General features: G+C 44.9%; 3 protein-coding genes across 6 annotated transcripts; 2 read left to right on the top strand and 1 right to left on the bottom strand.

Moving 5' to 3' along the window:
- The first annotated feature begins 45,451 nt into the window (after positions 1-45,451).
- Positions 45,452-49,456, top strand: LOC127308504 (wee1-like protein kinase). The gene is made up of 10 exons (XM_051339333.2): positions 45,452-45,906; positions 46,003-46,063; positions 46,145-46,208; positions 46,367-46,630; positions 46,819-46,883; positions 46,978-47,087; positions 47,168-47,208; positions 47,291-47,436; positions 47,674-48,021; positions 49,092-49,456. Exons 1-10 carry the CDS (start codon positions 45,599-45,601, stop codon positions 49,188-49,190), a joined length of 1,506 nt encoding a protein of 501 aa, XP_051195293.1. The 5' UTR covers positions 45,452-45,598; the 3' UTR covers positions 49,191-49,456.
- Positions 49,457-53,086: 3,630 nt separating this feature from the next.
- On the top strand, positions 53,087-60,979 carry LOC127308505 (mitogen-activated protein kinase 13). Of its 4 annotated transcripts, XM_051339338.2 has the most exons (12): positions 53,087-53,442; positions 57,177-57,585; positions 57,706-57,833; positions 57,944-58,003; positions 58,757-58,906; positions 59,226-59,259; positions 59,335-59,381; positions 59,474-59,611; positions 59,700-59,773; positions 59,981-60,082; positions 60,191-60,431; positions 60,575-60,979. In XM_051339338.2, exons 2-12 carry the CDS (start codon positions 57,189-57,191, stop codon positions 60,650-60,652), a joined length of 1,449 nt encoding a protein of 482 aa, XP_051195298.1. In that variant the 5' UTR covers positions 53,087-53,442; positions 57,177-57,188; the 3' UTR covers positions 60,653-60,979. The 4 variants fall into 4 exon arrangements, with proteins under 4 accessions (XP_051195298.1, XP_051195296.1, XP_051195294.1 ...); XM_051339336.2 differs by having other exon boundaries at positions 53,088-53,442; positions 57,757-57,833; positions 59,226-59,381; XM_051339334.2 differs by having other exon boundaries at positions 53,088-53,442; positions 59,226-59,381.
- Positions 60,980-63,084: 2,105 nt separating this feature from the next.
- On the bottom strand, positions 63,085-64,716 carry LOC127308506 (protein trichome birefringence-like 19). Its single transcript, XM_051339339.2, has 2 exons — positions 64,120-64,716; positions 63,085-64,030 (listed from the first exon to the last, which is right to left on the bottom strand). Exons 1-2 carry the CDS (start codon positions 64,579-64,581, stop codon positions 63,266-63,268), a joined length of 1,227 nt encoding a protein of 408 aa, XP_051195299.1. The 5' UTR covers positions 64,582-64,716; the 3' UTR covers positions 63,085-63,265.
- Between the last annotated feature and the right edge of the window lie 7,059 nt (positions 64,717-71,775).

Here is a 71,775-nt window from a genome sequence, read left to right as displayed (position 1 = left end):
AGGTTTATCGAACTCAGGGAGGAAGAGGTCAAAGATATCCCTCTCAAGCAACCCTGCAATCACGATACAAGAAGTCTCTTGTGTCCCCAACACACCTAATACACTTGTAAGATGTATAGGTGCACTAGTTCGGCGAAGAGATAGTGAAATACAAGTAATATGGATGTATATGAGTGGTAATAGCAATCTGAATAAAATATGGCAGCGAGTAAACATGCAACATAACAGTAAATAAACGGAGATTCGATGTTTGGAAACAAGGCCTAGGGATCATACTTTCACTAGTGGACACTCTCGACATTGATCACATAATAAAACCACTCTACACTCTCTTGTTGGATGACAAACACCATTAATTGTGTAGGGCTACAAGAGCACCTCAATGCCGGAGTTAACAAGCTCCACAACATTCGATGTTCATATTTAAATAACCTTAGAGTGCATGATAGATCATTGCAATTATACCAAGTACTAACATAGCATGCACACTGTCACCATCACACTATGAAAGGAGGAATAGATCGCATCAATACTATCATAGTAATAGTTAACTCTATAATCTACAAGAGATTACAATCATAACCTACGCCAAGAACTACATGATGCACACACTGTCACCATTACATCATGAAGGAGGAATAGAGTACTTTAATAACATCACCAGAGTAACACATAGATGAATAGTGATACAAAACTCATATGAATCTCAATCATGTAAGGCAGCTCATGAGATCATTGTATTGAAGTACATAGGAGAGAGATTAACCACATAGCTACCGGTACAGCCCTTAGCCTCGAGGGAGAACTACTCCCTCCTCATGGGAGACAGCAGCGTTGATGAAGATGGCGGTGGTGTCGATGGAGATGCCTTCCGGGGGCACTTCCCCGTCCCGGCGGCGTGCCGGAACAGAGACTCCTGTCCCCCAGATCTTGGCTTCGCGATGGCGGCGGCTCTGGAAGGTTTCTCGTACCGTGGCTTTTCCGTGTCGAAGATTTAGGTCAGGGGGCTTCTTATAGGCGAAGAGTCGGAGTCGGAAGGGCTACGGAGCCGCCACACAATAGGGGGCGCCCCCCCCCTTGGGCCACGCCGCCACCCTGTGTGGGCCCCCTGTGGCTCTCCTCTGGTCCCTCTCGGGTGTTCTGGAAGCTTCGTGGAATTATAAGATGCTGGGCGTTGATTTCGTCAAATTCCGAGAATATTTCCTTACTAGGATTTCTGAAACCAAAAACAGCAGAAAACAGGAACTGGCACTTCGGCATCTCGTCAATAGGTTAGTTCCGTAAAACGCATCAAAATGATATAAAGTGTGAACAAAACATGTAGGTATTGTCATAAAACAAGCATGGAACATAAGAAATTATAGATACATTTGAGACGTATCAAGCATCCCCAAGCTTAGTTCCTACTCGCCCTCGAGTAGGTAAACGATAACAATGATAATTTCTTAAGTGACATGCTACCAACATAATCTTGATCAACATTATTGTAAAGCATATGAAGTGAATGAAGTGATAGTAAAGATAATGACTAAACAACTGAATCATATAGCAAAGACTTTTCATGAATAGTACTTTCAAGACAAGCATCAATAGGACTTGCATAAGAGTTAACTCATAAAGCAATAAATTCAAAGTAGAAGGCATTGAAGCAACACAAAGGATGATTAAGTTTCAGCAATTGCTTTCAACTTGTAACATGTATATCTCATGGATAGTTGTCAACATAAAGCAATATAACAAGTCCAATAGGTAAACATGTAAGAATCAATGCACACAGTTGACACAAGTGTTTGCTTCTAAGATAGAAAGAATAGGTAAATAGACTCAACAATAAAGTAAAAGAATGGCCCTTCGCAGAGGGAAGCAAGGATTAAATCATGTGCTAGAGCTTTTTAAGTTTTGAAATCATATAGAGAGCATAAAAGTAAAGTTTTGAGAGGTGTTTGTTGTTGTCAACGAATGGTAGCGGGTACTCCAACTAACTTATCAACCAGACTTTCAAGAGCGGCTCCCATGAAGGACGTTATCTCTACCAGCAAGGTAGATCATCCCTCTTCTCTTTTGTTTACACATGTATTTTAGTTTCATTATTGATGGATGACACTCCTCCCAACCTTTTGCTTACACAAGCCATGGCTAACCGAATCCTCGGGTGCCTTCCAACATTCACATACCATGGAGGAGTGTCTATTTGCAAAATTAAGTTGCTTACTGATAGATCAGGGCAAAACACGTGAAGAGAATTATTAATGCAAGTTAATTAATTGGGGCTAGGAACCCCATTGCCAGCTCTTTTTGCAAAATTAGTGTATAAGCGGATATGCCACTAGTCCATTGGTGAAAGTTTGTCAGAAGTAAATGACAAGGTTGAAAGATAAACACCACATACTTCCTCATGAGCTATAAAACATTGACACAAATAAGAGATAATAACTTTTGAATTGTTTAAAGGTAGCACATGAAGTATTTGCTTGGAATGGCAGAGAAATACCATGTAGTAGGTAGGTATGGTGGACACAAATGGCATAGTGTTTTGGCTCAAGGATTTGGATGCACGAGAAGAATTCCTCTCAATACAAGGCTAGGCTAGCAAGGTTGTTTGAAGCAAACTCAAGTATAAAACGGTGCAGCAAGACTCACATATGAACATATTGTAAGCATTATAAGACTTTACATCGTCTTCCTTGTTGTTCAAACACCTTAACCAGAAAATATCTAGACTCTAGAGACCAATCATGCAAACCAAATTTCAACAAGCTCTATGTAGTTCTTCATTAATAGGTGCAAAGTACATGATGCAAGAGCTTAAACATGATCTATATGAGCACAACAATTGCCAAGTATCAAATTATTCAAGACATTATACCAATTACCACATGCAGCATTTTCTGTTTCCAACCATATAACAATGAACGAAGCAGTTTCAACCTTCGCCATGAACATTAAGAGTAAAGCTAAGAACACATGTGTTCATACGCAACAGCGGAGCGTGTCTCTCTCCCACACAAGCATGAATTTATTCAAACAAAACAAAAACAAACAGACGCTCCAAGTAAAGTACATAAGATGTGACCGAATAAAAATATAGTTTCAAGAGAAGAAACCTGATAAATTGTTGATGAAGAAGGGGAAGCCTTGGGCATCCCCAAGCTTAGATGCTTGAGTCTTTATGAAATATGCAGGGATGAACCACGGGGGCATCCCCAAACTTAGACTTTTCACTCTTCTTGATCATAGTATATCATCCTCCTCTCTTGACCCTTGAAAACTTCCTCCACACCAAACTCGAAACAAACTCATTAGAGGGTTAGTGCATAATCAAAAATTCACATGTTCAGAGGTAACACAATCATTCTTAACACTTCTGGACATTGCACAAAGCTACTGGAAGTCAATGGAACAAAGAAATCCATCCAACACAACAAAAGAGGCAATGCGAAATAAAAGGCAGAATCTGTCAAAACAGAACAGTCCGTAAAGGCGAATTTTTTAGAGGCACTGGACTTGCTTAGATGAAAATGCTCAAATTGAATGAAAATTGCGTACATATCTGAGGATCATGCACGTAAATTGGCAGATTTTTCTGAGTTACCTACAGAGAACCCTGCCCAAATTCGTGACAGATAGAAATCTGTTTCTGCGTAGTAATCCAAATCTAGTATCAACCCTACTATCAAAGACTTTACTTGGCACAACATTACAATAAAATAAAGATAAGGAGAGGTTGCTACAGTAGTAACAACTTCCAAGACTCAAATATAAAACAAAAGTACTGTAGTAAAATAAACACATGGGTTATCTCCCAAGAAGTTCTTTCTGTATAGCCATTAAGATGGGCTCAGCAATTTTAATGATGCACTCCCAAGAAATAAGAGTTGAAGCAAAAGAGAGCATCAAGAAGCAAATTAGAAACACTTTTAAGTCTAACCCACTTCCTATGAAAAGGAATCTTGTAAATAAACAAGTCATGTAAGCATAATGCAACAAGCATAGGAAGATAAAACCAGTGTAACTTCAAAAATTTCAGCATATAGAGAGGTGTTTTAGTAACATGAAAATTTCTACAACCATATTTTCCTCTCTCATAATAACTTTCAGTAGCATCATGAACAAACTCAACAATATAACTATCAAATGAAACATTCTTATCATGAGCTATATGCATAAAATTATTACTCTCCACATAAGCATAATCAATTTTATTAGTTGTAGTGGGAGCAAATTCAACAAAGTAGCTATCATTATTATTCTCATCAAGTGTAGGAGGCATAGTATAATCATAATAAAATTTACTCTCCATAGTAGGCGGCACCAAAAGACCACTATCATTATAATCATCATATATGGGAGGCATATCATAATCAACATAAACTTTCTCCTCAATACCCGGAGGGCTAAAGAGATCATTTTCATCAAAACCGACCTCCCCAAGCTTAGAATTTTCTATATCATTATCAACAATGGTGTTCAAAGCGTTCATACTAATATTACTACTAGCATTCAAATAAGGTTCCATAGGTTTTTTAATTTTCGCATTAAACCATTCATGTCTTGACTCAGGAAATAGTTTAAAAAGCTCACAGATGTTTTCCATTATGCCTTACTAGTGTTTAACAAGAAACAAAAAGATGCAATTGCAGGATCTAAAGGAAATAGCTTCGAGCACACACACAACGGCAACAGAAAAGTACTCAGTTACCTCGGACCAGAGTATGAGTGCTTTTTACCTTTCCTCCCCGGCAACGGCGCCTGAAAAGTGCTTGATGTCCACAACTGGTGCGTGGTTGACGTGGGAGGTTTGATGGCGGTTGACGGGCTTGATGGAGTGTCTTGATTCGTCCCCGGCAACGGCGCCAGAAAAGTGCTTGATGTCTACGGGTGCTTCTATTCTTGTAGACAGTGTTGGGCCTCCAAGAGCAGAGGTTTGTAGAACAACAGCAAGTTTCCCTTAAGTGGATCACCCAAGGTTTATCGAACTCAGGGAGGAAGAGGTCAAAGATATCCCTCTCAAGCAACCCTGCAATCACGATACAAGAAGTCTCTTGTGTCCCCAACACACCTAATACACTTGTCAGATGTATAGGTGCACTAGTTCGGCGAAGAGATAGTGAAATACAAGTAATATGGATGTATATGAGTGGTAATAGCAATCTGAATAAAATATGGCATCGAGTAAACATGCAACAGAACAGTAAATAAACGGAGATTCAGTGTTTGGAAACAAGGCCTAGGGATCATACTTTCACTAGTGGACACTCTCAACATTGATCACATAACAGAATAAATAAATAGATGCTAGACTCTACACCCTCTTGTTGGATGATGAACACCACTAACTGTGTAGGATTACACGAACCCTCAATGTCGGAGTTAAAAAGCTCCACAATATTCAATGTTCATATTTAAATAACCTTAGAGTGCATAACAGATCAACATAACCAAACCAAGTACTAACATAGCATGCACACTGTCACCTTCACACTACGAAAGGAGGAATAGATCACATCAATACTATCATAGCAATAGTTAACTTCATAATCTACAAGAGATCACAATCATAGGCTACGCCAAGTACTACACGATGCACACATTGTCACCATTACACCGTGCAGGAGGAATAAACTACTTTAATAACATCACTAGAGTAGCACAAAGATAAATTGTGATACAAAACACATTGCAATCATAAAGGGATATAAATAAGCACTTCACTATGCCATTCATAACAATGAATAAGTATTCTGTGAAATATAGCCTAAGAGACCCACACGGTGCACACACTGTCACCTTTACACACGTGGGACAAGGAGTCTCCGGAGATCACATAAGTAAAATCCACTTGACTAGCATAATGACATCTAGATTACAAGCATCATCATATGACTCTCAATCATGTAAGGCAGCTCATGAGATTATTGTATTGAAGTACATAGGAGAGAGATTAACCACATAGCTACCGGTACAGCCCCGAGCCTCGATGGAGAACTACTCCCTCCTCATGGGAGACAGCAGCGTTGATGAAGATGGCGGTGGTGTCGATGGAGAAGCCTTCCGGGGGCACTTCCCCGTCCTGGCGGCGTGCCGGAACAGAGACTCCTGTCCCCCAGATCTTGGCTTCGCGATGGCGGCGGCTCTGGAAGGTTTTCTCTGGTTTCGTCGAACGTGGTAGGGTTTTCGCGACGGAGGCTTTAAGTAGGCGGAAGGGCAAGGTCGGTGGAGTCACGAGGGACCCACACAACAGGGCGGCGCAGGCCCTAGCCTGGCCGCGCCGCCTTAGTGTGGCACCACCTCGTGGCCCCACTTCGTATCTCCTCCGGTCTTCTGGAAGCTTCGTGTGAAAATAGGACCCTGGGCGTTGATTTCGTCCAATTCCGAGAATATTTCCTTACTAGGATTTCTGAAACCAAAAACAGCAGAAAACAGGAACTGCCACTTCGGCATCTCGTCAATAGGTTAGTTCCAGAAAACGCATAAATATGACATAAAGTATGCATAAAACATGTAGATATCATCAATAATGTGGCATGGAACATAAGAAATTATCGATACGTCGGAGACGTATCAGTTACCGGAAAAGATAATCTACCGGAAAGAAAAAGGATACAGACATGCTACCGGAAAGAAAAAGCTTGTAAGCGAAAAAGGGACAAGACAAAGGCTTACTGAGAGCCAGCGCGTCGATCTGCATGACCAGCCGATCATATTCCCTATGATCAGTGGTCATAAGTTCAATCCGGTGCTCCGCCGCCTTCCGCGCCTTGCTCTCCTCCTCCAGCTCTGCCTGCAGCACCGCGGTGTTGTTGGTGTACTCCTCCAGCGACTCAGCAAGCTTAGCTTCAGCCGCTGCCTGGGCATCCTCGAGCTCGCGCGCGTGCCGGAGCCCAGCTTGCATGGCCTGCTCTTTCACTTCGCGATGCGCGGTGATGAGCTGCTCCTTTCAGCTATAGTCCGGAAAAAAGACATGTTAGCAAAAAGGTAACCGGTAGGATGCAGAAAAGCAAGTTAACCGGAAAAGAAAAATACTTTGGAGTGCAGCAAGCTGAGTCTTGAGGGCTTCGAGGGAGGCTTCCGGGATAGCTGTTATGCAAAAAAATTATAAGTAACGAAAAGGAAAACCAACCGGTAAAAAGAAGCCGGAGATAAAAGAGCTCACCTTGGCAGTGGTTGTGCGCCTCGGCAAGATCCCGGTGCTCCCATAGAAGCTCCTCAAAGAGGCGCTTCCGGGCGTCCGCCGTGCTCTGTTCAAATAAAAATGACTGTAAGAAGATGCCGGTTTTGGGAATTTTTAAGGAAGTTTCGCGCTCAGAGCTACGCTCTCAACCCGAAACTCGTGGACTGGGAAGATATACATAATCTGGAAAGAATGAAACCGGCATGAGATGAAAAATTGCAAAGAGTTTGGTTTAACTTACCACCACGTTGTTGGTGGCATCGTGCCACGCGTTGTCAAGCTCCTTGACCGCGCGCCGCAACCGCATGAAGTGCTGCTCGGTACATCGGGGGCCAGCGGGGTCAATCGCCGGAAGCCGGTCCTTCCCCAGGACGCGCGTAGCCGCGAACACATCCGCTCGATTCCACTTCTCAGCGTAGTCGAGCAGATGCCCCAGCTCGTTGCCTCCGCGCGTCAGCTCCGTGATCTGGCCCAGCTGACCGGAAGCCGCTTCTCCGGCCACGACAGCGGCGCGGCCAGCGTGCAGCACCAAGGACTGCGGGCCGGGGGTAGGAGTGCCGGAAGCCATGGCCTTCGCCTTGGAAGGTTCTGGCTTGAGGAGCTTGATGCCTTCTGGCGACGGCGTCGGCTTGGCCGCAGCGGGTCCTTGGCGTGGAGGCGGCATGAGCTCAGCCGCGTTGGGTCCTTTGCTTGGCGGCGGCGTTGGATTGGCCCCAGCTAGCTCGACGGTGGGAGCTTCTGGAGGAGGCGCGGGCGTAGTCTCGGGGGGCGAGCGGGCGTCGGGTGCATCCTGGCCCGAAGCTGAGCTTGCCGGCGCGGAAGAGTCCGGCGCAGACTTGGAGGGGGAAGAATCTGTAGTCTTCTTCTTCTTTCTTTTCGGGACGGGAGGAACCTGAGGTTCCGCCCTCCCGGCAGCTTCAGAATCGGTGCCGATGTTGCTGGCGCCGGTATCTTGTGTTTCTGGAGGGGAGACGTGCTTCTCCTCCGCGCGGTGATCTGGAGATGTAGGGGCCGCGCGCCCCGCACTTGAAGTGCCTCCCAGAGGGGAGGCAGAAGAGTTGTCGGTACCAGAAGGTACCGGGCTTGAGTGAGGAGGAGGTGAGATCCTTGCGGTTCCCTCGGAGCTCTTCGGCCTCATGCCGCTGGCGCTCTTGGAGAGCTTAAGCGCAGGACTGAACAAGAAAAAGAGAAAGGATCAGAAAAAGCAACCGGAAGGAAAAACTTTGCAAAACAAAGCAAACAGAGAAACAAAAACTTACCAGGAAGCGACCGGCATCTGCCGCTTTTTGTACTGCCTCTTGGAGACCACCTTCCCGCCGACAACTTCTTGCCGGGGGCGCTTGGCGGGAGGAGCCTCGCTGGGGCCGGCTTCAGATGCCGGCGCCTTCTTCTTCTTGCCCTGGGAGGTGAGTTTCTCCAGGAACTCATCGCCAACCTCGGCCTGAATCGGCACTGCGCGCTCCACAACCTGTGGGTTGGCACTGGCTGAGGGAGCGTCTACAGCAAGAAAACATATGAGGAGGTGAAAGAAATAAGATACCTCAAGAATAGTAACGTCGTCGTCGGAACCGGAAGCTTCGGATGAGAAGTTACCGGGGCGCGGGGTGTGGGTGCGGCCCATTGATGACCCACAAGTATAGGGGGTGTATCGTAGTATTTTCGATAAGTAAGAATGTCGATCCCAACGAGGAGCAGAAGGTGTTGACAAGCAGTTTCGATGAAGGATTCACTGTAAATGCTCACAGACAAGTATTCAGGGGGTTTTGATGTAACAGTTGAATAAAGTACGAGTAAGTAAAGTGCGAGAGTAACAATTGCAGCGAGTGGCCCAATCCTTTTTAGCACAAAGGACAAGCCGGTTTGTTTACTTATAATGACCAAACGTTCTCGAGGACACACGAGATTTTAGTCTAGTGCTTTCGCTACATACGGCTAAATAATCTTCATTGTTATGATAAGTGTTGTGTGGGTGAATCTATGCTAATGTACCGCCCTTCCTAGGACTAATACATACTTGTGATTATACCCCTTGTAAGCATCCGCAACTACAAGAAAGTAATTAAGAATAAATCTAACCACAGCCTTAAACTCTGAGATCCTGCTATCCCTCCTGCATCGATATACCAACGGGGGTTTAGGTTTCTGTCACTCCGGCAACCCCGCAATTGGCAAACGAGTACAAGATGCATTCCCCTAGGCCCATAAATGGTGAAGTGTCATGTAGTCGACGTTCACATGACACCACTAGAAGAATAACACCACAACTTAAATATCATACCATTGAATATTACTCAACCATAGTTCACTACTAACATTTAGACTTCACCCATGTCCTCAAGAACTAAACGAACTACTCACGAGACATCATATGGAACATGATCAGAGGTGATATGATGATGAATAACAATCTGAACATAAACTTGGTCCAATGGTTTCACTCAATAGCATCAACAACAAGTAGAGATCGATACCGGGAGAGTTTCCCCTATCAAACAATCAAGATCAAACCCAAATTGCTATGGCGGTGACGGTGTCCAGCGGTGGAGACGGCGGTGATGATGGTGGAGATGATGATGATGGTGATGGAGATGATGTCCAGCTCGATGACGGTGACGATGGCGTCGATTTCCCCCTCCCGGAGGGAATTTCCCCGGCGGATTCCTGCCCGCCGGAGAGCTCTTTTCTCTCTGGTGTTCTCCGCCCCGCAGAGGCGGCTGTAACTCTTCGCAAGGTACCCTCTGTGGCTTAGGTTTTCGGGACGAAGGATTTCGCGAAGAAAAGGAGGCGAAAGGGCTGTGGGGCCCCACACCACATGGTGGTGCGGCCAGCCATGGGCCGCGCCGCCTATGGTGTGGGCCCACCTGGGTCCAGCTGGCTCCTCCTTCTGGCTTCCTTCGTCATCTTGAAAAATAGGATTTTTGGTATAATTTCCTTCCACAGTTGATCTTCCGAAATATTGCGTTCTGACGGTGCTTTTTCCAGCAGAATCCTGGCTCCGGTGCTTGATCCTCCAATAATGATGAAACATGCAAAATAGATGAAATAACATAAGTATTGTGTCCCAATATGAAATATATCAATGAATAACAGCAAATTATGATATAAAATAGTGATGCAAATTGGACGTATCAACCCCCCCAAGCTTAGACTTTGCTTGTCCCCAAGCGAAACTGAGCTCGGTAAACAGGACCACATGTTTATGGAGTGAAGAGTCGATAAATAAAATACGGACAAGAAGCATCATATTCATTCGCACAAGACATTATAGTAGACAACTTCCTCATATAACTCAACTTGAAACAAGTATAAGGTAATCACAAATAAAGGTGCATAAGAAATCATAATTGGTGATGGCAAACTTCGTTCTTGGTCAGAGAACAATTAACAGATTATACTTATCTCATTGAGCAGCGCTCTCATGTTAAAGTTTATAAGGCACAACTTGCATACTCAATCATAATGGTCTCTTCATGATCATTGATAACTTGCAAAGCTATATTCATTCAGATAAAACTTGTACTAAACAAGGAAGAATAAAAGACATGATGAAGCAAATCACAATATAATGGTTTGATCACAACTACTCAAATGCTTGCTTGAGATGGAGGGAAATAGGTTTACTGACTCAACATAAAGTAAAAGATAGGCCCTTCGCAGAGGGAAGCAGGGATTAAATCATGTGCTAGAGCTTTTTCAGTTTTGAAATCATACAAAGAGAATAAAAGTAACATTTTTGAGAGGTGTTTGTTGTTGTCAACGACTGGTAGCGGGTACTCTAACCCCCTTGCCAGACAACCTTCAAAGAGCGGCTCCCATTTTATTTTTATTTTGTGTGGCACTCCTTCCAACCTTTCTTTCACAAACCATGGCTAACCGAATCCTCGGGTGCCTGCCAACAATCTCATACCATGAAGGAGTGCCTTTTTATTTTAGTTTTATTATGATGACACTCCCCCCAACCTTTGCTTACACAAACCATGGCTAACCGAATCCTTCGGGTGCCGTCCATCAATCACATACCATGGAGGAGTGTCTATTTAGTTTAATTAATTTGGGACTGGGAATCCCATTGCCAGCTCTTTTTTGCAAAATTATTGGATAAGCGGATGAAGCCACTAGTCCATTGGTGAAAGTTGCCCAACAAGATTGAAAGATAAAACACCACATACTTCCTCATGAGCTATAAAACATTGACACAAATAAGAGATACTAAGTTTTGAATTGTTTAAAGGTAGCACATGAAGTATTTACTTGGAATGGCAGAAAATACCATGTAGTAGGTAGGTATGGTGGACACAAATGACATAGGTTTGGGCTAAGGTTTGGATGCACGAGAAGTATTCCCTCTCAGTACAGGTCTTTGGCTAGCAAGGTTAATTAGCAAGCATAAGAGTTGAGGGAAACAAACAAATATACATGTGATAGAAACAATCATGCATCTTCCTTGTAAGCACAAACAATTTTAACTTCAGAATAATAAGCTATGAGCTAACAAGAAAGAAAGACAATGAAACAACTACATGTATTTCTCTTTTCTACTTAAACCTCAAAGTGGTGTTGCTATTGACCAATGCTAAGTTTGCCAAAACCAAATAGATTTATTCAATGCTCCCAAAGTGATACCAATACTAATGACAAGGTAAATCATATAATAGAGATTGCAAACTAAAATAAGATGTGCAATATGTAAATGATAAGACTTCTCATTAATATTCCATAACGATAACTCACACCAAGGGATACATAGACAACCAACTAAAGGAGAGATACTTCCAAACTGCAACCCATCTTATACGATAACTTCCCTACTCATGATATGACACTACTTGATAATAAAAAGTAAAAGGTAGTGATGATGTGATACCGCGGCACTCCCCCAAGCTTGGAACAAACCAAGGGGATGCCAATACCGATGATGAATTACTCCTTTGGCGATGGTGGTGATGATCTCCCGTCATCAAACTTCCAAGGAAGAGGCTCTCCATCAAGAAACGACATCTTGGTCTCGGGAATCCAAAAGCGGCAAAAGACTTATGTATTTAAACCTATTTTCATACTCACAGTTCTGATTCTGAACGTCATAGAGTTGTGCTTGGAGCTTGTTGGTGGTGTTGTGAAGTGAGAGGATGTCGCTCCAAAGCTTTGCAGTTTCCTTCTCATGTTCAGCAATGAGTTCAGACACAATCCTGTGGAAGATATCCACCTCACGCTCAGCCATCTTCTTGTATTTGAAAACCTCTTGTTCTAGCTTCTCCATCCTATCTTCCAAGCTTCCTTCTCCTGTAGGACCCTGGACATCCTTGACCTGCAGTTCTCCTTCAACAAGCAGCAACTCTTTGGGGTGCATCCTCAGCTCCTCCATGTACAAGTTGCCAACATCCTTGCAGGAGCTGTCCTTCGGAGTTTCCGACGAAGACATGATGGCTCTAGATCCAAAGCAAATCCTGGCAGAAACAGCTCGAAACAAAACACGTCGAGAAAACGATATACGGACCTCCAGGGGTCCGGGGGATTATATAGCAAAAATTTTCACGACAAAAGGAAAGTACCAGATCGAACCAGAGTCGGAAAGGGGCGACGAGGCGGCCAGACCATAGGTCGGCGCGGGCCCAAGCCAGGCCGCGCCGGCCTATGGTGGCACGCCCTCGTGCGTCCTTTCCACTCCGTTTCGAACTCGTAATTTTTCATATTTTCCAAAAACAGCAAAAATATTGTTCGGAAAGTAAATTGCGTACTTTTCATTACCAAGATCAAGTTACCTATTCAAAGTCGAGTTCTGGCGGACTGTCAATTTGCCCTTTGATGAAAGCCTCCGATGTTTCCACTTGAATAATATCAACATCAACATTATAGGAATCACCTGAGATATAATGCTTGAGTCTTTGTCCATTCACCACTTGCGTAGCATTGCCTTGGAGAGAGCTAATTTTGATTGCTCCTGAACGATACACCTCCTCGACAACATATGGTCCTTCCCATTTCGAGAGTAATTTCCGCAAAGAATCGAGACGAGACCGATACAATAGGACTTTATCCCTAATATTAAATTCTCTTTTGATAATCCTTCTATCATGCCATTTTTTAACTTTCTCTTTAAAGAGTTTAGCATTTTCATAAGCTTCACTTCTCCATTCATCTAGAGAACTTAATTGCAACAACCTCTTATCACCGGCAAGTTTAGGATCTTTATTTAATTCTCTAACAGCCCAATAAGCTTTGTGCTCTAGTTCTAAAGGTAAATGACAAGCTTTCCCATAAACCATTTTATAAGGTGACATTCCCATGGGATTTTTATAAGCAGTTCTATAAGCCCATAGTGCATCCTTCAATTTACTAGCCCAATTCTTTCTAGTTTTATTAACAGTCTTTCCCAAAATAGATTTAATCTCTCTATTTGATAATTCTACTTGACCACTAGTTTGAGGATGATAAGCGGAAGCAATTCTATGATTAATACCATACTTAGCAAGAGTTTTTCTAAAACCTCCATGAATAAAATGAGAACCTCCATCAGTCATAATATATCTAGGCACTCCAAATCTAGGAAAAATAATGTCTAAAAGCATTCTTAAAGAGGTCTCACCATCAGCACTTTTTGTAGGTATTGCTTCCACCCATTTAGTAACATAATCAACAACAACAAGTATGTGAGTGTTACCTTACGAAGACGGAAAAGGTCCCATGAAGTCAAATCCCCAACAATCAAATGGTTCAATAACAAGAGTATAATTCATAGGCATTTCATTACGTCTGGAGATATTACCAACCCTTTGGCATTCATCACAGGATAAAATAAACTTTCTCGCATCCTTGAAGAGAGTTGGCCAATAAAAACCTGATTGTAGAACCTTTTGCGCGGTTCTTTCTCCGGCGTGATGTCCTCCATACGCACTACCATGACATTTACTCAATATCTCTTGTTGTTCATATTCGGGAACACATCTTCGCATAATACCATCCACTCCTTCTTTGTATAAGTGTGGGTCATCCCAGAAATAATGCCTCAAGTCATAAAAGAATTTCCTCCTTTGCTAAGCTGAAAAGGTTGGAGGCAAGTACTTGGAAACAATAAAGTTAGCATAATCAGCATACCAAGGACTGTCTCGCGAGCTCACCTTTATTACAGCCAATTGTTCATTTGGAAAACTATCATTACTTGAGAGCAGGATCATAAGCAATATTTTCCAATCTAGACAAATTATCAGCAACAGGATTATCAGCACCTTTCCTATCTACAATATGTAAATCAAATTCTTGCAAAAGAAGTACCCATCTAATAAGCCTCGGCTTAGCATCTTTCTTTGTCATAAGGTATCTAATTGCAGCATGATCAGTATGAATAGTAACTTTTGAATCAACAATATAAGATCTAAATTTATCGCAAGCAAAGACTACAGCTAATAATTCTTTTTCAGTTGTAGCTTAATTTCTTTGAGCAGCATCAAGAGTTTTACTAGCATAATGAATAACATTCAGTTTTTTATCTACTCGATGTCCAAGAACAGCGCCTACAACAAAATCACTAGCATCACACATAATTTCAAATGGTAAGTTCCAATCAGGAGGTTCAACTATAGGAGCAGTTGTTAAGGCTTTCTTTAGAGTTTCAAAAGCTTCCTTACAATCATCATCAAAAACAAATGGTACATCTTTTTGAAGAAGATTAGTAAGAGGTTTTGAAATCTTGGAGAAATCTTTAATAAACCTCCTATAAAACCCAGCATGACCAAGAACACTACGAATACCTTTAACATCCCTAGGATAGGGCATCTTCTCAATTGCTTCAACTTTAGCTCTATCAACTTCAATACCTCTCTCAGAAATTTTATGTCCCAATACAATTCCTTCATTAACCATAAAGTGGCATTTCTCCCAATTAAGAACAAAGTTAGTTTCTTCACATCTCTGCAAAACTTTATCAAGGTTTCGCAAGCAACTATCAGAAGAATTCCCATATACGGAAAAATCATCCATGAATACCTCTACAATACTCTCACAAAAACCATGAAAAATAGCAGACATGCATCTTTGAAAAGTAGCAGGAGCATTACATAAACCAAAAGGCATATGTCTATAAGCATAAGTTCCATAGGGACAAGTGAAAGTGGTTTTCTCTTGATCTTTAGCTTTAACAGCAATTTGTGAAAACCCAGAATAACCATCAAGAAAACAAAAATGAGTATTTTTAGACAATCTTTCTAGCATTTGATCAATAAATGGTAAAGGGTAATGATCTTTCTTAGTAACTTTATTAACTTTTCAAAAATCAATGCACATTCTATACCCTACAACTACTCTTTGAGGGATGAGCTCATCATTATCATTAGGCACAACAGTCATTCCTCCTTTCTTGGGAACGCAATGCACAGGACTAACCCATCTACTATCAGCAATAGGATATATAATACCAGCTTCAAGAAGTCTTAATACCTCATTCCTTACCACTTCCTTCATCTTCGGAATTAGACAACGCTGATGTTCAACAACAGGCTTTGCATCATCTTCCATATTAATAGCATGTTGGCAAATAGAAGGAGAAATCCCTTTCAAATCGTCAAGAGTATAGCCAATAGCTCCTCGGTGTTTCTTCAATATTTCCAATAACCTTTCTTCCTCAATCTCTGAAAGCTTAGAACTAATAATAACAGGATATATTTTCTTATCATCAATATGAGCATATTTAAGATTGTCAGGCAAAGGCTTTAATTCAAAAACAGGATCTTCCTTTGGTGGCGGTGTTGTACCCAAATCTTCCACCGGTAAATCATGCTTGAGAATAGGTTGGCGGAGGAAAATTTCCTCAAGCTCATCTCTTTCTTTCCTAAAAACTTCACTCTCGCTATCCTCCAAATGTTGCTGCAAAGGATTATTAGGAACAAGAACAATAGATGCACATTGCTCCATTTTAAAATCATCACTAGGCAAATCAGCTTTATAAGGAGTTTTGGTAAATTTAGAGAAGTTAAATTCATAAGATTCACCAGCAAATTTAGTCAAAATTTTCTCTTTCTTGCAATCTATAATAGCTCCACAAGTATTTAGAAAAGGTCTACCAAAAATAATAGGACAATAATCACTAGCAGCAGAACCAAGTACCAAAAAGTCAGCAGGATATTTAATCTTACCGCATAAAACTTCCACATCTCGAACAATACCAATTGGAGAAATAGTTTCTCTATTAGCCAGCTGAATAACCACATCAATATCTTCAAGTTCACAAGAATCAATTTCGTGCATAATCTCCGTGTAAAGCTCATAAGGAATAGCACTAACGCTTGCACCAATATCACATAAACCATAATAGCAATGATCACCAATTCTAACAGATAGCATAGGAACACTAACTTGTTTGGGTTTATTAGGATGTGAAACAATATTAGAAGCATCTTCACAGAAAATAATATGACCATCCTCCACATTTTCAGTCACAAGATCTTTAACTATTGCAACAGCAGGTTCAACTTTTATTTGTTCTTCAGGTTCTACAGTTTTCTTTTCACTTTTATGAACCGCACTATTTATAACAGAGTACTCCTTCATTTTAGCAGGGAAAGGAGTTTTTTCAATATAAGCTTCAGGAATAACATGATCAAGCGGTTTCAACTACAACGCATTTATTAATAGATGAATCAATTTTATCTTTATACGGTTCATGATACTTATCAAAATTCTTCTTTGGCAATTCATAATGAGAGGCAAAAGCTTTATAAAGATTTGCAGCAACTTGAGAATCAAGACCATATGTAGCACTCATATTACGAAATTTATCAGTATCCATAAAAGCTTCAATGCATTTATAATCATAAATTATACCTGATTCTCTATCCTTGTCGTTCTCCCAACCTTCAGTATTTTCTTGGATCCGATCAAGAAGGTCCCTTTTAAACTCTTCTTTGTTGCGTGTAAATGATCCAGAACAAGAAGTATCCAGCAAGGTCTTGTCTTGAAAAGAAAGTCTTGCATAGAAATTATCAATAATAACATTACCAGGAAGCTCATGAATGGGGCATTTGAGCATTAAAGACTTCAATCTCCCCCAAGCTTGGGCAATACTCTCTCCATCATGAGGCCAAAAATTATATATGCGATTCCGATCCTTGTGAATTTCACTTGGAGGATAGAACTTAGAATAAAACCGGGGCACAATATCATTCCATTCAAGAGAATCCCCATTATCCAGTAATTTATACTAATGCGCCGCTTTACCAGACAGCGATAAAGAGAATAGTTTCTTCCTCACTTCATCCATAGCAATACCTGCACACTTGAATAAACCGCATAATTCATGTAAGAACAATAAATGATCTCCAGGGTGGACAGTTCTATCCCCTTCATAGCGGTTATCCATAACACGTTCAATAATTTTCATAGGTATTTTATATGGTATCACTTCCTCACCTGGCGCCTCATCCACTACCGTTGCAGTAGTAGTAGATTTCCCAAATAAAAATTGAAGAGAAGATCTCTCCATAATGACTTATAGCAGCAGGCAGTAATAAAATCAGCACAAACAGTAAAGGTTTTCCTTACCAATTCCACTTACCAATAGAGCTTCACTCCCCGGCAACGGCGCCAGAAAATAGTCTTGATGACCCACAAGTATAGGGGGTGTATCGTAGTATTTTCGATAAGTAAGAATGTCGATCCCAACGAGGAGCAGAAGGTGTTGACAAGCAGTTTCGATGAAGGATTCACTGTAAATGCTCACAGACAAGTATTCAGGGGGTTTTGATGTAACAGTTGAATAAAGTACGAGTAAGTAAAGTGCGAGAGTAACAATTGCAGCAAGTGGCCCAATCCTTTTTAGCACAAAGGACAAGCCGGTTTGTTTACTTATAATGACCAAACGTTCTCGAGGACACACGGGATTTTAGTCTAGTGCTTTCGCTACATACGGCTAAATAATCTTCATTGTTATGATAAGTGTTGTGTGGGTGAACCTATGCTAATGTACCGCCCTTCCTAGGACTAATACATACTTGTGATTATACCCCTTGCAAGCATCCGCAACTACAAGAAAGTAATTAAGAATAAATCTAACCACAACCTTAAACTCTGAGATCCTGCTATCTCTCGTGCATCGATATACCAACGGGGGTTTAGGTTTCTGTCACTCCGGCAACCCCGCAATTGGCAAACGAGTACAAGATGCATTCCCCTAGGCCCATAAATGGTGAAGTGTCATGTAGTCGACGTTCACATGACACCACTAGAAGAATAACACCACAACTTAAATATCATACCATTGAATATTACTCAACCATAGTTCACTACTAACATTTAGACTTCACCCATGTCCTCAAGAACTAAACGAACTACTCACGAGACATCATATGGAACATGATCAGAGGTGATATGATGATGAATAACAATCTGAACATAAACTTGGTTCAATGGTTTCACTCAATAGCATCAACAACAAGTAGAGATCGATACCGGGAGAGTTTTCCCTATCAAACAATCAAGATCAAACCCAAATTGCTACGGCGGTGACGGTGTCCAGCGGTGGAGACGGCGGTGATGATGGTGGAGATGATGATGATGGTGATGGAGATGATGTCCAGCTCGATGACGGTGACGATGGCGTCGATTTCCCCCTCCCAGAGGGAATTTCCCCGGCGGATTCCTGCCCGCCGGAGAGCTCTTTTCTCTCTGGTGTTCTCCGCCCCGCAGAGGCGGCTGTAACTCTTCGCGAGGTACCCTCTATGGCTTAGGTTTTCGGGACGAAGGATTTCGCGAAGAAAAGGAGGCGAAAGGGGCTGTGGGGCCCCCACACCACATGGTGGCGCGGCCAGGCCATGGGCCGCGCCGCCCTATGGTGTGGGCCCACCTGGTCCAGTGGCTCCTCCTTCAGCTTCCTTCGTCATCTTGAAAAATAGGATTTTTGGTATAATTTCCTTCCACAGTTGATCTTCCGAAATATTGCGTTCTGACGGTGCTTTTTCCAGCAGAATCCTGGCTCCGGTGCTTGATCCTCCAATAATGATGAAACATGCAAAATAGATGAAATAACATAAGTATTGTGTCCCAATATGAAATATATCAATGAATAACAGCAAATTATGATATAAAATAGTGATGCAAATTGGACGTATCACCCATCTTGAGTGTTGTCCAATGGATATAAGGATCCGGGTCCACCGTGTCCAGAGCCCGCTTCCGGCAAGGGCCTCGCTGACATAGGCATCCCAAATGGGCCTGCCGAAGATAGTACCCGGGGTTTACTGAAGGCCCACTACCCGAAGAATAAGAAGATTCGGGAGCCCAAGATGTATTTAAGGAAAGATAGAGTTGTAATAGGAAGTGTTATTTGTAATCTTGTGGGATGAGTTAGAAACCTTCCCGGACTATGTAACTTGTACTACACGAATCCCTCGGCTCCGCCTCCTATATAAGGGGGAGTCGAGGGACGCAGAGATCATCGAATCATTGTTTACAAACCCTAGTTTTCATAATCGTCGAGTACTTTTCGGCTGAAACCTTCGAGATCTATTTGCCCTCTACTTTCAACTAAACCCTAGCCTACAATCCATAGGCATTGACAAGTTGATACCTTGTCAATTGGCGCCGTCTGTGGGGACTAGAGGCGTAAGGATCTGATCTCGATGGCACGTTCAAGTTCTTCGACATCATCAACCGCAAGCAACGCAATGGATCGAGGTAAACAGATCGCTGCTGGTCCTGTCGATTTTGTTCCTCACCCACCCTCCCGTTTGGATGCATATGCGTATCTGGAGGAGCCTATGGAGATGACGTTCGGAAGGTTTCGCTTTCGCGTCGAGAAGGAAGGATCGTATCGTGTCGAAATTCCGATTTCGTTGGGATCATCGGCGGTCGACTCTGATTTTTCAAGCTATACATCGTCAACCGAATCAGGAGAAGAAGAAACTTCGTCGACACGCTACGTCAGCACCAGGGCAAGAGAGAAACTCGCCAAGATCTTTAACGACATGTTGTTTGAGTCATCTGCGGACTCATATATAAGCGATGGCTCAAGCGATGTCGACAGTTATGACTTCATAGACAAATCTATTACAGTGGGCAAGGTCTTCATCAATCTCAATGATGGTGTCACCAAACCCAACATAGATCTGAATACAAAATATCATCAGATTTATGCCATTGAAGATCAAGAGGAAACATCTGAGGCTTTCGACGATCTGGGAAATCCATACGTCGATCCCTCCGATCTGCGACGAGGCCTGGGCAATAAATACGTCAGGCCACAGCCGCGAGACAGAGTTCAACTCTCGCAAGCAGTGTGGGATAGGGCCGCGAGAGCTATGGACGGCTCAGAACCAATGGCCACCACAGCTACGCCAGAGGAATTGCAAGCATATCAATATAGGCTCGCACGAGCTGCAAGAGAACTGGAAAAACAGACAGCTGAGTTGAACAGAAGAAAGGAGGCAGCTTCTGCATCCAGCAGGAGAAGGGCAGATTTGAGTCGACAATCTAGAACTTCGGGTGATAGCCACAGGGAGGCTCGGAACAGAGCAAGATCAAGGTTACAACACATACCCGAAACAGAAAGAGAGCACTTGGTCCAAAACCTCGACATGTCTTTTATGTCGATAGATACAAGAGGAAACATCATCCCTAAGACACCAGAGGCTGGGTATATGGCGACACACGCTTTTATCCTCGCATCCAAACCACCTCCAGGCGATCCAAGGGAAACATTATACAATATGGCGGTAGCAGGAGTTGGAGCTATGGGGACAGCGTTTGTATCAACGCCTCCCGAAGGAGCGGCAAGGCAAAATAGTCCACGACCTGCAGCAGCAACAGCGGCAGCCCCTGAAGGACCAAGCGGAGCAAGAGACACGGCAGCACAAGCAAGGGTCGATAGAGCGCGGCAAAGCAGAAGGGAACATCGGCAATCCCCGGAGCTTAACGACGAAGATATGTGCGGTTTGCCGTGCTTCACGAGGAGAGTCCGAAAAACTCGAGTCCCTTCAGGATTCAAGTTACCCGACAACTTCAAGAAATTCGACGGCCTTCAAGATCCAGAGGATTGGCTAGTTGATTATCTCGAGACAGTAAAGCTCACAGGAGGAACCAGAGCAACAGCTATGCAAAGCATCCAGGTGCATCTGAGTGGAGCCGCACGATCTTGGATAAAGAAACTTACCCCAGGATCTATCGACAGCTGGGAAAGCTTCGAGGATGTGTTCGTCAAGAACTTCCGGTCCACATGCAAGAAACCTGCGTCGTTGGAGGAGTTGAGAGCATGTCGACAAAAGCCGGACGAGCCAATGAGAAAATACATCCAAAGGTGGAACATCATCAAAAACTCGGCAGAAAATATATCTGACGAGAGAGCGATAGATGCGTTTGTCGCAGGAATCGGGCGTGGAGATTTCGTCGAGGACTTGGGAAGGACCAACCCAAAGACAGTATCCGCGTTAATGGAAATAGCAAACAGATGGGCAGATGGAGAAGATGTTGTCCACAACAAAAGGCATAGGTCGCCAGAGGAGGACCGTGGTCGAAATTATCAACCGAGGCGACGATTTCCTCGGCAGTACCCGAACTATGACGCTCCAGGACAAATTTCGGCAGGTTTTTGGGCAAACACAGGAGGAAACAACAGAGATGATTATCAGAGAAGCAGTGAGCAGCGAGGCGATAACAGGGACGATTCTCGTAACAACAGGCAAAATAGCGGGCCTAGGTTCCCGAGGCCTTTCGTTTCCCCCGAAGAAATGATGAATGGGCCGTGTCAGATGCACTTTTTCCTCGACAGCAACGGAAAGAGACAGTCAGGGCATCTGCAGAAAGACTGTCGCAATTTCCAGGCAATGCTAAGGTATGCAGAGCACGCTAACGCTCGGGCAGCACAGAGAAATCCTCGAGAACCCAGGAGCGAGATTCACTTGCCACCACCTCCCGCGATTACAGAAGACAATCGACATCAGCTCAGAATAGCGGTAGCACCTCCACCACCACCTTATGTTGATCCTAACTCTAACGGAGCAGTGTCGATGATTCAGAAGGGAAGGCCATCCAATAGAGCTCAGAAAGTAATCTCACGACAGGTGTTTATGGCAGAAAAAATGCCTCCACCAACTGTCGAGTATCTTAATTGGTCAGAGCAAGATATTGGCTTCACCATAGCAGATCATCCGCAGCAAGTTCCTCGACCAGGGCAGTCAGCACTTATTTTGCCAGCAGTTATTGCGGGATTTGATGTCTCTCGAGTGTTCATAGACGGCGGCAGCAGCTTAAACCTTATGTATGCAGATACATTGAGGAAGATGAACATATCCTTAGCAAACTTGAAGCCAACAGACACAAGGTTCCACGGTATCACACCGGAGAAACCAAGTTATCCATTGGGGAAGATCAATCTCGATGTTCAGTTTGGAACCCGAGAGAATTATAGAATCGAGAGGCTGGAATTTGAAGTCGTGGATTTTCCGTCGCAATACCACGCTCTGTTGGGACGACCAGCATATGCTAGATTTATGGCGGTGCCACATTACACATACCTGTTGTGGAGGTTGCCTGGACCAAAGGGACCAATCACGATCAAGGAAGCTTCGCCTTAGCCGATAAGTGCGATAAGGATTTTCACCGGATATCGAAACTTTCGGGATGCAAGCAGAGTATCTGGCGTCAAGGAGTATGACTGACTACGATGTGCTGCCAGACGTTGGAAGGCCAAACAAAGAATCAACTTTCAATACCGAGAAAAATTCTAAGGAGGTGCAGATTCACCCGACAGACCCAAAAAAGACGACATCCATCGCAAACGACATGGACCTCGCATAGGAAAGCACGCTCGTCGAGTTCCTCCGTGAGAACTGGAAAATCTTCGCATGGTGTCCAGCTGACATGCCAGGAGTACCCAGGGAACTTGCCGAGCACCACCTAAACTTGGATCCATTAGCGAGACCAATCAAACAACCTTTGCGGCGTTTTTCGGAGCCAAACCGCAAAGCCATGCTGTCAGAAATCGATCGGCTAAGAGAAGCTGGTTTTATCAAAGAAATATTTACAGAAGCCACATGGGTAGCAAATCCTGTGTTGGTGCCGAAGAAAAACACTAAGGTCCTTCGCATGTGCGTCGACTTTACGTGTCTCAATAAACATTGTCCAAAGGATCACTTTCCCCTCCCGAGGATCGATCAAATTATCGACTCCACGGCTGGATGTGAACGTCTTTCCTTCCTGGACGCATATTCTGGTTATAACCAGATCAGATTGAAAGAAGAAGATGAAGTAAAGACAGCGTTTATTACACCTTACGGCGTGTTTTGCTACAGAACAATGCCCTTTGGTTTAAAAAATGCGGGAGCAACATATCAGAGGATGATGCAGAAGTGTTTGGCGACACAGATTGGGAAAAACGTGCAAGTATACATCGACGATGTCGTCATAACGTCAAAAAAGGGGGCAACGCTGATCGAGGATCTCAAGGAAACCTTTGACAACCTTGACAAATTCTGCCTCAAACTGAACCCGACGAAGTGTTCTTTTGGCGTTCCAGCAGGAGAACTTCTGGGGTTTCTAGTTTCAGCAAGAGGGATTGAAGCCAATCCTGACAAAATACAAGCTATCGTAACAATGAGGAAGCCAACAAAGTTGAAAGAAATACAGCAGCTAACTGGGCGAGTCGCAGCTTTAAGCAGATTCGTAGCCAGGCTGGGAGAAAAAGCGTTACCATTTTACGCTCTGATAAAGCAAGGAGATAAATTCCAGTGGAACGAAGAGGCCGACAGAGCTTTCGAGGATTTGAAACGCACAATCTCGACACCACCAATTTTAGTGGCGCCGGAGGAAAAGGAACCGCTCCTGCTGTATATTGCAGCCACGCCCCAAGTGGTTAGCACGGTGTTAGTCGTTGAAAGAGAAGAGGAAGGAAAACTCCATGGAGTGCAAAGGCCAGTATATTTCATCAGTGAAGTTCTGTCGCCTTCCAAACAGCGGTACCCGCAGTACCAAAAACTAGCATATGGAGTAATCGCAACGGCAAGGAAGTTGCGCCACAATTTTCGGCACACCCGATAATAGTAGTCAATGAAGCACCTCTTTCAAATATACTGAACAATCTAGAAGCTACAGGGCGTGTCTCCCTTTGGGGAATAGAACTTTCCCCTCGGGACATCACGTATGAAAAAAGAAAGGCAATCAAGTCGCAAGTTCTACCAGATTTCATTGCAGAGTGGATGGAGCTACAAAACACGGGACCCCCAGATTTGTCGAGAACCTGGACCATGAACTTCGATGGGTCCAAGAGAGTAGAAGGAGCTGGCGCAGGAGTAGTACTTATATCACCTGAAGGCGATAAGTTGAAATACGTCCTTCGGATGACGTTCCTTAACGCATCCAACAATGAAGCAGAATATGAAGCCCTCATACACGGGATGAAGATGGCGAAAGCTTGCGGTGCAACTCGACTAAAAATCTTTGGCGACTCACAATTGGTGGCTCAGCAAGTTATGAACCAATGTGATGCAGTCAATGATAGCATGATGGCATACAAGGAGGTGTACAATGAGCTCGAGAAGCTGTTTGATGGATGCGAGGTAAATCACATCAGTAGATTGAGCAATGATGAAGCCGACGTTCTCGCAAACATCGGGTCGCAGTGCCTCCCAATCCCGCCAGGAGTATTTTGGGAAGAAATAGCGGAGAGATCCACGAAGCCAAAAAAGGTGCAGAAAAAAAGCAAAAGAAGAGAAAACTTCGGCACCCCTCAAAGAAACCACGGAGGATGAAGAGGACCAAGAGCTTGTGATGATGGTACAAATTCCTTGGATGCAAGCATATGTATCATACATCCTCAGGAAAGAAATACCCGATGATCCAGTTGAGGCAAGGCGAGTTATTCGACGATCTAAAGCTTTTACAGTGATCAAAGGGGAATTATACAAGCGAAGTATATCAGGCGTCCTGCAAAGGTGCGTCACACCCGAAGAAGGAAGAATAATTCTGAAGGATGTACACGAAGGAATATGTGGCCACCATGCAACTAGTCGAGCTATTGCAGCCAAGGTTTTTCGAGCAGGATTCTATTGGCTGACAGCAATCGAGGATGCCAAGGAAATAGTAAGAACTTGCGACGCGTGTCAAAGGTTTGCCGCAAAACCTCACTCTCCAGCAGCAGAACTAACACCAATACCATTGTCGTGGCCCTTTGCCCAATGGGGACTTGATATGGTGGGCAAATTACATAAAGCTTCGCCAGGAGGATATGAGTACTTGCTGGTTGCTGTCGACAAATTCACCAAGTGGATAGAAGCAAAGCCGATAAATTCACCAGATGCAGCATCAGCAATAAAATTCGTGAAGGACATCGTTTTTCGATTTGGAGTACCTCATAGCATTGTCACAGACAATGGCAGCAACTTTACGTCAAAGGAGTTCAAGGCGTACTGTGCAGAGGTAGGCATCAAATTGCACTTCGCGTCAGTTGCACATCCTCAAACCAATGGTCAAGTCGAAAAAGCCAATGGCATCATCTGCAATGGCATCAAGAAACGCCTTTTAGGACCACTGGAAAAAGCTCGACATACCTGGCCAGAAGAACTACCAAGTGTGTTATGGACCATCCGAACAACACCAAATACAGCGACACAGGAGACCCCGTTTTTCCTTGTCCATGGAGCAGAGGCAGTACTGCCAATAGAAATAGAGCACGACTCCCCCAGAGTCACAGAGTATAATGAAGAAGCTTCCAGGAAAGCATTGGAAGACGACGTCGACGCACTCGACGAAGCTCGAGACGAAGTATTATCAAGGGTAACCAAGTATCAGCAGGACCTGAAAAATTACCACAGTCGACGTTTGAGACCAAGATCTTTTCAAGTCGGAGACTTAGTTTTGCGACTCAATCAAGAGCGCACTGAAAAACTCGAGTCGCCATGGTTGGGACCTTACGTTGTCACAGAAGTCATCGACGGAGGCGCATACAGGATCAAGGACAAAAAGACGGGGGTTCCCGAGAAAAACCCCTGAAACGTAGCACAGCTCAGGCGGTTCTACGCTTAGAGTTGAAATATAGTCCTCTTCTGTAAAAATACAATGTACTGAAACGCCCGCGAGTTTTCAGACGCACTCTTTTCCTTTTCGGGGCACCGAGTGGGGCCGGAAAGGTTTTTAATGAGGCGGGCTCGCGGTGCTGCAATATAATAAAGATAGTGGAGATATATTTCTTATTCTTCGGACGCTCGGGGGCTCAACGCCTTCAAGTTCCAAAATACGTACAATATAGACACATTAGACTTACCAAAATATTTCGCCTTGGTACACTAAATACCTCGCCAAATATCGGAAGCTAATAAAATTATAAACATAGTGCACGCGCCAAAAAACTTATTGCTTTGGCCTAAGAACCTCGCAACAAAAATATAGAACTATGACACCATGACACTCGGGGGCTTCCAACCCATCAATGAAAAAATAGAGATATCTTATTGTGACAGGAGGGAAAACCTCCGAGATAGAAAAACAGTATAGACTCCAGCCAAAAGCTCGGGGGATCAGTGATCAAAAATACAGCTTGACAATATAGATTGTGTTTACAAATACACAAAGATGTATCAATGATAGAAATACAGCAAAGAAGAGGAAAAAGTTTTCAAGGGAAACCTAGCACATGATCTATGGTTATCCGCTCAGTAGAAGGACGAGTACTATGTTCAGCATAGCTTCCCTTCACGAAGAACTCAGAATCCATCCGAAGAAGTTCATCCATCATATCTTCAGCAACAGGAGTCACCAAATCGTCAATCTTGCCCATATTTCTCTTTTTCTTTGCCATCTTCGCCAAACAAGTAGGAACAATTTGATCTATGGGCAATTTTGGATGACAAATTTTTATCATCATCATGGCAAATCTTGCACCAGCAGAAAGTTGAGCTCGCACAAAGCCATGGATTCGAGGGGCATCTCGAAATTTCTCCATTAAGGCTGGAAGGGTTTCTGGCATTTTGTTCCGAGGGAACATGGTCCCGTAAACTAAGAATAAAGTTTTCGTACAGAAGTCAAGGAAATCGCGGACCTGAGCCGCGCGATCTTGAAATCTGACGATTTGGCGGGTACGTTCAGGAGTAACCCAAAAATTAGACCCATGTTGTGCAGCCAGTCTCAGCAAAACAGTGGTTCGAGCTTCAACACGTTGGTCTTCGGCAGCAGCATCCAGAAACGAGCCTGGCACATCGAATAAAAAATCAAGGAACGAATGGTGAAGAATAATATCCAATATAGTTACGAGCAGGAAACATACCTGTCATGTCCAAACTGGCATCAGTCATTAGCTGAAGCATATAATTCTCGCGGGAAGCAGCTTCAGCTTCGGCCAGCAATGACATCCTTCGCCGCGATGGCTTCTTTTGCCTGTTGAAGAGCAATTTCCTCTCTCTCGGACGCTTGTCATGATTTTTCCATCATCGCAAGAGTTTGTTTCTTCATGGATTGAAGTTGCTATCGAAGTTCTTGCAAATCTTCTGACGAATGTTTGATTGAAGAACCTTCGAGGGGGTTATCATCGGTTAACATTTTCTTCGAGAAGGAAGAAGCAGGAGAAGCATCGGCAGAGCAAGGATTGGTCGAATAGTTGTCAAATATTAACTGGAAAAGAAAGCGCCAGGATCAATGATAGTGCCAGAGGGAATTTCATTAATTTCTAGAAATATTTACATAGGCATTACAAAAGAAGTTTCTCCTAAAGGACTACTAGGATAATTGTCGCCACAGCTAAATTGGCGACAAGGGCAAAAGAAACAGAGAAAGAAAAAACAAAGAGGCATGCAACTAGACCTCCGGCCTTGATGAGCTAGGAGTTGAAGCTGGTTTGATCCCGAGATAGGCCAGGATTTTCTTCGTGTTGGGCTTGGCTGCCTTAATCAACGACCTCCATCTTGACTGCTCTATCTGATCGGTGTCGCCAACCTTCATCCAATCAATAGTTTGTTGGCATCGGCGACAGGAACATGAGTACTCTCGCTTGACAATCTTCATGTTTTCCTGGCGCATCTTCAGTCCAAGGTCCTCTGATGAATTGAAGCTCTGGGCAAGGGCAAGGAAAGTCTTGGGCTCCTCTTTCTTCGGGAAGAAGTAGGGGAACAGCGTCGACAGTCCCGCATCAGCATTCGCCACGCCTTCACGAATTTCGGATCCATGAAGCTCCAGATAAGAAAGTGCGTCAAGGAGAGGATCATTGTCGGGATTCTCCAGATCAAACTCTTGGTTTGTTTGGCCTGCCACAGGAAATAAACGTTGGTCAAAAACAAGAAACAGCAAGTCCACTAAAAAATAGAAGGGATCGATAATATTACCTTGAATGCGTCGACTTTGCGATTTCAGGCGCTTGAGAATCCCCTGCTCACGAGCAGCCTGTGCGGCTTTGTGCTCGTTTAAAGCAGTTTCAGCATCTTCAAGTTTCTTCTGCAGTTCCTCGATACTAGCAGCTTTTGCTTTGGCTTCATCAGCCTCTGCTTTGGCTTCGCTAGCAACAAGTTCGGCTTTCTTGCGGGCCGCTTCACTTTGCTCCATTTTTTGAGCAAGTGCGTCGGCACGTTTGTTGGCCTCTGCAAGTTTCTCTGTCGAAATAAAAAAGAAAAAAAGAAAGGTCAAAAAAGTTGCGACAAATGACAGGAGCAAGAAGTCAAAAACAACGACGGCAAAAAAGTTATTACCTTCGGTTCTGCTGGCATACTCACGGTACCCAATGAATTGGGAGCCGATGCGGATAAGCTCTTTGATCACGGGCTGACAAAGAAGAACAAAGAAAGAGAAACATCGGTATGAAAAAAGAGTGAAGGCGTGAAAAAGCAAAATAGAGGAAATATAGATATCGGCAAGAAAATTAAAAAAAAAAAACTTACATCATCCAAGAGCAGAGTAGAAGAGCTACCCAATTGAGGGGCAGGCTCAATGATCATTTCAATCCTTGTCCTTTTTGGTGAAGGAGCAAGGGGGCTTGATGGCGGAGTAGTGGTGACGACGTTTCGTTGAGGAGGCGAGGGTTCTTCTCCTTCAACTAACGTGTCCGAGGCAAGTAAAGTATGTGACGTGCTCGTCCGAGGAGCCACGTCAACAGTTGGTATTTCTTCCTCATCATCGCTGTGATTAAAAATCGACAGCATAAAAAGCAAGACAAGATAAACATTTCGAGTACAGAAATAAGGAGAAGTAAAAATGACTTACGAGCTGACGAGGGATTCAAGATAAGGATCGTAAGCTGCCTTCTGACGTGAAGGATCAACTTCTTCGGCTTTGGAAGTGCCGGAATCTTCGACGTCATTCCTCTTCCTTTTGCCTTTCGGGGAGACAGCGGGAGGAGGAGATTGTGCCGACGCAGTGCCTTCGGAAGAACCCGCAGATTTTCGAGAATCTACGGGTTCATTCACAAAAGATGGGGCTTCTTGATTGTCGTCAGTGACAATCGCCCTTTCTTCGACTTCTCCACCTTCAGGGAGAGGAGGAAGCGAGACAAGGTCTGGATGATTCTGTGCCAAAAAAAAAATAGGGAGAGACGTCAGAAAAGGAGTTACAAAACAGTTAGCAAAGCAACAACAAGACAATAGACAAAGATCACCTGGGGGAGTGGATTGGCGGCACTGAATGGTTTTACACGACAAGAAGCAGGGACAGGATCTTTTTTGTTGAGAGATGAGATTTTTCGGACAAGCTTTTCCAAGTCCTTGACCTCCAAATCCACCGACAGCCGATCTACATCCTCGTTGCCAGCATATCTCCATAGAGGATATTTGCGAGCCTGAAGCGGCTGCACTCTAGTCCTAAGAAAGTATGCAGTAATTTGGATACCCGATAACTCCTTGCCGCGAGTATTTTGCAACTCGTGGATGCGAGCCATCAGGGCTTCTGTCGACACCCGTTCTTCCTCGGTGGCCTCCGCGTCCCAGGAGCGGCGGCGGAAAATTTTCTCGGCACCATCAAAAGGCGGGATGTTGTCCTCTGCACATCCATGGTTCTCCTCCTGAATGTACAACCACTTCTTGCGCCATCCTTGAACTGAGTCAGGAAGCTTGACGTCGAAGTAGTTTTTTTTTTGAAAACCAGGACTGTGAGGCAAAAAGCCCCACAGCAATTTATTAATATATAAAACTTGGACCAAAGTCCAAGAGAAGAGTACAACTAACTAAGGAAAAAAGTACAACAAAAGAGCTGGAAAGGGCACTAAGGTAGGGACCTAATCCAACTCAACAGGCCATCCTTGTACTTAGCTTTGATTCTATATTGCAGCAAAGTCATGTCATGAATGAACTGACCCTTCCACTTAGTGAAAGAGCTTCTCTCCTGTCTAAAAATCTTCGCATTTCGGACAAGCCAAATATTCCAGCATGCTATGATTAATACTTCCATAAAGAAAGGCTGTCTAAAACTCCTCCTTGCATGATGCACTATTGACTGTATATCTCCCAGGGGCTGCCAATCAATCTGAAGATAAGACCAAATCCGAGCACTGAAGTTGCATTCAAAAAATAAATGCACTCTATCTTCATATGCCCTCAGCAAACATAACTCACAGTGTTTGTCATCAGTTACATTCCAATTCCTCCTCTGTAACAAATCCCTAGTGTTCAATCTGTCAGAAAGCAACAACCAAGCAAACACCTTGATTTTCATTACACAACAGGACTTCCACAGCCACAGATACACATTGGGCACCTGAATATGAGAATGAATATGATCATAAAACCCTTTTGCAGAATAACTTTTCCCCCAGCAGTAATTCCATTCATCATTCTTCTGTAACAAAGGGTTATCCTGCATTATAGTCTCCAGACTCTGTAACTCTTGATAAGCTTGCTGAGACATAGGCAAATAAAATATGGAATGCAAATCCTCCAGCTGATATACGGCAGAAAACAGAGATGGCTTGCTGTAAGGCATATGAATGCAATCTTGGAAACCTAACACACATTGGTAATGCAGAATGTGCAACATCCCAATTATCATTCCAAAAAGAAATAGTATCTCCCCTTCCATGTGAAACCAGAGCCACTCCTCTAAAGTTGTCAACTTGCCTCAGTACATCCCTCCACCAAAAAGATCCAACCATATTTTCCTCATGTGGTAGTTTCCCTGGATAGTGAGCAGACCATATTAATTGGATCCAAGGGATATCCCTTTTGTTATAAAACTTATCCAGAAATTTGATTAAGAGAGCTGCATTTTGCTTCTGAAAATTAATAATTCCTAAGCCTCCCTTTTTCTTTGGTTTACAAACCATTTCCCAGGCAGCTAAAGACTGTTTGGGTACCCCATCTTGATCCCTCCATAAGCCTTTGCCTAAGGATTCTGTCTAGTTGATTTGTGAGCCACGGTGGCAGTTTGTAAGGTACATAGAAAGTGTAATGGCATAGAGGACAGAGCTGAATTTATTAGTTGTAATCTGGCTCCTTGAGACAGAAAGCTAGAACTTGAGGTAAGTTTCCTTTCAAGCCTACACACTAGTGGGGATAGCTCAGCAATCGTTGGCCTTGTAGTCCCTAGGGGTAGTCCAAGATAAGTAAAGGGCATCTGACCTATCTGACAGCCAAATTCATCTGCCAACTCCTTGAGCAAATCATCCTCAACATTAATAGGAACCATCTGAGATTTATCAAAATTAATTCTCAACCCAGTAGAAAGAGAAAATTTCCTAAGGGTTTCCTTGAGCTCAATTAACTGTAGCTTATCAGCTGGCAAGATTAACAATGTATCATCAGCATATTGGATTATTGGAAAGTCCACATCATTTGTGATAATTGGTAAAGATAGGGTCCCTTGGACCACCATATCATTTACTGCAGACTGCAACAAATCTGACCCAAAGAGATAATATAATGGGGAAATTGGGTCTCCTTGCCTCACCCCTCTCCTACATTCAAACTGCTTCCCAGGAATGCCATTTAGCAAGATTGATGAAGTACCAGTAGACAGTATGAGCTTAGCCCAATTGATCCATTTAGTGTTAAACCCCTTGTACCTCATAACTTGCAAAATTGCCTCATGCTCAATAGTATCAAATGCTTTAGCAAAATCCAATTTAAGGATAATAATTGGCTTCTTGGACTGCTGGCAAAGAAACAAATATTCAAAAGCCCAGGCCAAACAATCCTGTATGGTCCTACCTCTCAAAAACCCATACTGATTTTTATGAATACAAGAAAGAATTTTCCCTTGAAGCCTATTAGCAGCCAATTTAGTCAGGAATTTGACACACACATTGGTCAGGGATATTGGCCTAAAATCATTCACATGTACTGGGTTTTGCTTTTTAGGCACCAAAGTGATATAAGAGCCATTTATATTCTTTAGCTGAATAGTCTCATTATGGAAATCAGCAGCCAGCTGGTAGAAATCATGCTTAATAATAGACCAACATCTCTTAACAAAGAGCCCATTAAATCCATCAGGCCCAGGAGCTCTATCCACAGGCATCTCCTTGATTACATCATCCATTTCCTTGCTCTCAAAAGGCCTAGTAAGATCATCAAGCCCATCAACCCTTTGCAAAATTCTAGACAGCTCAAACTGCATAGAAATAGGTTCAGAGTGACCCATCCTATCTTTATACTCCTTCAAAAGCATTCCTGCCATTAACTGATGATCAGTAACATCAGAACCATCAACATCTTTGAGCAAAGCAATAGAGTTTCTCCTAAACCTCTCTGTGGCCATGGCATGGAAGAATTTTGTATTGTCCTCCCCTTGTTGTATCCATCTAATGGTACACCTTTTCTTCCAATAATTACATTCAGCCAATAACAAATCAGACAAATGTAGCTTGACAATACTTCTGAAATTAAATTCCACTCTAAAAAGAGGTCTTTGCTCCTCCAAGGTATCCATAGCTAGGATTACTTCATTGCAACTTTTAATTAGTCCCTTTAATCTTGCCAAACTAAGATGCCATTTTTTAAGCTCAAACCTTAACTGCTTGAATTTATCAGCAATGGCAGCAGTACTATAACTCTTAGTAGATCCTTTCCCCCAAGACTTGGCCACACAATCTTTGAAACCAGGCATATCTACCCAATAATTATCAAATCTGAAGATTTTTGCTCTAGGGATATTAGTATCAATATTAATTACACAAGGCACATGATCAGAACCAATCTTGGCCAAAGGAAGCACCATGGTATTTGGGAAATCTGATATCCAATTAACACTGGTAAAAAACCAGTCAAGTTGTTCAAGTAATGGATCTCTGCATATTGGACCAAGTATAAGATCTCCCTTTGATTGGTAATTCTAGTAACCCCAAATGTCCAATAATCTCATTAAAAAGAAACATATCATTAATATCTCCCCCTGGTTTATTTCTATTCTCATGTGATCTGACAAAATTAAAGTCTCCCAAAAGAAGCCAGTTTGCTAATCCAGGTATTTGCAAGTTATAGAGCCAAGAAACAAAATTGTCCCTTTCAATGCCATGACAAGGCCCATAAACACACACCAAGGTCCAATTTTGATTGTTATGTTTAGAGGTGAAATTAACAATCAAGCCAAATCTTTCAATTTGTTGCAACACTCCTTGGAAAACAGAAGAATTCCAAACCACCAAAATTCCCCCAGAGGCACCTACTGATGGAGAGTATGCAAATGAATCAAACCTCTTGGGGCAAAATTTCCTAATAAGTTTCCAGTCAAAAGATTCACACTTGGTTTCTTGCAAACAAATAATATCACATTCACTCTCATCAATTTTGGACCTGACCTCTCTTTGTCGCCCCTCAGCATTAATACCACGCACATTCCAACACAGAACACGCCATTTTCTTATAGATAATCGACTCATGATAAACATAATAATAAAGAGAGGGTCCAATACTGACACATAATATCAGTCACATGAAACCAGAACAAAAGCTGGTAGTCTGAGGGAACAGCAATCCCAATAAGGAGCAAATAACTATCATAGACCACACACACTGAATAAACATCACACCAAGCATAACCCAAAAGCTCACCCCACAAGGCATCATTACCACACACACTGACCAAAAGAAGAGGAGACACAACTCCTCCAACCATCCTAGAAGAGCTACTTATCATTGGAACCATCTGTGGTTTTAGTTCCTTTTGGATCAGCTTCAAGCTGCTCCTTTGTCAACTTTTCTGGTGCAATGCCCAAAGCAGCCCCAACTCTCTGCATGACATGTAAAGGGGTGACTGGAATCTGATGCTCAGCATGTTCTGTGGATCCCTCCTTCTCCTCCTTATCTTTCATATCATCAGCCTCCTCTGATGGAGTATTCACTAACAGCAGCTTAGCTCTTCTTTTCTTCTTAATCTTTGGCTCAACTATCAACATAGGCTGTGGCCTGTACCCTTCCTTATTAAGACAGCTTCTAGTAAATCTTCTTTCAGACAACTGTACCACAGGAGTGGCACTTCTCTTATTCCTTCTTTTCTTTGGAGTGGAAAGGGTCATAGACACATCCACTGTCAGCACAGAATGTACATCAGCAACTTTCTTCTGCTGCTCATCATCATGCAGCAATATACTGGGGCTCATACCCATCTTACTCCTACCCCATGTAGACTTATCAATAAAAGCAAATACTGATCCTTGCACTGGAGCAGCAATAAACTTGGACAACATAACAGGCAATAAGCTGCCCTTTAGTCTATTCCATTTCATCAGAGGTGGTAGATCAGGCCCAATAAAGGAAAGGGACAATTCACAGTGCATAATCTGGACATTAACATTAACATTACCATGCTGCAACTGCTGTGGCACTTCCATAGCCAACATATTAACTGATGAACCAGAGGAATCAGATAAATTGACCACCATAGACTCCTGCTCCTCTTGCTGCAAGTCATCCATCTGAACAGGCTGATTCCCATTATCTTGTCCTGCTGCATTATCTGGAAAATCTTGCACTGCATCCCATCCAATCTCAGGGTACTGGGGATTCACAAACAGATTCTGGTTTGGCATAAGTTCACCAGGGAAAGGATGTGGATTGCCATCCAGAGGCATAGGGTCCTCATCAGCTGGCAGGACCTCAGCAAAATCAGCTGTAAGAATATAAATAGGGGCAGTCCAAGATTCCTTAACTCCACCAATAGATGCAAATTTCCCAAACACTACATCCCTAGGAACCAGCTGAGGAGAAGGGAACGAGGCATAAACAAGAACTCTGTCCTTCACTGGATCATTGCTATTCCAGGTATGGTATTGACCAAATGTAGCAACAGCATTAGCAATATCAAGATTATTACGATAATCTGGATGTACCCCCAAGAACATAAGCCATCCCCTTCGAAACCCTATCGTTGCACGATGATTCTGGGGTGCTTCTCCAACATGCAAGAACCGTAGCGATCTATTCTGAATCTGATATTGCCCATGCTGAACCAGTGCATTAACAGAATTGGGGCTACTAATCTCATACATGCCAACACCAAACAGACTAGGCTGAATAGAAAGGACATGGCGTTGCAATGGACCAACCAAGAAGGTGTGCACCTGTTCCCTCCAGAACTCCTCCCCATGAGGTGGCGGCGGAGGATCAACTGTAGCAATGCAGTAAGATTGATGCTGCGGCGGCGGATCTTGCGCGGCATAGTAGAAGGTGCGAGGGAGCCGAGTTGGACCACCGTCAATGATCTGATGCCCCCACGGAAGCCATGGCAAAGGATCGACTTCAAAGTTCGCCATTGAGGGAGGCGAAGCAACAAAGGAAGGAGAAGGTGGCGAACGGCGTGGACTCTGCACATTGGTTAGAGCCTCCGGCAAATTTAATGCCGAAGCACCTGTCTTGGAAGATGAACCGACAAGCTCTTCTGTCGGCCCATTAACAGAAACCTTGTCCGAGCCCAACTCCCCTTCTTTAGCTACTTTTGGAACCCAACACTTACCCGAAAGGGCCTTAGTAGACAAGCAATTCCTTTTAATATGTCCATAATTGAAACAGCCTCGGCAACGAATGTTATTAATACAATCTTTTGTAGCATGTTTCATACTTAGACATCTTTGACATTTCCAAACCTTAAACACCATCTCATCCACCATTTGATTAAAAGGATCCATGCCCTCCTTAACATGTTCAGCCCCTTCATTGACATTAACATTACAAAGCTCTTGGTGTGCTTCAGTGATAGTGGGTGCACCATCTTCCTCTCTTATTTTTTCTTGATGGATTGGCATGGTAGTGCCAAAAGATATGACTGGAGTAGACCTGGTTTCATACAAGTGCAAATTATCTTTCCCAGAAATATCAGCAGCATAACCCTTCTTAGCTTCATAGTGAATTTCTTCAGCAAAAACAAGCTTCTTATTAACTGGAGCCGTGTGTTTAAGAGCTGGCTTTGGGACAGGAAGATTCAGTGCATTCATACCCATATTAACCCTTCTCCTGGAGGGACTAACTAGGGTCCACTGCTGATTATTATCCTGCTGCCAACTTGCAAATTCTCTCTTCCAATTAGGACCTCCATTACTCCACAAGTGAAAATAACATTTGAATTTCTCAGCAATAAAAATCCTCTTTTGGATGATATAGAAGCCAACCTCTTTGCTAGCCACTCTAAATGAGAATACTCTATCTCTCAGCTGGGTAACAAAGAGAGAACCACAAAAGCCACCCAAGGCTGCCTCCAAGGCTAAAGCCACAGTTTCTTCTGCCATTCTGAAAGTTGCTCTCCCAAAAGAAACCACTAAAGAGAAATAATTCTTCCCATTTAAAGGGTGAACAGTACTTGAAAACCTTCTCAAAACCTCTTTGGCAAAATTTTCTCCAGCTTTAAAATCTAACCCCAGAGTGAGAGCAGTATGCATGGCAAAAGAGGGACTTGAAATATGGGATTCAGAAACCACAGGCCTAGGAGTGGTAGGAACATCATCCAGGACTTCAGTAGGAGGAATAACCTTCTTCACTGGCTCAACAGAATCCTTTTGATGATCCATGTGGTCTTTCATCCCAGTAGAAACAAATTCAGAATGAACCCTAACCACATGATACTGAAAGCTCACCTTGGTACCTGCCTTATAGGAAGGTTTCACCCGAATTACTTGAACACCAATTGGTTCATCTTTAGCATTGATCAGAACGAGCCAACCCTTGGAGGACCAGAATTCCAGGGTACCATCATAAGACTTCATACGTCCACGATCTAGATCTTTCCTTGTAGAATAAGTAATCTTCCAGGTCAGAACTTTCTCCACACTCCGATCATCATGCGGACTAGGTTGGCCAGATCGTAGATCCTCAGGAATAGAATGATCATGAACATTCAGACGTGAGATCTGTGCAACAACTTCCACAAGATGACAAGGGAACTCCATCGACATACCCACCGAGATGCAATCATTAGAAGATATGATCTGGGCGTCTACAGTTATACCATCTGCATCTAGGAGAACTAGGCGGCGACGATCAGAGTGGAGAAGGATGTTACCAGAGTAAATCGACTTACACTTCTTCTGCAGCAACGTGGAATACGTTACTGCCCATCTTTCAGCTATAAGATCCAAATTGTCCTCCTCCAGATGATCTTCTTGGGTTGGATCGGCAGGCATCACCTTCGAAGAGATCGCCGAAGCAGACATGGGATCCGGGTGAGAAAACGTGGAAAAGGATGTGGATGTGTAGAGAATGGAACGCCGGAGAGGATGATTGGATTGGAAATGGAGGATCACCAGAGATCAATGAGATCGCCGGTGGAAAGGGTTCTAGGGTTTAGGGGGCGACGTGGAGGGCGCCATCATTTTTTTTGACCGTTCAAAAGCATTTTGTTGGGACGTCGAAGTAGTTGACAGTGGGCCAAACAGAAATCACAACGCCGCCTATATTATAGGCGACATTGGGCGAGCCATTACGGCGGCAGAAGAAAATGCGCTTCCAAAGCGCCCAGTTAGGCTGGACGCCAAGGAAGGCCTCGCACAGAGTGATGAAAATGGAAATATGGAGGATTGAATTTGGCGTAAGGTGGTGGAGTTGCAGACCGTAGATAAAAAGAAGTCCACGGAGAAAAGGATGAATGGGGGCGGAAAGACCGCGGATGAGATGGTCGACAAAACTTACCCGATACCCCATTGGAGGGGTTGGGTAACTTTCCTCACTGGGGAAGCGCAATGCCTGGGGTTTCTTGCTGATCCCCAGCTTCCTCAGCATGTTGATGTCCTGAGCAGAAATCTTCGATCTTTCCCACTCCGCCGTTCCAAGATCCACGGCGGCCATGGAGGACTCCGGCGTGCTATGCCTTGTCAAGCGACGAGGTGGCATCAACAATGGCGCAGGATTCACAGCAGGGAGGCAAAGAGATTAGGAAGCTGTAGATCGCAAGAGAAATTTGCAGCTGAGAGAAGGAAGACGGCGCGGGCGGAAGTGTCCAAGGAGGAAGAAGACGAATTTATATAGGGGTGCGGTGAAACGACGAACCGTTGGATAAGAAAAATGTGTGACAGATGATAGCCACATAGCAGCAAGGGTAAAACAGTAACTTAACGTTGGGAAGTTACGGTGCGTGTGCCCGAAAAAGCGAAGGACGTGTGTCCCCCACTTGCACGACGTGTCAAGATAGTGGATTAATTGGGCCCGCATGGCAGCGAGAAAAGGCTTGTCGCAAATTTTTGACAGGCAATCGTGGCCATCGTCAGCAACAACGTCATCTTGACAGAAGAAAACATTCGACTCAACAGCTTCATAAAAGGCGACACGGAAAAATAGTGATTGAGCCTTCGATCAAATACAAGTTTCTGATCAAATGCTCGGGGGCTACTTTGGAAAAAAGAAAAAGATCTAGAAAGACAAAATAGAAATGGCGTGAGCCTATGACCAAATACGAATATTTGTTCATAGCCTCGGGGGCTACTCCCATCGGGAGCGCTGTTCGCGCACCCGAGGAATTATAAAACTTCGGGAGATAAAAGGAGAATATAGCGGCATGAGGCGTGGAGCCTACAACCAAAAACAAGTCCTTGGCTGTAACCTCGGGGGCTACTCCCATCGGGAACGCTGTTCGCGTGCCCGATGAAATTATAAAGAAGAAAGAAAAGAAAGAGAAAAAGAAAGATAGAAGAGCAAAAGAGTATATTTCGAGTTATAATTAACTCTACATATACTCCCATCGGGAGAGCAATATAAGTCATCCTTGACTCGATAAAATGTGCCATTCCAACAGCCGAAAAAGCACTCGACAATATATTCTCAGAACGCCAAAGTTGCGATCAATTTCTGAATGCCGCAAATTTGCGAAGGTAAGACCCCAGATCCGTTCTGCTGGGCATGGCATCGCCGAAGACTGCACTCTGCTACTTTTATCCGTATCAACAGATACGAAGAAAAATCCTAACGGACGCGTTAGGTACCCGATAAATTTTACTGGGACTCGACAGAATGGTAAGACCTTAAGCGGCGCCTATCGAAGTTTACACCAGTATCCCGAGGTCATGTCCAGGGACGTGATCTTGAAGTAGGTTTTTGCGGATTGCCACGAGAGCAGTTAACTAGTACCTGATCCGTCAGATGAACTAGCCCCAACTACCATTATCCCTGTACAATATAGAATTTTATGTGAAGAAATATAGAAAAGTCGAAGCTGTCGAATAAAAATAAACAGTGGAGATTTTCCTTGACTCTACGATTCAAGCAAAATCTCGGGGGCTACTGACATAGGCATCCCAAATGGGCCTGCCGAAGATAGTACCCGGGGTTTACTGAAGGCCCACTACCCGAAGAATAAGAAGATTCGGGAGCCCAAGATGTATTTAAGGAAAGATAGAGTTGTAATAGGAAGTGTTATTTGTAATCTTGTGGGATGAGTTAGAAACCTTCCCGGACTATGTAACTTGTACTACACGAATCCCTCGGCTCCGCCTCCTATATAAGGGGGAGTCGAGGGACGCAGAGATCATCGAATCATTGTTTACAAACCCTAGTTTTCATAATCGTCGAGTACTTTTCGGCTGAAACCTTCGAGATCTACTTGCCCTCTACTTTCAACTAAACCCTAGCCTACAATCCATAGGCATTGACAAGTTGATACCTTGTCACTCGCTGCTCCGCTGCGATGCGAGGGAAGCGCTGCTTTGCCTGGAAAGGAATAGAAAGACAGTTAGTCATACATCGAAAAGCTACCGAAAAACAACCCGGATTGCATAATCTCTTACTTCATCAGTTGGAGGGTTGGTGGAGCTAAGAGGCAGGGAGCCCCACTCCCAGTCCATCGGCATGGCGGTTTGGCAGATCTGCCTAGCCTTAAGAACTACATCCTCCTTGCTTAGAGGGAGGCCGGTGATCTTGGTAGGATCGCCAGGACCGTACATTTCGCTTATTTTGTGGGCCCGGCGCTTGAGGGGAAGCACCCGGCGCGAGATGAAGGTGTGGATAATATCGTCAGAACAGATGTCTGTCTCCCTCATCAGCTGCTCCATGAAGCGTATAATCCGGTTCGTCTCTATATGATTGGTCCCAGGATTATAGCCCCAATTGACCTTCATAGGCACTCCCGGATTGAAAGCCGGCAGGTTGATGAGATCTGCGGCGCCGGTGTTCTTCACGTAGAAAAAGGTCTCTTGCCATGCCCGGCATGACTCGAGACCGGAAAATTTAAAAAAGGGGCTCCCTTGACGCGAGCCGATGATGCAAGACCCGCATTGAACGAGGGGTTTGGGCTTAGGAATATCCTTGCCCTGGACGGAATTGATCCGAAGAGAAAAGAAGCGAGCAAAAGTCTCGCGAGTGGGACGGAGGCCAATGTAGCCCTCCATGAAGGAAACGTAACAAGAAAGGTAGAAAATGGCATTGCCAGGAAGGTGGTGAGGCTGGAGTTGGTAAAAATCCAGAAACTGGCGAAAGAAATCAGAAGCAGGAAGGCCGAAGCCGCGCTCGAAGTGAGCAAGGAAAACAACGAACTCACCGGGTTCAAGTACCGGTTCGATCTCGTCGCGCGGAAGCCGGCAGGATACTCCTTTCGGTATCCTTCTAGACCGGTATAGCCAGTCAATTTTGTGCTGTGTCACGTCGGAGCCCTTCCAGGCCCCACGGGTGACACCGGATAGATCTACTCCGGAAGCTTGGCTAGAGCTGCTGGCCTCTTGAACTCTTCTGGTGTCAGACTCCATCTAGGAGAGTTCAGCGGACAGCCCGTCGGAAGCTTCGCTTTGCTGGCTACGGGAGGATGATTCGGAAAGAGACTCTTCACTAGACATACGAATCTGAAAGACACCGGATTCTACTCAAAAACTGATTTCCCAAGATCTACCCTTGCGCGAAGATCTACGAGTAAGAGAAAAACAAAAACAAAAAGGAAAGTAAATCCCCAACGGATCAAGAACAAGAAGGCAGAAAGGGAGAGAGCAAAAAAGCATTGAGGCTAACCTGGGGCGGCGCGAAACGCTGAAGAAGGTGGTCGCCGGAGAAGCAGCGGGCTCGCAGTCGCCGACGAGGTCCGACGAAGAAGAGGAGCAGAGGTCGCCGGAGAGTGTACGGTGTAGCAGCAGCAGACGTGCTGCGGTGAGTCGCTGCGCGGTGAGGCTCGACGAGGCTTGGCGGAGTCACATCGAGAGTTCACCAGGCGGCGGAGCTCTAGCGACGAACGGCGGTGGCAAGGGCGCAAGGAGGCAAAGAGCTCTGAGTGAGCGAGGGAGTTGTGAATGCGGAGAAAGGAGGAAGAAGGAACCGCACCCCCTTAAATAGGAAGACGAAGTAGTGGGCTGGCAACCGCTGGGCCGCGGCGATTCGGTTCGTGGGCCGCCACGTGGCGCAAGAATACACGCGTGAAAAGTGAAATGCCACAGGGAGGCCGCACGGATCCGGAACGGCAGCGGGGATCCGGTGCGGCGCCATAAATGATGGCGCAGAAGCCGAAGGGAAGTGACCCCTGGCACTGGCGCGACAGATACAGTGCGCATGTCTCTGACAGGCACTGTACTCGAGAAATTCTCGACTTCACCGAGGAGGAGTTTAATGTCATAGACACCGGAAGGGAAGATACCGGATATACTTCACAAAGAGAGGGAAAATGCAAGTCCGGCAAAGATGCCGGAAAATTTAAGCTAACCACCAGAAAGATTAAACCGGTACCTTAACATATGGGAAACTGGCATGGTCCGTCGGATAAAATCCACCGGACTATACCAGCTTTGGGGACTAATGTTGGGGGGATGACCCCCGGTATGCCAAAGGCATGCCAAACCGGATGGTTTGAGCCATCAAAATACCGGTTTAATATTCATTCCGGAGTGCAAAGTTAAACGTTTGGCTAAGTAAATTTATACCGGTATCCCCAAGAGGGGTGTACCGGAATAAGCTAAGAAGACACCGGGCTACCGGTAAGATGTGTACTGTAGCACGTCGGCAGGACTGGTCAAAGATTCTCTCGAGGGCTAGAGGATAAAGATGAGCTAAGCAAAGTAGCTTTTAACGAAGCCGTGATGATAAAGAAGAGGGTGACGCTGAAAGCATCCGGAGGACGTTAGCCTCCCTGATTAAAGAAGATACATGCGTCATCTATGATTAAAGTAGCTTTGTAAAGTAGTTTGTCTGTTCAAAGATGTCATTAGGGTTTCCTAGGGTTACTTCCCCTGTAAGCCACCCTCTCCCCTATATAAGGAGAGGGGGCACACCCCAACGCGGACACGTATGTACGCAGGTACGAACCTTGTATGCACAAACCTGTAATCTGTTAGGATCAATGAAGAGAGAGATCTAGAGCAGAGTTCTTCCTTGTGTCTTTCTTCTTCTACCTCTGGCTTTGGCTAAGTTCTTGAGGAAAGCATCCGGAGGTTCATCCAATCTAATCAAAAACCCTCCCCCGAATCCTCTAGCGCCCATTCGGCCCCAACTTAAGCCATCCTATGGCATCTGTCTGTTCACCATGACGACACTGGGGATGCCACTGCCTGCTATTCTTGGTTCTCTGTTCTATTTATGCGTTGTATGAGGAGATTGTACCAATTATGTACATTCACTTCTACACACGAGGAACCTTCAAAAATGAGCCCGAATTTTGGTGTACTTGGGCACACAAAAATCTGAACAATGTGGTGATCGCCAATTATGCAAAAGGGGGCCGGAATCCGCAACACACATACTATTCAAGTGTCACTACTCCAAATGTATTAGGAGCTCCATCTTTGCTTGACTTAGGATTACTTCGGTGGACATGTTCTGGTGGGATACTCTCGACTCGGTGAAGAATGGTGGCTTTCCTTCGTCTCCATGAACGGAACTAGACAGAAGTGATTGCTTCGCTCATCATTCTTTTCTCTTGGGTGTTTTGGAATGAGTGGAACACGCATGTTTTTCTCGGTGTTTCCACTATGTCTTTTGTGGTTGTAAACAATATTAGGGGGTGAGGCGGCCCTATGGAGACCAGTGTATGATTACTCGATTGTTACCTCCCATGTGAGTGTAGAAAGATGTTTTTGACTCCGGCTCTCTCTTGTTATTATCCCTTCATGACGCAGAGTCCTCTCCTATCTCTCCCTAACTAACTATGTTGACCTAGGGTTCCAACAAGTAGTGCTCAAGCGGCGTTGCTAGCTTTCTAGCGAGTAGAATGTTGTTGTTAAGCTCCCACGCCTTTCATAGCATGTAGTTTCTCCTCCAGATTCCCATGTTGTAGGGGAGTGAATTCCTCACTTTTCAAGGTGTTGCACACCATTAAGAACCCTAAGAGCATCTCCAGCCGCGTCCCCCAAAGCGTCCCCCAAAGGGATTTGGGGCGCGCCGGACCAAAAAACCGTTCCAGCCGCGTCCCCCAAAGCCCATTTTTGTCCGACGCGGCCCGATACGGTGCCCGACGCCCCGAGCCCGTCCCCGTCCCACAGGGGACGCTCCGGGCACGCCGGACACAACGAAAAGCGAGGTGAACCGACGCGGGCCCGACGCGTCAGCGGCTCGGACGCTCATCCGCCGCCTACGTAGCGACGGTGCAGTTGCCGGGAAGCGGAACCGTCGCATTAGCAACCGCGTCGACGACGTGGCAACCGCCGGAATGGAGTCGGGACTCCTCGGAAGAGCAACCGCTGCTCTTTTCGACTTCTGCGCCGCCGTTCATCCGAGCTCAATAAGACCCGTACGTCGGCGCTTTTGGATCTTCACCGGCCGCATCCGACACCTCCAACGACGATGAGCTACATCTCCGAGCTCCCGTCCGACACCTCCAGCGAGGGAAAGCCTGCTGGATGGCGCCATTGGTGGGAGAAAGCTCGGACGCCCAGCAGCGGCGACGATTCCCTCCCGCCACCTGACAGCGCGGAGGAATGGCTGGGCGTGGAGGAGGACGCGGAGGAAGAAGGGTCAGAGGAGGCGGCGGTGGCCCGTGCGAAGGCGGAGGCGGACGCGAAGGCCAATACCGCCAAGGCCAAGGCCAAGGCCAAGGCGCAGCCGGCGAGCACCGGCGACAACGAGGAGGACTCCGACGCGTCGGCCGACACCGTCTCTTCGGAAGAGGTGACGAGCAGGAAGCGCCACCGTGATGACGACGACGAGGCGGGGCCATCATCGAAGAAGAAGAAGTAGTAGTTTAAAATAATTTACATGTAATTTAATTATGTTTTGTCGAAGTTTTATATGTAATTTGTTTATGTTGAACCGATTTGAATATTAGTAAAGAGTTTTATTCTTTCTATTTAAGTTATTTTTAATGTTTGGGGGCGGCGTTTGGGGGACGCGACTGGGGAGCGACGTCCCCCAAACGCGGCACCAACGAAATATGTTCCCCAAACGCTCAATCCGGCGCACTTTGGGGGACGGTTTGGGGGACGCGACTGGAGATGCTCTAAGAGGCCATTCTTTCATTCTTCACATGCGTCAATCCTTACCTCCTTCGCATTTTCGTGTGCTCTACGATTTGTAGATGGTTTTATGTTGAGATTCAAGTTCTTTCCATTTTTACCTCGCGATTTCTTCTTATGGCTTAGCTCTGATTCCGAGGGTGATCACATATACGTGTCTCAGGTGGTAGATTCATTACAAGCTGTAGATGGTGATGCTGCGACTATCCAACTCAGAGGGATGAACAAAAAGGCAGCAAAGGTGCACGAACAAGATTGTGTTTTTCAACTCAAAGAGATGAACTTGTAAATTGCAAAATTCATCAAGACTAACCTACATTTGAACGTCTCCATGCAAGAATGAGACTGGTACACCCACCCGTAGAACGTCTCGTCACTCAAAATTCGGGCCAACAACCGAGCCGAGAAAGACATTTTCCAGCGGGCCAGCCCAACTTCTGTCCAGCCCAGCACCCGGATCTAGATAGAAACGGGCACAAGTACACAAGTCCCAGTTCCCACTGAAATGAGAATGATTTTATTATTTATTGCCTATCCTTCCCACCTCTTTCTCCCGCCACACTCCTCCCTCCCAATTTCAGATTGGAATTCATTCCCCAATTTAAAAATCATTCCCTTTTCCCCTTCCACACCACTGCCACCGTCTCCCCCACCCCAGCGCCGCCGCGGATCCAAATCCGGCCGCGCGCGCCGGGAACGAGAGGCGGCGGATGTCGATGCTGAACGCCAAGACCCCGCGGCTGCGCGGCGGGAGCAAGGGCCGCCGCCGCTTCACGCCCCCCGCCACCAAGGCGGCCGGGATCTCGCCGTCGGGAGAGCTCTCGCAGAAGCTCGAGCACGTCACTCTCTTCTCCTACTTCGACGACGACCGGCCCCCGGCCGCGCACAAGCCCTTCGAGGAGCTCCTGGACGACGAGTCCCACGGCTCGGCCCCCCCTCCCCCTCCGCCGCCGCCCGTGGACGCGGACGTGGCCATGGAAGACAGGGACTGCTGCATCCTCAGCCAGGATTTCTTCTGGTAGGATCTCAGATCGGATTCGAGCTGCGCTGTTCTTTTCCTGGTTTCATTCGTCTCAGCCTAACCCTATCCCTCTGGCCTCTCGTCGTCTTGCAGTACCCCGGACTACCTCACTCCCCCCGCGCCGCAGCTGCCGAGTGGCTTCGATGCCGATAAGGTGAGGAAAACAAAAGACATATTTTGTTTCGGGGGTGGGGTTCCATCGTTTTTTGCCTAATTTCCTTGGGGCTATCTGCAGGAGAACATCCCTTGCCCCCAATCCCCGGAGAAGTCGGTCGCCCGGAGCAAGAGGTACAAGCGAGGTGAGAATGCGACCCCTCATGATCTGAACAGTGAATACACTACTATGTGTCTCTTCCTGCCTCAAGATCCAGAGCAGCTGCCTAAATTTCTGAGTTCGATGTGCTTGCTCCGGTTCGATCCTATTGCTTCATCAATAAACAAATGCCAATGCTCACAGATTGTTCCCCCAAAGACCGATGCACGAGCCTCTTGGACTCGGAGGAGCAGGACATTACTCCGGTCCAGTTTGGTCTGTGTCAGGATGATTCGGAGGAGGAACAGATGGCGCAACCTACTTCGTATAAGAGAGGCGGCTATGTCCCTCGATCGGCAAGAGTTCTGCGCTCTCAGGTGACGCCTCCACCGTGCATCAGGAACCCCTATAATACGGACCCTCGGATAGATGATAACCTTTTCTGCGTGAGGCAACGGAAATCATCAGGTACACATTTGTGTGCTATTGTTATCCAAACATGCTCGTTTCAAATCCCTGCAAATTATATGCACTTGTTTGTTAGGAGTCTTTGCTTTAAGGCTGATTGCACATAATTACCTACCTCAGCAAGCAATATTCATAACAGCCTAGTTCTCTCAGTACTCGAGTCAGCTGTCTTTTTTTTTCATATGCAGGGGCTTCGCCCTCTATTGGCGCTGATGGTCTTTCACGCTACCGTACTGATTTCCATGAACTCGAGGTATGCTCTCACTGGACATTGCTTGTATGTTAATGTTCAGGTTTCGGTATTACATTTCCTGGAGGTTTTGGTCATGGACACATTCACTTTTCAGCAAATTGGATATGGAAACTTCAGTGTCGTGTTTAAAGTTTTGAGGAGGATAGAGGGCTGCCTGTATGCAGTAAAACGGAGCAACAAGCAGTTGCATAATGACATGGACAGGTAGCTTCATAGAAGCCCTCTTGCTTCAGTACCTAGACCATGATTTTAGCTAATGCTGCATGTTCTATCTTTTGTTACAGGAGGCTAGCATTGAAGGAAGTTCATACTTTGGTGGCCTTAGGTAGTTAGATTTCGGATTCTAGTTTCTGTTTTTTCAGCTATATTACTTAGAAGGCTATAACACCACTGACATGTGTTGTCAGGTAACCATGAGAACATAGTTGGATATTTCACCTCTTGGTTTGAGGCCGAAAAACTTTATATCCAGATGGAACTGTGCGACCGCTGCCTATCTTTGAATGGAGACAAGCCGTTGGAGGTTGGGGATGCTCTGGATCTGTTGTATCAGGTTGGTGTACTAATCTTTTTTGTTTCAGCTTGGTCAATTGGTCAGTATGTAAAGCAAAGTGAGCTCACTGTCATAATATAACTAGGATCCCATTATAATATTTCTTCAAACAAGTCTCATTTGCTGTTAACCACTCATCTAGAATTCTTTCATGTACACCTCACCTATTAATATAACCAATCTTTCATGTACACCTCACCTGCTAACATTGAATAAATAAACTCTGTAAAATGCAAGGTCTGCAAAGGTTTGGACTTCATTCATGGGCGTGGCATAGCACACCTTGACGTGAAACCAGATAACATATATGTCAGGGATGGTGTTTATAAGCTTGGAGATTTTGGTTGTGCTACACTTATTGATCGCAGTTTGGCAATTGAAGAAGGAGATTCTCGTTATATGCCTCCAGAAATGTTGACTGATACGTATGAGCATCTTGACAAGGTAGATATCTTTTCTCTCGGGGCAACTGTTTATGAGCTTATAAGAGGCACTCCGCTTCCTGAGTCTGGACTGGCAAGTCTCAGAGAGGGCAAAATTTCATTGCTTCCAGGACATCCAATGCAGTTCCAGAGTCTCATCAAGGTATGCCACCATCACCATGTGGCTTTCCCTTTCCAGCTGTTTACTTTCATTTGCCTTGCATTTCTGTATGTCGTTTGACAAGCAATTGATACTATTCAACTATAGTTTCTCCTTGATCTTGGATAATTATGTATCTCAATTCCTTCTTTTATAATTTAGGCACTAGGTAAATACTTGTGCTATGAAATTCTTTTAGTGCATGAGCTGTTTAAATATTTCCATAGTGCCTAACTTTGTGCAAATAAAAAGTAGTCTCAAAATGTACATCAACCGAATCACTAATCAAAAGATTGGAATGCAAATACGGAGTATAATATATGGTAACTGTAGTAATTAATGTGTTGGCAACTTGAGGTGATCTCTGAGGGTGATCCACCAACTTAGATCTTTATATCTCTTCATTTACATTCAGAGCGAAGGCTACGTTCTTCCTCAATCTAATCCCTGTGCTCGACAATATTCCGATTGTCATGTAACCCAACACAACATAATGCTGATTTTCTTATTCTGTAACTAAAAGTTTGCTGCTATGCTGCCAAAATTTATGCACAAGAAAGTATCTTTTGTGTAACCATGTTGCCTATATCTTCTAACTGATCAAGCAGTCACAGCATACAATAACAGCTGGCTACTTTGATACCATGTAGAATGTTTATGCGCATGCACAGGAATAACACTTCAAATGGTGCTTGTGCATCCTCTTTCTAAAACCAACACCACGTCTTTCACCTTTAGCTTAGTTCAATCCAATTGATTCTTTGGGTCAAGACGTGTTGCTGCAGAGGCGCAGAGCCCTCTTGCTATTGGTTATAGTTTGTCTGCATACCTGATATTCGCTTCTCGGAAAGAAGACATTTACTGGCTGCTTGTGAAACCACTTTATGAGCATACCGGGCAGGCTCCTTTTTTTTGTAAAGTTCCAGCATTAAAGCTATGCTATGCTCTATCTACAGAGCTACAATTTTGCAATAGCTTTGCACCTGCACGAACTCTAGCAAGTTCCAGAAAGATTTATTTGCCTAATGACAGGTAATCCTACACGCTCACTCTCACTTTCTGTGTACTTTCAGTCAATGCTGGACCCTGATCCCGTGAGGCGACCTTCTGCGAAGGAGATCCTAAGACACTCCGTCTTCGAGAAGCTCCATAATGCTGCAGCAAAGAAGTAGTGTGTTGTGTCAGTTATTCAGATCCTAGCCGTAAGAGAGCAGGCACTCAGCTGGGCTAGTGAAACAAAATCAGCTGCTGCCGAATTTTGTGCTTCAGTGAAAGAGAGGCTCTCTGAGAACTCGCTACGGATCATGTTTTTGCCCTGATCTGATGTTTTGTATAGGTACTGAGGGCTGTTAAGCTGTCAAAACCATTTCTCGCTGAGAAATCAAGCAATGTATATCTAAGTTATGGCTGCTTAATTCGTGGTGTTTTGGGTTGGTTTGGGGTTTGTGCATCTGTCTCTTCCACTCCACGCGTGGGGAACTCCCACGTTTGTAGTGTTCACTCTAGAGAGCCAGGAATGCTGCCTGGGTATGCTGAGTGCCATTTGGTGTAGAAATCTGTTAGGCAATGATCACTGTAAGTGGGGTAGGTTAAGGAAGGATTCTGCAATCTCTTGTAGTTGAACTTTCGGCATACTCCACTCTTCCATTACCTAAATTGTTCTTTTTGCTTTTTTCCATTGCATTGGCAATAGTTGTTATCTCTTTTCAAGGGTGTTTCATAATGAAACCATAGGTGACTACAAAGCTAGCAAAATCTAAAAAGCCCATATTGATTCTCTTAATCATGGACCATGTTCTCGTTGCCAGTCTTGAGACAATTTTCTAAACCTTTTGGCAGTTCCAGACCAATATCAATTTCAGAAGTATTAAGTATATATGTAATAATGAATAATAAGTTGTCGTTACAGGGAAAAACTTTATGAGAACATGCTTTGCTTCTACTAGTTTTTAGCATTTTGTTCTATACATTATTTGAAAGAGCAAAATAATCTCGCTGGTTAAGAAGGCCTAGACGCCCTAGAATGTATTGGGTGGACCACTGTATCCAGATGCTATTTAGTATTAGACATATCTAAAATTTGACAATCTTAGATAACCTTCATGAAATGGAGGGAGTAGAAGACACTAAAGATTATGAAAAAAAATCGCACTTTCTCCGTTGCTCCATCCAGCCATGGGTAAGTGTATTTCCAGATTTTGTCCTAGTCACTTTTTAAATTTTAACTAATTTTATAAAAAAGTAGCAACATATGTCATGTTAAATTACTGTACTATGAAAATATATTATATTTCAAAACAGATATAGCGATACGAATTTAGTAACATAAATGCTACTACTTATCCTATAAGTGAAAAAGTGGGTCAATTTTTTTAAAGTTTGACCTAGGACAAAATTAAAAGTATATTTATTTGAGAATGGAGCGACTACACAAAACATCTTTCTACCATGCTATAAAATCTCAAGTTGAAATTTAAAACACAACTCGAGAAGTAAAAAAGACAAATCATCATGTGACTGACTAGTAGCTAACTGAACGTACGTTCCAAGACTTGCTTTTATACACCCAAAGAATCATGCCGAGAAGATTTTCTCCCCTAATAAAGTGCACTTTATTATTTTTTTTTTTTTAAACATTACACAACTGAGATGCATATAACCGCACAAACATCTGATATCAAACGATACAAAGGTAAAATATAAAAGACGCAATACACGTAACGTCTAGAGTGGTGGAGATCCAATTTGCAGATTACGCTGCCACCTATGTTGGGAAGAACTTCTCTCGCCGTGTCTTCCAACCGTGTAGACACATTCATAAATAGATCGCGATTCTCCATGTGCTAAAGAGATAACCATGGACCGATGGACCGATGGACGGAGCAGACGGGTAGATATAACCTGCAAGAGAACAATGTTTATCACCAAATACCCTATCATTTTCACATAGCCACAACCATCAAATAATCAAATAATGGCAAGTGCTCCCACTCTAATAAGTATTTTAAACCTATGATCCACTCCATTTAGTCAGTTGCTGAATATATTAGCAATTCTACATGGCGGGTATAAGGTAGAACCTATCATGTTGAGAAGATAGGCTGACCCCCGTTCGTGTCGTCCCCCCACGGGTGACAGGGGCGACAACTCTCCTTGCTCCTCCCCTAGCCCCGTCCCCCTCCCGTTTGGGTGCGTGCCCCATTTGCCATGCCTTGCATCCTACGCCACCACTTGAGACTCTTTTGCCACCAACTTCGCTCAGCACTGTCATGCTTGCCGTTACAGCTGGGCATGGGAAGCCTGGCCCAGCCCAAAAATCCCAGATGGGGCTTGCATGTCGACCGGATTTGGGTCTGAATTTGGAGCCCAAACATCGGGTCAGGCCTACAAAAAACATGATTTAGGCCTGATTCGGGCCAGGCTTGTTGGACCTAGCCAAGCTTTTGCCTACTCGGGACAGGCTCGAACCTGGTTTGTAAGGTGCCATGCTTGGGCCTAGGAGCTCAGGGCCGGATTTTTTTTAGGCCAGACCCGACTCAAGAAATGCCTAGGTGTACTCACGGTCTGACATCAGGCAAGAGTCGTGGGTGAACCTAGAACTTCAAATGTTCCATCGCCGAAGGAGAAGGCTTGTGTACGGAGAACCAACTTGTGATTGGATGGTTAGGAGGGTAGTGGCACCTCCGGTGTCCGGTCCATGAGAGCTAAAATCCTAGATTTGACAGTTTGGTCTTATTAAAAGTCGAAATATTCTTCAGTGGGAGACAACGTTTCTGTCAACAACGAGACGTCTGTGTGACTTTATCAATCTCAAGATCCCACAGATCAATTTCTTGGACCGAGTCTCTTAGAGATGCTCATAGAGATAGAATGCTTGTGTGTGTTCATAGGACTGAGTGCATGTACATATGTGGTAACTAACTATTTTACCGTAACATCACACTTTTCAAGACAAGATGAGTTTACAACCTAATAAATATGACCTTGTATGATACCACACATATGTTACTTTGCTACTCTATGTTACTCCCCACTATGACTAGTCTAAGCAACAGAGAGCCCTTCACCGTCTATCCATTCTTCCTATTTTCTTTAACTTTTTTTTCTTCACTCGATAGACCGCAGTCACAGTTGCCCGCCAACCCTAGCCCCCACCACACCCTCCTCCTCCCGCCGCCGCCGGTGGCACCGCCGAGCGAAGCCCGGGTGGCGTGGCGGCGGCGGGGGATCTTCTTCTGTTACGCCACGTAGCAGCTCGGCTTGGTTTTTGCTAGTGTTTCGGGGGACGTCATCGGGATGGTGGAGGCGGCGTCGCATCAGAATAAGGGTGCTAGATCTCGATCCCCATCTCGGCGAGACCACTTGAGGCGGTGCTGGCGAGTTGTTGTCCTGATATCCTCTCAGATCTACGGATCTGGGGAGGGTGGTTTCCTCGGGCGCGGTCGACTTTTGACCCTGCCTTGGAGTTTGTGAAGTCTGTTCAGGAGTCGGAGGAGTGCTGATGCTGTTGTCTTCCCCTCGGCTGGCCGTGCTGGCGAGGGAGAGGAAGGGGATGTCACCACCGTCTTCCTTTTTAGGGTTTGTGTTCTTCTGGTGGTGTGCGGCTATCGCATCTTGCCGCTTCTTCCGGCCTGCCTTGGTGGCGAGGGGAGGAGGCGGCTCGATGTGTCGACGCCTAAACCTGCCAGATAGTGGAGTGTTTGCTGGTGGTTTGGGTCTACTGCTCGGGGATTTTCGTTTGGAGGTACATCTTGCTCTTCCCCATATCCTGCCCGCCCGATGGTCTGGAAAAGATTCTTAGCTCTCACCCCTCGGGGTGGGCACTCCTTTGATGTTCAAAGCCCAGTGTGGCGTCGGTGACGACGGTGATACGATGGTGTTGGAAGATGCGCTGCTTCTGAATCCGGTCCTTGGTTGGTGACGATGAAGATGATGAGCTTGATTGCGTTTTGAAAGTATGGTGTGACGTACTTCTTGTAAAAGTATAGGATCATATTGTATTTTTTTTTTTTTTGAAGTTGTTTGTAATCGGGTTTGCCGATGAATTCCATCACCATCGAGCTGTCTCCCGACTGGTTTAGTTCGGAAACCCCAACGGGCGCTTCCCAGGAAGAAAGGGGAGCGGCGGCGCGGAGAAGAAGGGAGCGCGGGCAGCAGCAGCAGCAGCGTGCGGCGCAATGCCGCTCCGCGTCTCCGGAGGGGCACCATGGCCGGGGGAAGGGGCTCGGCGGCGGCGGCGGCTCTCCCCCCACCCAGCGAGTCCGCGTGCTCGTCTTCGCCCTCGCCGCTACCGGGCCCCTCTTCCTCATTACCGCTGGCCTCGCCGCTGTCGGGGCCCTCCTCCTCACTGACCGCTGGCCATGGCGCCGCCATCCGCGTGCCCAGCCGCGAGCCGCTCGACGCGTCCCCATCTCATGAACGCTGGTGAGTGCTCGACGCGTATCTCGGTCCAGAAAATGTCTCGATCTGACCTGGCAGTTGATCGAGCTCGCGTCCCTGTCGCGCTCGTTGATTCGTAAGCACGAGAACCCGATGCCGCCGACTGACTGAATACAGACTTGTCCTGTGCTCGCTCGGGGAGTTCACCCGGTCCAATGCTCCCCGGATTTTCACCGGAAAGTTCAGTAGAAATTATCGGCGAATTGCTTGATTTGCTCCCACCCTTTGACTAGGATTAATCGGTGTTGTACTGTGCCGTGTTACTTCGTTTCTACTAGCTAAGACCTCCATGCCCATGGCATACCAATAAGACGAGCAATCGAGTCCTTTCTTCTGTAGAGTTGGTGCAAATTGGTAGGGGATGCAGTACCGGACGTGCATAATTTGAGGGGTTCGAGAATCTGCAACTTGTGCTGCTCCTTTGTTCTACTCTGGCTACGTGGTGGTGCTATTCCTTAGGTGGCTTCTGGTGTTGGTATTGTATGGTGAGCGATACGGCGTAGGTTCCCATTCTGCCCATGTGCTTGAATCTATTCTTGCCATAGTCATGTGTGCCATCAGGATTATTCTACAGAAGTGATAATTGCTATATCTGCCCATATCTGACTGTGCAACCCCAAACATATTTGTCTTCTTTGCATTTGCTTGCCTCCTGAAGGCGCCCTTCTTCCATTTTTCTCGTTTACATTATATTTTTTCATGGGGTCAAACACTTACCTGACGCGCACAATTTCCTTCCCTACTAGTAGTTATTTTTATCATTTCTTGGATAGTCTTGTGAAAGCTATTGTCCCGTTGTCCCTTTTTAGGTTGTTGGCAGAGACTGATTCGATTCCATCGATAAGATGTGTCGATATGCACCAGATTCTTTTTAAATTAAGTCTGACCTTCATAGAGGAATTGCGTTTTTATTAGCCCGGAAAGGGATGCTAGTTTGCTGGTTGTGATATTTATAGGAAATTAGTAAAGCTATTGCCATCCTTTAGGTGTTTGCTGGTGTCGGTATACTGTAAGGCTTGGTTCCCTGCTCTGCTCTGCTGTACATGCGCATGAATCTACTCTTGTTGTATTCATGTGTGCTGTGAGGATTATTCTATTGGTTGAATTGACAATTACTATAGCTCTTTGTATCTGACTATGCAACTTCAACGGGATTACTTGTTGGCAGCTTCTTGCTTCGGGAAGGTGCAGTTCTTGTTTCTTCTGTAGAGCTAGTGGTCTTCTTCCCCCTTCTATATTTTTTTTTGTGAGCATGAGGTCAAACCTATTTGAGGTCACATAGTTCCCCTCCATACTAGTTTGATTTACCATTTTTTATTCGCCATCGCTGCAAAAACTCTGGTGTCCTTATCACTTTGATGTTGTCGTCCGGGCCTATTTCCACTGGTAAGAACTCTTGGGTCACACCTTGGTCCATGGAGCCAGATCCTCCTAAAATTTATTAAGTCTGACATTCAGAAAGGGGCAATATTTTTGTCTGGAAGAGGGCGTTAGTTTCCTGGCCACGATATTTGCAGGGAAAAGAGCATAGGTGTGCAGCTATTAGGCTTCTGTTATTTTGCTTGCATCCTTGTTGATTTCTCTGGTGATTCCATGAGCATTCATTAGTCCCTCTCTTAAACAAGGTACTATCCTTGAGCATCTTCCTGCAAAATCTTTTGTTATTGTGTGGCTTTTCTGTTGGAACCTATCGATTTTAATTGTTTGATGAAAATATTTTGCTATGTCAGTCCCTGATTGATCAGTTCAAAACTCTAAATGTGTCTTTTCTTTTTCTTGTGGTCCTTCAATTAGTTTTATAACCAAATATTCTCGATTCTTCTTGACTCTTTCTAATTTTGACAGGTTTCAACAATTAGCTTTCCATTTCCTTAAATTATATATTCGTGATTTGAGTACCTCTGAATTGTTTTTTCAAATGTGCTTGGATGCTCAAAATCTTCTTTTGAGCTGTGGAGCTTTATATGATATGCACTGGGGACTAAAATCTTTTGAGCTGATTTTTTTTGATTGCTAAACCCTCTCTCTTCCTTAAACTGATTTGGCATTCTAAAATATAGCAATGCTCTTAGAGATGCTCTTACTAGATAATAAAATGCCTCACTTGCCTAAAATGAACCATGTGATTTTTTATGATCAATTGTTAACCTTAAAAAATAAACAATTCAGTGGATGTTTTACGCAATTTTCAGTCTCATTTGAAAAATAAAAAAAATACAGGTAATACTTAGATTAGTACTCTTTTTTTTCTCGAACACACGCCAAAGCATATATCTTTCTATATTAGAAGAAAACTGCAAAGATAGTGGGTAGAGTACAGCCACGTAGAAAAGCTACAAAAAAGGAGAAAAGAAAGAAAGGAAAAAAGAGGAAGAGGGTAAAAGAAACTATACAAGGCTAACATTTGTTAACCTGTCCAGGTTCATTCTACTCAACATTGTGTAAAAAAAAAGTCTACTCAACATCAGGAGGACGAGCGTGGAGAGATAACCGACGAAGTGCCTTGGTGTCAGCGAGCATCCATAGCGTGGCTTCATCAAGAATATATGCGAGGGTTAAAGTTGTCAAAAATTGTGGGACACGCTAATTTGCAACGTCGAGAGTGGCTCTAGTGCATACTTCATACAACGTCCGTGTGGACTAGAGCCACTCTCGACGTTGCAAATTAACGTGTCCCATAATTTTTGACAAACCCTCCTTTATATCTCCATTTCCCTTTCCCTTTCCCCTACCTCTATCCCCAACCTCCCAGTCCCTAGCGCAGCTCGGTTCTTCTTCTTTACTCCTCCCATCCTCCATCCCCACCATCTTGCCCCCCCCCCCCCCCCCCCTTCTTAGACCTAGTCACCGCAAATAATACCCGCTTGCTCTTCTTAATTTGCTTATTGTCGGAGCAGACACCACCTTTTGGCCTTGGTGCGCAAACATCGGATTATTAGCTTATCCCATCCTCGTTAGTTGGTAACTTGGTGTGAGCTCATCCATTTTCAAGGAAATATGTGCTGTAGAGTAATCATCTTATGTAGTTCTGCAGATCCGCACTAAATATTTACCTTTCGCAGTGCTGTTTTTTTTTTGTAGATCTCATGCTTTTCTATCTATCTTCTGCTAGACTTGTTCATTATCAGAACAGAATAACATTTTTTTTTTCGCTTATTGTGGTTTAGTTCTTGCCTTCTTGGCAAATGCTTAACTCCTCTGGGAGTTCTTCTGGAATTTTCTCCAGTATTAGGCAGGGGCTATTCCATTATATATTTGGTTCGTCATGATACTAGTAGACTTAATTGTTTCCATACATGTTTTCTGATTGATTTATTATCTACTATATCATCATTTGGTAATCCCTCTTAGGTACATCTGTCCCCCAACTCTTGTACTGCTGTTAGAATGTGACTTGTTTTAACAATTTTGCGATACATGGATGTATCTATAGTGTTCTTCGGTTTTCAAATTATGGCCTGGCTTGTTTTATTTGGATTCATTGGATTATCCTTCTTTTATGTATACTTGACTACCCTTGACATTTGTCCTGACATATGCTCTATATACTGATAGTGCCTTGGAGATTTATAGAATTCAAGGTTCTACCTGCATTTAATATACCGCAGTAGTAGCACCTGCTGTTGTTTACAGTTAAAACAAAACAATATTCTACCTGCATAGCTGTTCGCCAGTCTAGTATATTCTGTTCATGCATTTTGAATTTTGTGATCTTTTAGATAACATTGGGCATGGAGTTCTTCACGGAATATGGGGAGGCAAGCCAGTATCAGATACAAGAGGTCATTGGCAAGGGAAGCTATGGAGTAGTTGCTGCAGCAGTAGATACCCATACTGGGGAGCGGGTTGCGATCAAGAAGATAAATGGCGTGTTTGGGCATGTCTCGGATGCCACCCGCATACTGCGGGAAATCAAGCTTCTTCGGCTGCTCCGCCACCCAAACATAGTTGAGATCAAGCACATCATGCTCCCCCCTACCCGAAGGGAGTTCAGAGATATTTATGTTGTTTTTGAGCTCATGGAGTCGGACCTAGATCAAGTGATCAAAGCAAATGGGGACCTCACTCCGCAACATCACCAGTTTTTCTTGTACCAACTTCTTCGTGCTCTCAAGTACATGCATGCAGGTTAGTTTGGAAACCATCAGCATGTAATTTATCTTATCGTCAACAATCAGGTCAACTGCTTGTGAAAGCTCATAAAACTTCTGTCTGACTTTCTTATTTTTTATGTATGGTTTATCACAGCTAACATATTTCATCGTGACTTAAAACCAAAAAATATACTGGCCAATTCAGACTGCAAGCTAAAGATTTGTGACTTTGGGCTTGCACGCGCATCATGTAATGATGCCCCCTCAGCTATATTTTGGACTGTAAGATGTTTATTGCTGTATTAAAGAATTATCTTTTCTTTTGCGGGAGATAAAAGAATATCTTTGATTTCCCCTCAAGTTACTTACCTAGCATGCTTTGCAATTTCAAGGACTATGTGGCTACAAGGTGGTACCGTGCTCCTGAACTATGTGGTTCATTTTTCTCCAAAGTAAGTTTGGTCTTCAAATTCTGAGCTTAGTGTAGTATATAGTAAAGAAAGGAAGGCTTCCACAGTACTAAATCCATAAGTTAGTGCAGATTAATCAGATAAATACTATAGTTGTTACAGTTGCACAAGGAGAACAGCTTTATCTTTTGCTAAAAAGCGTTACCGTTATGTAGCACATATAGCTCTACTTTTAAATGTAAACATGTAGGCCCCGCTTTGGTGTTTGTTAGCCGAAACAGCTGTAAATTAAGGGGTGGTAACCGTTTCCAAAAAAGAGCACTTGGTTCGCCTGATTTTTCACGCCCCATTTTTTTAGGTCCCGCGTTTCATGCAGAGTCGCTTCCGTAAATCTCCGGACCAAATGAGGCCCGGATGTTAATCCGGAGTGCACAAGAAAACAGGGCCGGAAATATTTCAGGACGGGTAATTAACACGATGTTCCAAGCAGGCCCGTAGTGTGTAGTCACTCAGGAAATGGTGGTATTTGTTTTTGCGAATGAGGGTATTTTTCTTGAAAAGGATCATTTATATAAATTATCCAAATGCAGCAGATTGTGCTGAATGAAGTTTTGACCAGTACATTGCTACCCATTTCCCTTTGTAAACATGCTAAGCTACTGTTCTGCTCATTTTTTTTTTCTGAATTAATTTCTTGCAACGGACGCTGTTCTCACATTTTTATTTGCCAAGTATCTGAGTTTTTTTTTCCCCATTTCTGACGTCACCATGAACACTGTTAATTTTCTGTGACAGTACACCCCTGCAATTGATATTTGGAGCATAGGGTGCATATTTGCTGAAGTTCTCACTGGAACACCATTATTTCCTGGGAGGAATGTCGTGCACCAATTAGATCTAATAACAGATCTTCTTGGAACTCCATCATCCGAAACCTTATCCCGGGTATGTCTACATATAACCCATTCACCAGTTGGCAAAGATAGCACAAGTCACTTTTCCAGTTTTTGTTACCGTACTGTTGCTTCTTTTGGTGATTTCTTAAAAAATTAAGTGGCGCATATAAACTTGGCCACAGATACAAGTTTGGCTCTCTGTACATGCAGTACAACGTGTGACAGAATTACTTTCCCCAGACCTTATAAGTAAATTGTTTCATATTTTGTAACCCGTTTGAGATTTGTGCTATTTTTACCACATGTCTTGCCATTGCACAGTAGTGCTCAGGCAATGAACTTCTTAACATGTGCTGTAACATTTCCAGATTCGCAATGAGAAGGCAAAGTCATATTTAATCGGTATGCAGAGGAAATATCCTAAACCATTTTCTCTTAAGTTTCATAATGCTGATCCTCAGGCTCTGCGTCTTCTAGAGCGTTTACTCGCATTTGACCCTAAAGATCGACCTACAGCTGAAGAGGTATATTTTTGAGAAAACAAGGTTCTTGCTTATGTCAGCTGATCCAAAATTGACGAGTACATAAGCCTAATATTTTTGTATATGTATTCTAGGCTTTAGCTGATCCATATTTTGGAGGACTTGCTAAGTTGAAACATGAGCCTTGGTCACATCCTATTTCAAAGCTTGAGTTTGAATTTGAGAGAAGGAAGCTAACGAAGGATGATGTAAGAGATCTGATTTATCGAGAGGTAGCAAACTAGCACTTCAGTTTATGTTGTAGTCTTACTATATTCATCAAACTTAAAATCAGATTTTCCTTTCCTTGAAAGCAACCAGATTTTGGAGTACCATCCACAGATGCTTCATGAGTATATCGAAGGTGGAGAACAAACTAGTTTCCTCTATCCAAGGTTAGGTTGTTTTGCCATCTGTTGCCAGCACACCAGCACTAATGCAGTTGCTTAGCATACGCATCACACCAACTCAACAATGAAATACAGAGTAGTATGATTTGCATACCCATATCAAAATTATTAGGACTTGGGAGGTGCAACCTAGTTTATTACCCCTCACAAGTGATACCCTTTTGCTTATAGTCTAATACTACCACATTGCAGCGGGGTTGATCGTTTCAGACAGCAGTTTGCGCACCTTGAGGAGAACTATAGCAGAGGAGAAGCAAGTACTCCACTGAGGAGACGACATGCATCTTTGCCGAGGTATGTACACAAATCGTTTTTAATCACTGGCAGCTTAAAATTACAACTGAAGAAAATCATCTCTTCTTCTTATTCTGCTTAGCTTCCGTACTCTTCTTCATGTGACAGGGAAAGAGTCTGTATATCAAAGGGTACCAATAATCAAGACTATAGCAATGAAAACAGGAGGACGGCATCTTCTGTTATCCGAACTGCCATAAGCCCCCCAATGTCACAAGAAGAGGGGCAGAAACATGCATCTGTTTATCAAAATGGCACAAACATTCAGAATTTCTGTTCAGCGTGCTACTTGAAGAATGCTAGCACCAGTGCTTCCACTTGTGTTGTCAAAGGGAATGAAGGCCTAGAGGTACTGCCTACGCCAATACAATGATAAATTGGCAATGCCCAAGTTCCTCCCTGTGTCTTACAGTTATTCTCGTTTCAACTTCTGTTTGTGCAAGCGACTTTAATGATCAAATCTGTTGCGTTTTACTGTTTTCCGCTCTTCAGAAGAATGGTATCTCTGAGGACTTAGAAGAGAAGGTGGTCTATGAATTGTCAGACAGGCTAGCCATGATGCACTCCTAAGGCAGCAACGACCAGCAGCTCCAAATATCAGTGCAGTATTTCCTATCATGTACCAAGGATCCCAGGTAGCACAGGAATATCCACCAGGATGGGAAATCAAATAAATCTTCGGCTATCCACCAGCGCTCTCAAGTTTAGATTATGAGAAAACCTGAAATTTCACACCAGTCATTTAGATTATCGGAAAACATGTAATGAACCTCAGTGGCAATGCCAATACCGCATTGATCTACCTCAGACATGGTACATCCGGTGTAAACTGTGTGGATGCACATGAGAGCCAAGGCTCAGGAATATCATGCAATGTCATAGCATTCAGTTTGGGAACTGGTCAATTTGCATCATATGCAATGCATATGCATACAGCATGCTGGTGGTGGATCCAGTGGGAGCAGGTGAGTGTTGCATGCAAAGCCCTGGCCAGTGACACGCCAACACGCGGTGCGTGCCGAATCCAATTAATCCACAGCATTTCACTAGTGCAACACATCAGCATTAGCTCACGACCAGTATTTTTATGTATGCATTATCTGTATTTTGATCTATCTAGTGCAGGATAGAGTCATCAGCAGCATGACAACATCACGTATGAGAAAGAGACCCAGTCAGCTAGCTGCTGCCTGAATGGACATAACTGAACAACCACTCCATCAAGTGTACATGGCACCACACACACATGGAAAAAAAGGATGCATCTTAATTTACACAGTATTACACAATAATTTATTAGTAGTCCTAGGATTCACATACAAATACTGAAATACGTGACTCTAATTAACTGCACACATGATAACTTATCTACACATCAAATTAGCACTGAAAGGAAAAAAGGACAGATCCATTCGATTCCTATCGATTTAGGCACGCTTCACACTGTCCGTCTTCAGTTGCCGGCTTGCCGCCCTGCATGCGCACCGCGGTCACGGCGTCGCCGGCGACGGGCTCTGGCTGCGCCCATTCACATCGGTGGCTTCGGTGGTCTGTGCGTTGTGGCGCTCCGACGGGCCGGACGGTGTGAGACGGTTGCTGCCCAGCGAGAAGCTCGGCATCGTCCGGACGCCCGTCGCCGCCGTGCTCCCTCGGCGGTGACCACGCCGAGCTCGCGCGCTCTTTCCCGCGCGTACGCCAGGCCTGGCGGCGCCGCAGCCACATGATCGTCCACAGATCAGCACGAGCAGGAGGAGAACAACGACGGCGAGCCGCAGCAGGGAGACGCATGGAACAGCGCGAGGAGGAGCCATGGCGGTCGAGGATGAAGAAGAGCTTGCAGCTGGAGTATTTCCGTGTTGTTCTGTTTGTGACTGACAGGAATTGCCGCATGGGTTTATATAGCAGTGGACTGAGTTACTAGTGGCTTGGAGAGCCCGGACTTCGTGGTCGGAGTAGCTGGTTCGTCGTGTGTGCGTGAAGGCGGGAAAGAGTTTATTCTAGCCTTGTAGGGAGTGTCTAATTGGCATCTGTCTCGACTAAATTGTACTACAAAACACAAACCTGGTCACCATATAACAAAACAAAAATGGTGGAGATCGAGGTTTGGAGCCCATATTCCGTGATCATGGCATAGTGTTTTACAGAAGTTAGCACAATGAGAGAAATATGGTCTCAACATTGCCCGAGGGATGCGAATCAGGTGACGCACCAGGTAGCTTGGAATGCTTATATGTCAAAACAATATTTAGTTTGAGACGGTGATCCTCCAGGATTCATCAAACCGTTTGTGTTGAATGATGTAACTATTCTCTCTATTAAATAAAGCGCCATTAGGCATTCTGTAAAAAAAACATGAACAGTTAGGGTTTTGAAACAAAAAAAAAACACCAATTTGTTGGTACCGTAACTAAAAATTAATGTTTTGGTACTTCTCGGTTCGGTTGAGATTTAACTTAGAGCTCGGTTGACTCTGTGGCCATTGAATTTACATCGTGATGCGTGCACCTAAGAGTTGCACATGGATTGCAATCGTGATGGGAATTTTTGCATAGGAAGTTTTTCGTCCGATACCTCTCCGATGAGTGAACCAACGGCTGTTGTAACTTTGTGTTGCGTATTAGATGGTTTGATATGTAGCATCGTACTGGAGAAAATGTAGTACTCATAGCAACTCTCAGTTGCACATGACTTACAACTAAGATTGGGCGATGTCAACCGAGGAGGAAAATCCCCTCCTTGTTTAGGTCTTCAGTTTATAATGAAATTTACAATGAAGTTCATATTCACAAAAGAAGTAGAAAAGAAGGAGATAGAACGGTTTATCAGACACTTGCCAAAACAACCTTTCTTATACATCTTTTTTATTAAGGACACCTTCCTCTATAAACATTATTAAGGAATGCTTTTCTAAGAAATGTAAACGCGATTTTTTTTTAGAGTGGGGAAGATCCAACTCATTCATGTCCCTGACACATGGGGAAAACATGTTGTGAGCGCCGATGTTGGACAGAGAATACTCTGTTTCTTTGTGCTTCGTGTCTGATGAACAAACTTGTTGCGCATGCCATCAGTGCACACAGAGTAACTCAAAGGACACTAAAATCTATCTCGAGGCCTACATTCCAGTGACAAAGATTTAACATGGAACCACGGCAGAAGCCAGAAACACGAGCAACTCATGGATCAAGCTCCGGCGAGTAGCATGTGGAGCAGCATCTCGTTCCACACGTCGACGGGGCCGGGCAGGCACCAGTGCACGCAGTCGTTGTACAGGGTCACGTTCTCGTGCGCCCAGTGCCCGTACCGGCTCGGGTGCCCGTCCGGCCGGAGCACCATCGCCGCCGTCGCGTCCATCAGCATCATCCTCGCCCCCCTCGCCGCCGCCTCCTCCTTCGCCGCGGCGAACTCCTCCACCTGCGCCTCGTGGAGCTCGAGGTCCTGCCCGGCGACACCGACGCGCGCCGCGTACGGCCGCGTCCGCCGGCAGTCGCCGCCCTTGTCCCACTCCCCGCCCTCGAAGTGCGACGTCGGCGTCAGCGTCCGCGCGATCACCGTCCCCGTGAAGCCCTTTAGGGTCGTGATCGCCCGCAGCGCCGTGCGGAACGCGGCGCGCATGGAGTAGCGCAGCGTGAGCTCGGGCACGCCGGGGAGGTTGCAAGACTTGCAGCCCACGAGGCGGCCGCCGGCCTCGTAGAACAGGGACGGGTGCGTGAACCAGCTCGCTCCCGAAATGACGATGTAGTCGGCGCCGGACACGAACGGCAGCCAGGCGTCGTCCGGCTCGTCCAGGTACAGGTTCCACAGCCCGTGGTCGGCGTCGTTGTCGGACAGGTTCGCCTTGACGAGGAACCGCGACCTGTAGATGGAGAGGGTGAAGCCGTGCGACTCGTAGTACAGTGTCCTGAACTCTTGGTTTTCCGTCGTGGAGATGTCTTTGGGGTACTCCACCTGCAGACAAACAAAAATTTCAATCCAAAGATCAAATATTTCCATGGATATCAACAATTTCAGCTGCTAGAGTGAGGATTATTAATTACCTTGGACAAGAGGCAGACGAGGGACTGCATGTGGTTCCTGGCCAGCGAGTCCCCGACGAACGCCATGGACCGGTTGCTGACGACCTGCAAGAACCTCGCCGCGTCGAACCGCGGGAGCTCGCAGCCGTCCGGCCGCCACCGCCACCCGAGGAACCCGAGGTCCGGCCGGCCGTACTTCATGCAGTTCTGGTGCTCCTGGATGAACGCGCAGCTCCGGTTCGTGTAGTACGGCGCGCCGTCGTCGGGCACCCACTCACCCCGGAAGATGTCGCATCCCTCCGGCACAACAGCAGAGGTGGAGTTGCTTACCACCTGATGCCTAGAACCCGATGGGATCGCGGCGTCGCCGGGGCTGTAGGTGCCGAAGAAAGACCCGCGGAGGCGCGTGCCGACGATGAGGAGGACAATGACGGCCGCCGGGAGGGACAGCGCCGTCGGATTGACCAGCCGGAGCTTCTGCATCGGCTGGTTCGCGGAGATCTGCTTCGATCTTCACTGTTGAGAAAGAGCTCGAGCAATAATGGTGTTTTTACCGGGGAGCGCTACTGCCGGCAGTTACTAGCTACCAGTAGCTTGCTCGTCCGTCTCTGGATAATCTGAGGAAAGCGACGGCATCATGTGGCCACCTTTGTCTGTGGCGCCCATGTGATGGTACGGTCCGCCAGTAACTTTGCTTTGATAATCAATTCATGATCTGACATTGTTTGTAGGAGTATTTTGGTTTTGAACGGGTCATTGTTTGTATTGTATTGACTTGTCACAAGAGCAAACACAATAAAAACAGGGATATCTAGTTTCGTGGCTTCCTTATTAGTTAGGACTCCTTTTGCCGAAATTCGCTATTTAGCGTCGGATTAGATGAAAGTTTGGCCTGGGAGCCCCATTTTTCCAGCGGCGAGCCCATGATCGACTGCTGACGCTCACTCACCGTGTGCATATCGATGGTGCAGTCGCCGGGAAGGGCAACCGTCGGAGTGCCCTCATTGCATTGAACCGCCGTAATGGTACGCGAAGTGGTCTGGGGAGCCCAAACGCCTCGTCGAGAACGGTCGAAGTGGCCTCGACGCGAGAACCGCCGTAATGGAGCACGAACTCCACAGAATAGCAACCGCCGCTCTCTTCGTCGATAGAACTACATATACGGTTTCCGACGGCCGACGCCATTCATCTATTCTCTCCTCACCATCCTCTGTCATCAACCATGAGCGATCTCTCTTAGCCATCGGACACCGACAGCGAGGGGAAGCCGCTTGGATGGCACCATTGGTGGGATCGAGCTGCATCGTCCAGCAGCGACGATTCTCCGCCGCCGGCCAGCGAGGACGAATGGGATGACGACGAGGAGGAGGACGAAGAGGCCGATGAGCAGGCCGAGGAAGAGGCCGAGGAGGAGGAGGAGGAGTAGGAGGAGGAGGAGGAGGAAGAGGCTGAGGACGTGACGGCCCGGGCGAAGGCGAAGGCAAGGCTCAGCCGGCGACCACCTTCGACGACGAGGAGGACTCAAATTCCTCCGACGAGGAGGTGACGAGCCGGAAGCGTCGCCGCCACGACGATGAGGCGGGACCATCTAGGAAGAAGAAGTAGTTTAAGTTTGTTTTAAAGTTTTATATGTAATTTTTATGTTTATTCGAAGTTTTATATATAATTTTTCTATGTTGCACCACTTGAGTTCAAATCTTTCGTTCGACGAGGGTATTGCCATAGTATTACAAATCCCCCCCCCCCCCCCCGAAACGTATATCGGGAAGACGAGGGTATTGCCATAGAAACCCATGCCTTTGTCGCCGACAAGTCGGGGCCACCAGACGGTTCCCGCACTTTTCTCTCGTCCGGAGTCCCCGATCGCACCCCGGGGGGCCGAGAATGGCCTGGGTTCGCCGGATGGATGAAAGGCCTAATCCGGGGGAAAACGAAGAACCGGAGGCGCGACTGGGCCATTTTCGTCCATCCGGATAAAAAATGGCGTCATGAAGGCCTTCCCGGGAAGACGGCTGGAGATGCTCTTATACTCATATCTCCCAAACTTTAAGCTCATCTTCACATTTTTATCTCAAACTCTCATAAGAAAGGTCAAACAGACGTTGCCTTTGAGTTAATGCCACTAACATTTATGCGGACGTGTGAACCCACATAGGAACTACGGCGCGTGCGTATGCGTAGGGACCATGGCGAGTGGGTCTGTCGCTCGCCTCCTACCCTAGATTATTTGGAAAATAAAGCAGAGCACATTCTCTCTCCATCTATCTCGCTAATATTGTATCTCTCTTCTCGAAACAAATTAAAGCAATTTCTATGTCTCTCCGGTGGCTCACATCATTCATTCCTTTTTACCCCTTTTTTGCGAGAAATCCACCGATCTATTAATAATAATCATCAACAGTAGTACAAATAGCCCAAAAAGTAAAAAAAAATTACAAATTGGTTCTCGGACCACCTAGCGACGACTATAGACACTAGCACGAGCCGAAGGCGCGCCGTTGTCCCCGCCCCTCCATCGCTGGAGTCAGGCAAAGCTTGTCGTAGTATAGCTTGTTGTAGTATCCAATTTGGTAGCAAATCTAGAGCAACTTCTCCTTCTCTTTTGCTTACCTATTTCAGCTTTGCCCAATTTGGTAGCAAACATCCATAAACAAATGCATATATAAGATAACCTAACATATATATACACCAGTAAGATAAAGATCCATAACATAGGCTAATAACATCAACCAAACACATAGTTTGAAAAGTGATACTTAGTTTCAACAAAATAAGCTGCATATGAAGGAGCAACACACACAAACACAGTTTGACAGGCAGTCATTCTTCAACCCATCAGCCATTGCCGCTTCCTCTCCTTCATGTTGCCCTGGCCCTTGATCTTCGACAACTTGACCTTGGGAGATGGTATGTAAGCCCTCTCAATGGCCTGGTTGTGGAGACGACATAGATGAATCCTAAACACCTTGTGCTTAGTCATGAAGGCATACACGTTGACGGTCTATCCCACCTTAGGACAGGTGGAGCCAAGGAATTCAACATGCATCATGACGTTGTCGAAGTCGTGGCCGATAGACCTATCGCAGAAGGGGCAACCTGTACATGTCTCCAGCCCAGCGCCTGTCGAGTTGGCCTGACTCGAGCCTCCTCAAGATGTGTCAATCCTTTGTGTAGAAGGACTCGGTGTCACTTTCAACCTCTTCACTGTCTTTCTGTTACATAGCAACATTTAAGCATGAGTCAATTGCAACATGATGGACATAGTTAACCAAAAGATGATCCTAACATGAACATGGCAAAAAGAAATGAGGCAGCCCCAGTTTAACATTGGACACACTTATTGTCAACACCCGGATTTTTAAGTCCAGATGCCTATTATGTCATTCATCGCAATCCCAGGAATATTGTTGTTGCGAGGCATAATAGTCGAATATCATAGTCATCATTCATTACAAACCACATTGTCTTACAAATTCAGATCACATGATCCATATTACACAAATAGTTGATCTATTGATCAACGAACACAAAGTTCATAGCGGAAGCGTAAATAAAAGGGACTCTCTAGTCCACAGGCCAACGCTTGACGTCGGAAGACTCCTAGTTGTCGTAGGCGTCCTGCTGGTCATCACCTTGGTAGTTCTGTTCATCTTCATACTCTGGCCATTTGAATAGCGAGGGACACAGCCGTGAGTACGTTAAGTACTCGCAGACTAATACTAGTGTAAGTGCTAACAATTCTAGTAAAGGGTGCTAAGCTCTAGTTTAGTTTGCATAAAGCCAATTTTAGTTCACAAGTATTTGATAAAGACTCTTTCATGTGCTAACTAACTCAAGTGGGAACACTAATGTCATTCCCACAACTCAGTTGGGATTCAAAACAAGTCACCATTCAACATTCACTTCACCAACATTTTCAAGAATCTGACACCGGAAACTGTATGGCCTTTCCAACCGTCCGTAACCGTGGACACGGCTATTCGAATAGGTTTACACTCTGCAGAGGTTGCACACTTGTGCCATAACATTTGATTTCATCCGTCGAGGATAACCCCAAATCATCGCAACACAGTACGCGGATCATCAACCATAACCTTTCACTTACATACCCTAGTATAGGTACATCTCCCCATGAGCTTGCACTCCAAGTGAAGACCAACTGTCAACCTGGGAACTGCACATGGCTTGGCCGTACAATTCACCTCATTTCACATCATTTCTCATACTACGGAGGCAGCCTCGGCATAACCCCTATGATGCTTGTTCAGAGGGAACCCATACTAAGATGCATAAACTTCCAGTTAAGCCCTACCCATAATCAGGTATTGTGGGGGTACTCAAAAATTGGAAAGGTATCGCATCCAAACCAATATCAGTTTTAGTCAAAAATTCACCATCTCCTTCAAGTCATATTCACCTTCAAAAATCATTCAATGGAATGACTCATCATTCCAAAGTTTTCAAATTCAATTCAAATCACAAGTTCCCATCTAGAGTAGTCAATTTTAGTATTAGCACTAGCTCTAATCATGAGGGTGCTATATTGCTTGGCTAGCTTTGAGACTAACTTTGCTACTCTAGTAACATTCTAAACTTAGACCAAAGTTAACTATAAAAGTAACTTCTTCATAAAATAGGTAAAAGCTTGTAAGGTAAAAACTTGGGATGGGATCATTGTAAGTAAGGTAAGACTAATGGTGCCTTGCCCCAAAGGGCTTTGCACTTTGCAAGAATATTAGCTTGCCTTGGTGAGGGTAGTGATCAAAGTTCTCCTCTTCCTCCTCTTGGTAGAATACTTCCTCTTCCTGGTATTCTCCGGTACTAGCGTCTAAAAACGAATACGAGATACAATCACCCAAAAAAGTTCAAGAGCTATACTAAACACACCATGGCTTCACACAACTATTCTAATAACACACATAACACAATTAGGTGCATTGGTTTTCTTTCTTGATGAAAAATAATTTCCTCTCATTACATATGTAAATGATAGTTTCCATTTAGTTCTTGAGGAAATAATTTCCTCTCGTTGAATCTTCTTAAGATGTAACTTCCTCAAACAATTATGCATGAAATCATGTTGACCTAAGTCAACCATTCATCATCATCATTTGGAAAATTGATTTAAATGAGGTAGGATACCTCATACAATTTAACACTTCTAGTTATGATTTAATATCACCAAGTATTTCATGTGAGAGTATTTAGAACAGGATCTTAACTTCATATGAAAGTACTTGGGACAAGATTTAAATGAAGCAAAGCAGTTCATATGATTTACATAATAGTTTTGGACAATATCAATTGACTAAACTAGCCATATAGTCCTTTAATTAAACTAGGACATGATCACTCAAAGTGACCATGCAATATTTTTCCAGAAACAATTAGTGTAAGTGAAATGTGAGCTATGAGAGTTGAAATCAACTTAATAGCACTTTTGGTTGATTTTTAATAATTGTTTGAGTGTGTACAAGTCCCTGACTTGTTCTTTTTGTCAGATTATTTCTACAATGAATCTCACAGTGAGACCAGTGTAGTTTTGTAGATCTTTTTCTTAGCTTTCCAACAGTATAAAGTTTGCTAAATTTGGCCAAGCCAATTTGAATCTATTGAATTTTGAACACAGGGCCAGTATTGAATTTAAACTAAATCTGGAAAATCGAATTTGGATCAACTGGGCCTGGCGGGAAAATCTACTGGGCTGTTTTTCAAATTAAACGGACTGCCCAGCCCACTACGGTCCACAGACGCGTGGGCTGCCTAACAGTGTGGGGTCCGCCTGTCAGCGGCTCATCACACCCGAATCGGTACGGGGCGACGTGGAGCGTAGGATTAGAGGCTGATCTAACGGCCTGGGTTCATCATCTCGCCGGCGAGAGAGGGTTACTGGCATGGCGGCACTAGGGGGTCGGCGAGCTCACCGTGGCTCCAGCGGCGGTGGGCAGTGTGCTCGGTGAAGGTGTAGACGACGGCGATCCTCCTGGTAGCAGCGGCACGTCCTGGGGCGGCTCCAGTCGACGGCGAGGTTCCGCGGTGGCGTGCGGCAGTGAGGCTTCAATTGGCGGGCTACGGCGACTAATCGGGGCAGTGAGGTGGTCGAGGAGCTCGAGGGAGAAGAGGGAAGGATGCTGGTGTGCTCAGATCGTCGAATGGGGGCTCCCTTTTATAGGCACGGAAGGGCACCGTAGTGCTGCGGCGAACTCGACATGGGCGCGGGCTCTCCGGCGGTCTAGCGAGCTAGGCGAGGGCGCGTCGGTGTTCAGTGCGTCACGGTGGTCCTCTGGGTGGCGACAGGTAGCGTAGGCGGTGCCTAACACGGTCGGGTTGCTTCCATGTCTGGCGGCGTCTGCGGTGGGGTTTCCTCTCCGTCTCCGGCGGCGGCGGTCACGGGTCGTGGTCGTGTCCATGTCTGGCGGCTTCGTGGTCGTGCGGTGATGCTCAACCCGTTAAGAGGGGGTCCAGGCGAGGCGCAGGGTGGCGAGGCGACAGGTGGCCATTGATGTCCGTGGCGCGCGCATGTGCGACGCCGTCGGCATGCCTGGGCCGTTCTGGGCGCGCGCATTCCAGCGAGTGTCGGTGTCCTCTCCGACGATGGCGTTCATACGCAGATGTAGGAGATCGTGGTGGAGCTCAATGGCACCAGGGCCATGGCTGGGGAAGAAGGAGAAGAGAGGAGAGGGGACATGGTGGAACATGGCCGGCATGGCCATGTCCATGCCATGCTAGGCCTTGCCCTAGGGTTGCTATGCTGTTGAGAGAGAGAGAGAGGGGACTAGGGGACCAAGTAGGGTCAAGTGGGGCAGGTAGGGTTGGCCAACACTATTCCAAATAGTGTTTTGGGATTTGATCTATTTGCAAAATTTCAAATTCTTGCCAAATTTGGTTGAGGTCATGTGGTTCCAAAATTTGAAAATGGTTGGTTTGGATGAGTTGCAAATGACCAGAGACAAACATAGGTGGTGGTGGAATTTTAAAAATAAAAGAAATGCAAAGTGTGAGATTGTTGCACTTGTTAAAAAGTCTCAACTTTGCATGAGCATAGATTTTGATCCAAGTTGATTTTGATATGGTGGTCTTTACAAAAGTTTTTCACCTTGATGTGTACTTGGATGTGGTGCAAAGAATTGGGAAAGTTTGGTTTGAAAAACTTGAATTCCAGGGGCTCAAAGTAGTGACCAGAATGTAAATGGCAGATTTGACCATTATTCTATGTGATCACAAATTGAGTTTGAATTTGATTTGATTTGTATTTCTTTGATTCCAAAAGTTGTAATAAGTGTTGAGTAACATATTACCACTAATGGTGAAGGTCAAAATGGTCTAGGGTAAAGATTTGCAAAAATGGCATAAGCCATATGTGAGGGTTTTTAGGGTTTTTCTTATTTGATTTCTTTCTCTTTTTATTTGATTTGAGTTGGGGATCTTCTCTTGATCCAATTAGGGTATTAGGGTTTATCACATAAGAACAATAACAATCATCATGGCATATCACTAAAAAAATGCACAAGTCCTATGCATGGCACTATATGCAAGTAAAAGTTTTTGTTGGTTCTAAAATTTGGATCTCTGGAATTCTTCTTCTTCCTTTATTTGAAATTTGGGATGTTACAACCCTTCCCCCATACAAAAGATCTCGTCCCGAGATCTAAAAGAAAATTAGGTACTAAAGACATA

Source organism: Lolium perenne, chromosome 6 (assembly GCF_019359855.2).
Source record: "Lolium perenne isolate Kyuss_39 chromosome 6, Kyuss_2.0, whole genome shotgun sequence".
Lineage (NCBI taxonomy): Eukaryota > Viridiplantae > Streptophyta > Magnoliopsida > Poales > Poaceae > Lolium > Lolium perenne.
Note: the sequence above shows the minus strand (reverse complement) of the source record. Positions and strands in the feature narration are given on the sequence as shown.

Coding starts and splice junctions, on each gene's coding strand:
- LOC127308504 (XM_051339333.2), top strand. CDS start 45,599: ATGTCGATGCTGAACGCCAAGACCCCGCGGCTGCGCGGCGGGAGCAAG. Junction 46,631..46,818: donor GAGGCAACGGAAATCATCAG/GTACACATTTGT, acceptor TTTCATATGCAG/GGGCTTCGCCCTCTATTGGC. Junction 48,022..49,091: donor AGTTCCAGAGTCTCATCAAG/GTATGCCACCAT, acceptor GTGTACTTTCAG/TCAATGCTGGACCCTGATCC.
- LOC127308505 (XM_051339334.2), top strand. CDS start 57,189: ATGGAGTTCTTCACGGAATATGGGGAGGCAAGCCAGTATCAGATACAA. Junction 60,083..60,190: donor CGACATGCATCTTTGCCGAG/GTATGTACACAA, acceptor TTCATGTGACAG/GGAAAGAGTCTGTATATCAA. Junction 60,432..60,574: donor AAGGGAATGAAGGCCTAGAG/GTACTGCCTACG, acceptor TCCGCTCTTCAG/AAGAATGGTATCTCTGAGGA.
- LOC127308506 (XM_051339339.2), bottom strand. CDS start 64,581: ATGCAGAAGCTCCGGCTGGTCAATCCGACGGCGCTGTCCCTCCCGGCG. Junction 64,031..64,119: donor TCGTCTGCCTCTTGTCCAAG/GTAATTAATAAT, acceptor GTTTGTCTGCAG/GTGGAGTACCCCAAAGACAT.